Source organism: Lactuca virosa, chromosome 3, assembly GCF_052849685.1.
Source record: "Lactuca virosa cultivar CGN04683 chromosome 3, Lactuca_virosa_CGN04683_v6, whole genome shotgun sequence".
NCBI classification, from domain to species: Eukaryota; Viridiplantae; Streptophyta; class Magnoliopsida; order Asterales; family Asteraceae; genus Lactuca; species Lactuca virosa.
The window spans coordinates 192,009,078-192,081,166 of NC_136428.1; the positions used below are offsets into that span (position 1 = coordinate 192,009,078).

The 72,089-nt window shown below is 35.9% G+C and overlaps 1 protein-coding gene, 2 long non-coding RNA genes and 1 pseudogene across 7 annotated transcripts; 1 reads left to right on the top strand and 3 right to left on the bottom strand.

The window, feature by feature from the left end:
- Window positions 1–8,737: 8,737 nt before the first annotated feature.
- Window positions 8,738–23,760, top strand: LOC145164333 (DNA mismatch repair protein MLH1-like; annotated as a pseudogene).
- A 12,005-nt stretch (window positions 23,761–35,765) lies between these two features.
- Window positions 35,766–36,840, bottom strand: LOC145166880 (uncharacterized). The gene is made up of 2 exons (XR_013740777.1): window positions 36,740–36,840; window positions 35,766–36,165 (listed from the first exon to the last, which is right to left on the bottom strand). It is a non-coding gene; the product is annotated as an uncharacterized LOC145166880 (long non-coding RNA).
- A 22,808-nt stretch (window positions 36,841–59,648) lies between these two features.
- LOC145162787 (uncharacterized) lies at window positions 59,649–61,451 on the bottom strand. Of its 4 annotated transcripts, XR_013739331.1 has the most exons (5): window positions 61,371–61,426; window positions 61,105–61,155; window positions 60,882–61,030; window positions 60,540–60,610; window positions 59,649–59,792 (listed from the first exon to the last, which is right to left on the bottom strand). It is a non-coding gene; the product is annotated as an uncharacterized LOC145162787 (long non-coding RNA). The 4 variants fall into 4 exon arrangements; XR_013739332.1 differs by lacking the exon at window positions 61,105–61,155 and having other exon boundaries at window positions 61,205–61,451; XR_013739333.1 differs by having other exon boundaries at window positions 60,882–61,019; window positions 61,105–61,451.
- Window positions 61,452–61,532: 81 nt separating this feature from the next.
- On the bottom strand, window positions 61,533–63,261 carry LOC145162788 (uncharacterized). Of its 2 annotated transcripts, XR_013739334.1 has the most exons (5): window positions 63,147–63,261; window positions 62,748–63,049; window positions 62,564–62,649; window positions 62,391–62,470; window positions 61,533–62,049 (listed from the first exon to the last, which is right to left on the bottom strand). XR_013739334.1 is itself a non-coding variant. In XM_079081832.1 (4 exons), the coding sequence occupies exons 1-4, from the start codon at window positions 63,045–63,047 to the stop codon at window positions 62,039–62,041; spliced, it is 477 nt and encodes a 158-aa protein (XP_078937958.1). In that variant the 5' UTR covers window positions 63,048–63,261; the 3' UTR covers window positions 61,533–62,038. The 2 variants fall into 2 exon arrangements, 1 of the variants encoding a protein (XP_078937958.1); XM_079081832.1 differs by having other exon boundaries at window positions 62,748–63,261.
- Between the last annotated feature and the right edge of the window lie 8,828 nt (window positions 63,262–72,089).

A 72,089-nucleotide genomic window follows, 5' to 3' on the forward strand; every position in this document is an offset into this window, starting at 1 on the left:
ATAGTTATGAGTCTTGTCTACTTGGAAAGATGACAAAATCGCCCTTCACTGGTACTTGTGCAAGGGGTGAGGGTTTGTTGGACCTTATACATACTGATGTATGTGGACCATTCAAAACCGCCACAAGGGATGCTAATCGCTATTATGTGACTTTTATTGATGATTTTAGTAGATATGGTTATGTCTACTAAATCAAACATAAGTCAGAAACTTTTGAAAGGTTTAAAGAGTTTAAACAGGAAGTAGAAAATCAATTGGGCAGGAACATTAAGATGCTTCGATCCGATCGAGGTGGTGAGTATCTTAGTACTGAGTTCCTCGACTATCTTAAGGAGTGTGGGATTGTCTCACAATTGACACCTCCCAGGACACCACAGCTGAATGGTGTAGCTGAGAGGCGCAATCGAACTTTGTTGGACATGGTTCGCTCTATGATGAGTCGAGCTTCGCTACCAATCTCTTTTTGGGGGTATGCCTTAGAGACTGCCGCCCACATCCTTAATCTAGTCCCTACAAAGAAGGTTGCCAAAACACCTCATGAAATGTGGACTGGGAAAGTTCCCAATTTGGACCACATCAAGATTTGGGGTTGCGAGGCTTTCGTGAGGCGCGAGACTCATGACAAGCTCGAACCTCGAAGTGAAAGGTGTATTTTCATCGGCTACCCACAAAAATCCTTTGGTTACCTCTTCTACAGACCCAGTGAGAATGTGGTCTTTGTGGCTAGGAGAGGGGTCTTTCGAGAGAGAGAATTTATAAGCCAAGGAGACAGTGGGAGGCAAATTGACCTTGAAGAAATTCAAGACTCAATTGGTGAAAGAACCTCAGACACTAGCAATCAACTTGAGGAGGAAATTCCTGTTGATCCAGCTGACGAGTCTATACTTCCGAGGCGTTCCACAAGGGTTAGGAACACACCTGAGTTTTATTATGGATTTCATATTACTACGGAAGGTGATACATTTATCAGTGACAGTACACTGGTAAATCTGGATGAACCTAACAGTGTTAAGGAAGCCATGGCAGGCCCAGAGTCTGCTAAATGGAAGGAGGCTATGGACAGTGAGATACAGTCCATGTATGACAATCAAGTTTGGAACTTGGTTGACAATGTACCAGGCCGTAAGACAGTCGGGTGCAAATGGATCTTCAAGAAGAAGACCGACATGGATGGGAAGGTGCACACTTATAAGGCTCGACTGGTTGCGAAGGGGTTTACTCAGACTCAGGGAATTGATTATGATGAAACCTTTTCACCAGTAGCAAAGATTACGTCTATTAGGGTTATGCTAGCCATTGCTGCATTTCATGATTATGAAATATGGCAAATGGATGACAAAACCGCTTTCCTTAACGGAATGTTGGCTGAGGATGTTTACATGAATCAGCCAGAAGGTTTTGTCAGTGCAGAGTACCCCAATAGAGTGTGCAAGCTTGAGAAATCCATTTATGGATTGAAACAAGCATCTCGAAGTTGGAATCTTTGTTTCGATGAGAAGGTCAAAGAGTTTGGTTTCTCAAGAAGTGAAGATGAGTCCTGCGTGTATGTCAGAGCTAGTGGGAGTATAGTTAGTTTTTTGGTACTGTATGTGGATGACATACTACTCATAGGAAATGACATCCCAACCTTGCAGGAGGTTAAGTCCTGGCTTGGGAAGTGCTTTGCTATGAAGGACCTTGGAGAAGCTACCTATATCCTAGGGATAAGGATATTAAGAGAAAGGAGTAAAAGACTAATTGGACTTAGTCAGAGTATCTACTTGGATAAGGTGTTGAAAAGGTTCAACATGCAGAATTCCAAGAAAGGAGAATTACCGATCCAAAGCAGTGCCAAACTGAGCAAGGCTCAGAGCCCGAGTACAGAAGATGAGATAGCTGAGATGAGTCGATTACCTTATGCTTCCGCTGTTGGTTCGATCATGTATGCTATGACTTGTACCCGTCCTGATGTGGCCTTCGCTTTGAGCATGGTCAGCAGATATCAGGGGAACCCTGGCAAGGCTCATTGGACTGCGGTAAAGAATATTCTCAAGTACCTGCGGAGGACTAAGGATTGGATCCTTACCCTTGGTGGGAGTAATGACTTGAGAGTAGTAGGGTATAGTGATGCTAGCTTTCAGACTGATAGGGATAACTTCCGCTCTCAGTCGGGCTGGGTCTTTACCTTAAATGGAGGGGCAATCACTTGGAAGAGTTACAAACAGGAGACTGTAGCTGATTCGACTTGTGAATCAGAGTACATAGCAGCGAGTGAAGCGGCAAAGGAGGCGATATAGCTGACGAACTTCATCGGAGACTGTGACAACCGTCAAAATTCGAGTTAGTTCTAGATTTGATAAACTTAGTTGCACATATAGGCACAACACATATTAGACTTAGTAATTAGAAGCTAAGTTATAACCTACTAGAAACTTGGAAACAGATAGAAACAATGGATGGTGTACTTAGATTTCACCTTGATATGTGAATTCTACATCTACTAAGCTGTAGTGACTATCCATATTTGGATCACTCTTTGACTCGAACAATATTTCATGAATCATGTACACACATCATGCACTTGACCTAGAAGTAGAAGTTAGTTCAAAGTCTCATAGAAACTTAAGTCAAATTTGAAGACTAGGACTAGTATACTTGATTCCTCAATTTCGCTTGAATCTCGGAATCACTACATAGAATGCCAATAAACCGATAAAAATAAATTACAAACATTATTTATAACTATAAAAGAGTTATAATACCATAAGATAATTTAAAGTCTCAAATATTCTATTTATTTTGATATTCAAAGTTTATTAAACTCCAAAACCCTAAAAGCCCTAAAAACTCATATTTATAAACTTTAACCTTAAAAATCCTATAAAAACAATTATGAACCTTATAATATTATCTTATCATAATAATTATTATGAAATTAAATTCAATGAAAAATAAAGATTTAGTTATTAACATTTACCCTTGATTTATAAGTCAAAAATCAAGAGTTTTATGCATAAAAACTAGGTTAAGGTACACATTTTATAAAAAGTTGGATATTTTTATAAAAGATTTGAATTTTTATAAAAGAAACAAGAGAGAGGGAGCCTCTCCTCCCCTAAAATCGGATCCCTCTCTCCCCATATCCCTCTCTCACACTCTCATTCTCCAACACACACACATCTCTCTTCTTTCTCTCTCTAGAAAACTCTCTCTACCTTCTCTCTACTTTTTCTCTCCAAACACCACTCCATTCTCTCTTCCTCCCTCTAAGAACCAAGAAATATTCCAGAAAACAAACCCAAGAACACTCCTCAAACTCAAAATCTTCATCATCTTGTGGTATTCTTGAAGGTAAAATCGATTTCTACTTCACTTTTCCTTCAAGTTTTGCTCTTTTTCTTACACTTTCTCCTTCTTCATCTTCTTCAAACTTGTTTTCTTTTTGTTAAAATGGTTTTTAGAACATTATGGATGTGTTTTAACACCATGCATGTATGATAAACAAGGTTGCATGTTCATGATCTTAGGGCAAAAATTGATTTTAAGGATTAAAACATCAAACTCAAGTCAAGAGTTTTTGAGAAACAAAATTTTCTTCATAAATGCATGTATACATTTTGATAAGTTTTAATCTTTTGATCTCTGGAAACATGACCAAAATATGAGGTTATCATGATATATTTAAAATACTTCAAAAGATTTACTCAAGGAAATGATGAAAACCCACTTTTCTAACCAATCATCATGCATGCAATCTGCCAGATTGCTTTACCTGACTTTAAACTGTCATATCTCACTCATTTCTTAGCCAAAACTCGTGATTCTTTTTCTGAAATATAATATTTTGAGTTAGCTTTCAAACCCATCTGACCTCACTGAAAAATTCCACAATTTCGATTTTTACCAATTTTTACAAAACTGTTGCTCAAACAGCACTTTCCTTATGAACATTTGTTTTGTGTTGCATGTTCAAAGAACTTATTCATCACTAAAAATCATTCAAAAATTATTTTGAACTCTTAATATCATGTATTAATAGGTACAAAAAGATCTTGATTCAAAAGTCTTTGTAACATGTTGCAAAAATTGTCAAAGTAACATCAATAATCTTTACATAAATCACAAGAACCAAGTTTTCTCTATAATTTATTGAGCCTTTAGGCATGGTGTTCAACATCAAAAATAAGAACACAAATTGTCATTGTTATCAAATTGTATGAAGATGCATTCTGGAAATTTTCAGCTCAATATATATTTTCTTTATGTTTATATGAAAATAATAAGAAAATAAAGTGTTAAATCATATAAAATACTTAAGCTAGTAAATAAATTATGGAAAAATTCTTGGATGATCCTTTAAGTTAATAAGCATCTCCCATTAAGTTTCATCCATTTTTGTTACTGTTTAATATGGTTTTGAATTTTCTTTTTGTTTAGCTCTAATAAATCATAAAACCACATTAGGGAATATAAAAATGGTATCTAATAATTTTCGCAGCTTATACTCTTTGTGGAACACTTAGAAAAATATTTTTCAGAATTTTTCATAATGTATTCCTATTTTTCTCCGATTTTTGTATTTATAATGGACTAAAAACAGGAAAAATAGTTTTACTCATCCAAACATTATGAAAATTTACCAGAACACCTTGTAGTAAATTAGGACGCTACATAAAAATTTTGATGATTTTTCTCTTCTGTATACTATTTTTCTTCTATTTTCCCAAGATTAAATACACTTAAACCCAATTTTTATTAGAATACATACACAAAAATTATAAAATTGAGATAAACAGTTTAGAAATTCATTTTTATATTTTTCCTAGCTTAATAATGACTAATAACAGAGTTACAAAAATTTTGGGCAATTTTGGAAACTATTTTCTATTTATTTAAATTTTTATTAGAATAAATGCTCAAAAATCATAAAATTAGGTTAAATTGTCTGGAAATCTATTTTTATATTTTTCCCAGGTTAAGTACGTGTAATGACATTAGTATAAAAAGTTTGAGGCATTTTCTTAACCGACTTCTATTTTTCATGAATTTTTATATATTTAGAGAATTAAATATATGAAAAATTGTTATGCATATCCATAATCCATGAAAATTTATCTAGAAGTCTTTTAACATATTTAGAACCAAAATCTGAAGTTTGGTAATTTTTATTAATTGTTTAGTATTTTTCATGATTTTATGGTTATTCAAGAAACTAAAATGGTGAAAAATAGTTAGACAAATCAAAAATTCAAGAAAATTTATCTTGAGGTCTTTGACTTCAATTAAAACTGAAATGCAAAGTTTGGGAACTTTTAGAACTAAATTGATTTAGTTTTGAATATTTAATCATTGGAACACCTCTAAAATGTTAAATATAAACATTTCAATAATGGAAATTTTCCACTTAAATTGTTATATAACAATTGATTCATTGAAATTAAATTTTCATAGAAAAATGTTTGTAACTTATATATATTAAATTTTGACACAATATTGGCATAATTCTATTGTAGTAGTATGTATACTAGTGTTAGATTTCGATTAGAGACTCATTAGTGTGTAACATCGTTGTAGGAAAACGATAGTGGTACGAGTGGAGCGTAGTTCAAGGCACCATTTGCATCATCTCAATGCATTGTGAGTATTCACGCACTCCCCTATTTTCAGTTTTTTTTTTATGTTTTGGTGTGGAAAAGCATGTCCCGAAAAACTATTATTTGAATGTTGTATTTAAATTGATTTGTATCAAACATGATTGTTATTTTATTGCTATGTCTCTCTATGTATGTCTATGCAACACGGAACATGAGAACTTATCGTACTAAGGCCCTTCCCTTATCTCTAACCATTAACTCTTTGAGCCAATGGTCATTATGGATAGCGCTATTAGGAATTGACAACTCCTCACTCGCCCTATTGCTGGAGTGCATGATACCATATTCATCTATGGAACGATAAGCATAGATCTTGATAGGGCTTCAGTCATAGGTTTGGTTGAGACTCATTGTTTGCTCATACACATACAAACTCGTTACTTATTATAGCAATAAACTTGTTTATTAATTATAGCAATGAACTTTGTTTCTCATTACAACAACGAACTGTTATTACTGAAAACTTATATACATGTTTTAGCAATGAAATTGTTTGCTCCTTGTAGCAACGAAATTGATTGCTCATTTTAGCAGTGAAACTTGTTTACTCGTTTGAGTAACGAACTTTATCTTCCATGAGAATATGAATGTTGCATCTTATTTGGGCAACATACCTTATCTCTCATGATGACAAAGAACTTTGTTTTTACAAACTTATTTACTCATCTTAACAATATACTTTTATTATTGGAAACTTTTATCAAAACTTTGATTTCAATTCATGGAACCAGTATCATTTTGTTTATCTGTGAGTACTCACCAACTATTTTTATAGTTGACGCTCGTTTTACATGCTTTTTCAGGAATCATCGAGTAAGTGGCACTTAGGGACACTTCACCTTTAGGAGCATTCGCATGTGTTGTATTTCAATTTACATTGTAATTTCTTTTAAAAGTTGTTCAAACCCATTGTGAATTTGTAATGATTTTTAATACTATGGTTGGTGTTGTCTTTTAACTTTTGCGATGAAACCCTTTATACTGCCACGCCCTGTGTTTCCGCTTTGGCGGGGTGTGACAGAGACCTTGGAGTTGTACCAGCTATTAAGGAGCCTATGGAGATTTTCTGTGACAGCAATAGTGCGGTTGCCTTAGCCAAGGAACCAAGAGATCATGGCAGATCCCGACACATTGACAGAAAATATCACTTCATAAGACACAAGATAGAAGAGGGACTCCTCGTGGCAAAGAGGGTATCGTCATGTGAGAACCCTGCGAATCCCCTTACGAAGGGACTGCCGAGGGTGAAGCATTTGCAGCATGCGAGGCGCATCGGGCTGAGGGACGATATTAGTTTTACAGATTAGATAGCCTTTTCTGAAACTTGTAAAATGTAATCGACGTTTGATGATGAATAAAATTTGTGATTTATTTATGAGTAAAGTGTTGCTATCATTGTCAATTATTTACTATTGTTTCAGTTTTGCATGTTTTGACTTCCAGAATAATTAATTTATTCAAACTTCTACAATCAGTCATACGTCGGAAGTAGGTATGAATCAAGATTGTCATGAATTGGGTTTGTAGATGGCTAAAGGTGTTTAGACATAGCAATGGTTGCTACAACGTTCATGAGTGCTCATAAGTTATGAGTATTGGAATAAACCCACGCTCACTTGTATCCCTTCATGGAATTTATCTCGAGTGATCATGAGACGGTAATATCATATAAGTCGTCAAACCTAGAGATATGAGTTGTTACCTATGAGTTGGTTGTGCATTGATTGCACGTAAACGCATCAGTAACTTGATGTTATAAAACGTGCCTTTGTGTGCAATTCAATAAGTAGTAGAACAAGCATATGAGTCGAAGTTTATCTGTTCCTTCTAGAAATAGAAGCGATATCTGGGCCCCTCGATGATTTTGTGTTGACCCATGTACCGGGCCCGGTCAGAACTAAATTGATGTGTTCAGTTAAGTTCTTTGTCAAACAAATCGGAAATCGAGAAACAACTGCTAGACAATAAGTAAGACATTGTTCCATGTATTTGTCCGGCTGATATCATGAGAGCAGAGGATTATATGATCACTTATCTAAAATGGCGCTTCATAGTTCACAAGAGTTTTCGAGAGCTACGATTGCCGGTTGGTTCCTGAAGTAATATAGGCAAATACAGTTATTAGACTTATCCAAGTGGGAGTCTGTTGGATAAGGTGTCTAAGTCCATAACTTATTTGGTATATACTTGACCCGACCCGGCATGGTCCATTTGGGTTGCACTTCACCCGAACTAGTTATGGATAATTTTATGAGAGTTGTATACTTACGATTTATTAATATATTATAAGTTATAATATATTAATATAAAGTCATGTTACTTAATTAGTTTTAATCTTGAATTAATTATGAATTAATTTAGTGATTAAAAGGAAGACTAATTAAATCATGGGCTATTATATTTATATGGTGTGGGCTAACACTCATTTGGAATGGGCTAAGCTTATATGGAAGTCCATGGATGATCCATGGAGCTTTTACCCATGGATCCTTGGAAGAGGAAAAGACATGGGTTATTAGGGTTTCACCCTAACCATGTACACTATATAAACAAGCTTATGTTGCATGAAAAAGACACTAATGTGTGTGTAAGTGTGGTGGCCAAAATCAAGAGTTAGTATACTCTCTCATACATTTTCCAAGTTTGTGGTGATTTGTGATTTCCATTTGAGGCATTCACATTATTGGTGCTTGGCTCTCAAACTCCAAGGAATCAACAATCAACAAAAGGTATGTAATTCATCTAGTTCTTTTATGGTTAAAAGTACCCCATGCCATGCTAGATAGGTTATAAACCTTGGAAAATAATATTTTGCATGTATCTTAGACAAACATAGATCCAAGGTTTAATAGGGTTACATGTACACTTAGGAAGTGTTAGAATGCTCAAAACCCAACAAACATGACATCCCGAGTCTTTTAATGAAATACATTTCTTTGGAAATGCTTTTGATAAATCTTTATCATATTTTGTTTTGGGAAAAATTCCGCAACACTTTTATTTAAAATGTTACTCTGATTTTCAAACAAGCATAAACAAAAATCGGTCTTTTCTGGCCGTGAAAATGGGGATGTCACAAAACGCATGATAATCTCCAAACTACCATGGATAACACCGGTATTCTCTGTGCAGTTATGCTCGATACCAAAGTAAGTCGTCTCTATTCTCTACTAGATCTCCACTAATCGATCGATTGTTTGCAATATGTTTTTTGCATCATCTACACAACAATGTCTAATTCTTCTAAGTGTTTATGCATCTGATATGGATCTAATTTTGACTTCTGTGGTAAAATTGACTACTTCTGATATTGATTCTATCACTAAATGGCGTTCAAAAGTAAAATCTAGTTCCCAATTATGTTGGGAGGTTGACTTTTTCATTATCGTTTGATGTTATGGTTCGTTGATCTCATCTAATTAGAACTATAAGCTCGTCCTTATTGGTCATGGCTACGCCATTTGTTTTCCATTCAGCCATGGCATTGGTTTTTGATATGATAAAAACTAGATTATCTACCAACGATATCTCTCGCTCTCGTGTTCTTCATCGATTATCTCCTCTCTGCTCGCCTCCCTCCGCACATTAACAATCAGAAAACCTAATCGCTAGATTTAAAGGAAGTCGATAATCTGATTTATTGCCCTAAACCTGCAACTGTACGGCCATGGGATACCAGCTTCTCATCTAACCTCATTTATTTCCAGCTCTACCTCAGGTTTTGCCATTACTTATCTAATTTATTTCCATAGAGCACTATAATCTCACCTGTTGTGTACATATTTGTTTCTAGTTTTGGGTTTTATTATAATCTGATTTAATTGACATGCATTAGCCCAAAAATAATGTTCCTGTGTTAATGTACCAAATTTTAACAGGCGGTGGATTGCTCTCCTGTGAGTTTAGTAGCTGCAAACAAAGCTTCTTTTGTAAATACATCAACTTCTGGTATGCAACTACGCAAGTGAAGTGATGCTCTTTCTTTTGCTTTCACTTGAAATATCTCTTCATGTTCTAACTTGTTTTCGTATATTCTCAAGGGTCGCAAAAAATACCTGTAAATAAGATGGTGCAGACAGATTCACAGAATCCTTCTGGGAGGATGCATGCTTATTTGCAAGCTAAGCCTTCTAGACACCATGAAAGCAATTATGGTTTGAATTCTTTGAGGTAGGAATAGGATTTCTCTCTATCTTTCCATATAAACAATCGGTAACACTCCTCATGAAGTTGGACCATAGTATTCATGCCCTACTACTTGTTACAATCAAAGGTGTTGCAATGCAGGTCTTCCATCAGATAGAGAAGGAATCCTAAGGAAACTACTGATCTTACAAATGTTCAGGAACTTATTGATGAATTTGAACGTGGTTGTCACTCTGGTACCCTTCATCACCACATTCATTATGAACAATATATGCATAATCTTCTTGTGTTGTTGATGTCTGATCACTGATGTGGTTCTTTCTGTTAGGTCTTTTGGACACTGTAAGGAACTGCACATATGTTGGTATGGCTGATGATGATTTTGCTCTCCTTCAGCATAATACTCATATATATCTTGCCAATGTTGTAAATTTGAGGTGATATACTACATACTACCTCTCCTTTCTGATCTATTCCAGCTAAGTACTTGATATATATATATATATATATATATATATATATATATATATATATATATATATATATAGTTAGCTTTGCAGAGTTCCTATAGGTTGGGCACTAAATTCCTTTTTTTCTTTTTGTAGCAAAGAGCTCATGTATCAACTGGTTCTGCAAGGATTTGGTTACTTCAATGCAATACGGTTAAGTGAGCCTGCTCCATTGCAAGAACTAATCATGCTAGCACTATCTGAAGAAGATCCAGATTCACAAGGCGTTGAGAATGATGACTTAAAAGGAAAGATTGCTCAAGTAAGTCTTTGTCACACCCCAAAACCGGAACGGCGGAAACGTTCGGGGGTGGAGGACGTCATGTACAGTATCACAACAATGCAAAGTAGTAAACAAGCAACAACATCATCCATTGCATTAATAATATAATTTCATACAAGTGTGTTCTGTCAAGTTTATAGACACCAAAAATATATAAATCAAAATAAAAGATGAGTCTTGAACGAGCTCCATCTTCTCAAAACCTGGCACTGGTACCTGTCTACTGGTGACCTGAGAATACAAGTTATTTAGAAAGAGTTTATCAGCTTTAAAGCTGGTGAGATCATAAGTATATTAGTGTCTGTGTTTGTATGAAAGTGTTTGTAAGTATGTGATGTATAAGTTTGTAAAAGTTTGTAATTGTTTAAACTCCCCTAGAAAACCCTATGTTTTCTACTAAAAGTAGCCTTCTACCAAGGCATCTAGTGTCTGTGTGTGTGTCTCTTGTAAGAGTATGTATTTTCCCAAATCTGACTATCATTAACCAAAAATATAGTTTTTACATTATTGTTTATTGTGTGAATATCACAAAGTGAATGTAATGGGAAAATGAAATAGTACTATAGTGTTGTATAAAGTAACTATTGTTGTACTAACTACCTTAAACCAATTGTTATTTAAAGTACCATGTGATCGGCCTGTACCCTGCTACCGACTATAGAACACAACGATGTAAGACGTCGGAAGAAATGACGTTTGGCGCCCATAGACTAGCAAGTCCCACTGTAGCTAGCAGCAAGGTGTAGGATAGTCAATCCAGTATAGATTTATACACAAACTCAAACGCTCCCCACTTAAGGGGATTCTGGATACAAAACGGTCATGACAGGTGATGTCATGCCCCGTTAAGTGGCTCACATAACTGTGGTAATGTATATGTAATGTATGTGCTAGCTGTATTGTGTGTTCTCTCTCTGTCTAGCCTGTATGTATGTTCTCTCTGTATGGTATTGTTTGTTTCTCATCATAGTATTCTCTCTGTATGTTATTGTTTGTTTCTCATCACTATGTATTATGTTTGTTTCTCATCACTATGTATTATGTTTGTTTCTCATCACTATGTATTATGACTCATGTATGAACTGACTCATTGTATGTTTTATTGTTCTAGTAATAGTATTAGTATCTTCCTAAACTATACCTATTATAGCTTACTAGTAATGTTGTTTGAATGTATGAACATGTTTGTGTACCTTTGCTACCCAAAGGTATTAAACTGAATGAAAGAAGGAACCTTTATATCCATATACATATACATAATACATAACTAGTATTCAAACGACCTTCGGACAAATAACCTGAATACCCTAAGTCCACAACCAAACAAGGAACAGGAAGTAAGGTGAGCTATCAGTCCTAAGTCCTTTCAATCCTACTTATATAACTATATCTATATAGATACACATTTAACAGAATATAAGTTTAAAAGAGTTTAATAAAAGTATTTGACATGTAAAAGAGTTTGTAAAACAGTTTGAATTAGTTATTTGAAAACACAGTTTGAAAAGTAAGAAATCCACTTGTTTGGTAGTTATTAACCACATGTGATTGATATAATAACTATAATAGTTCAACTTGTATCCCCCCCCCCATAAAAGCATTTAAAAACATTTAAAAGGTTAATTAAGGGGTATGAACTCACCTGTAGTGAGTGGTTTGGATGATCGGATGTTATAGGATGCTAAGTGTCAAGTGAAGACTTGAACACACACAAGGATCCTAGTTAACATATAATAACACATATATGTATCCAATTAGTCATTAAACAACTAATTTACCAAGTTAAGACATCCTAGGACATGTAAAACACTTGATTTAAGTGTTATAAGTACTAAGGATTGCATCTAAGGGTTGTAGGACCTTGCATTTGAGTTTAGGGTCCAAGGGTAAACTCTTTTAGAGTTTACGGTTTTGTGACCAACTCACATTGAGTTTATGGTCGTAACCCATGAGTTTACAACCGTAAACTCATGGTACTTCTACCATTTTTGTGTTTTGAAGCTTTTCAAGTCATAATGAGGCATCCTACTTCAAGTATAAGCCTTAGGAAGTGATTAGGGCAACATTTCACCCCTTTACGGAGTTTACGGCCCATGGACCATTTCTCCATGTGTTTACGGCCGTAAACCCATATGGTTCATCGTCTTTTTGATGTTTTAAGTCCTAAGCACATCAAGGACGGGATCTAGACTAGTTTCCAAGGCTTGGTAAGGGACTAGGGCACACAATGGCCCAATCATTAGGGTTTACGGTCCAAGAACATGTTGGACCGTAAACACCTTTGATCTTGTGTTTCTTTATGTTTTCTAGATGATTAAGAAGTGTTACAAGCCTTATAACAAGCCAAGGTAAGAGTACTTACTATGTAGAAGCTTGAAAGGGTGTTAAAAGTCCAAGAACATTAGTGTGTGTTCTTGGTGTTCTTGGTGAAACTAAGAACACTTGAAGATCTACACAAATGGAATGATTTCACGGATGGAATCATGTAAGATCACTAGATTAAGTAAGATATCAACTTATTAGGGTAAGAAACACTTACAAAGTTGAAGATCAAGAAGGAAAATCGGATGATACTTGAGAGGATTTGAGTTATAGTCTTGAAAAGGTGAAAAGTGGTAAAAATGGCTAAGTGCCATATTTATACCCTTGGGGTTTACGGCCGTAAACTCCAAACTCTTGGAGTTTTGGGACATTATTGTTGCACAATAAACCCTAGGGCATCCTCTCTCAAGTTATCTCTTGAAGTACTAACTTTAAAACACTCTAACTGACTCCAAAAAGCTAGAAAGTTAGCAGAAACAATTTTGACTTCTATTGAAGTGAATGGTTGTACAGAATAGAAATTTCGGGTTGTCACATCATCCCCCCGTTAGAAGGAATTTCGTCCCGAAATTAGAGTTTAAGCAAATAAGTAGTTACAAATAACTAAGTAAAAAAGACTAGGATATTTCAGTTTCATCTGATCCTCTCGCTCCCAAGTGAATTCAGGTCCTCGCTTGGCGTTCCAGCGAACCTTCACTATCGGGATACGGCTTTGCTTGGTTTGCTTGACCTCTCGGTCCATGATCTCTACAGGTTCTTCCACGAAGTTGAGGCTCTCGTTGATCTCGATCTCGTCGAGTGGGATTACAAGAGTCTCGTCGGACAGACACTTTTTCAAGTTCGAGACGTGGAATGTAGAATGTATGTTACTGAGTTCGCGCGGTAAGTTAAGTTTGTAAGCTACAGGGCCGATTCTAGCGAGAATCTCAAAAAGCCCTATGTATCTTGGATTCAGCTTTCCACGCTTTCTGAAGCGTATCAAGCCCTTCCAGGGTGAGCCCTTCAATAAAACACGGTCGCCCACCTGGAATTCCAATGGTTTCCTTCGTTTATCTGCGTAGCTTTTCTGTCGGTCTCTAGAGGATTTCAATCGTTCACGAATCTGAACGATCTTCTCTGTCGTTTCCCGTATGATCTCCGGACCGGCGAGAGTGCTGTCAGGAACTCGTCCTTTAGCTAACTGGGTATCCCCCACCTCAGCCCAGCACAGAGGGGATCTGCACTTTCGGCCATAGAGGGTTTCAAATGGAGCAGCCTTTATGCTTGTGTGATAACTATTGTTGTAGGAAAATTCGACAAGGGGTAAATGAGTATCCCATGCCTTCCCAAAGTCAATCACGCAGGCTCGCAACATATCCTCTAAGGTTTGGATAGTCCTCTCACTTTGTCCGTCGGTCTGTGGATGGTAGGTTGTACTCATGTCCAGCCTAGTTCCTAGGGAACTTTGTAGCGACTGCCAGAACCTAGAAGTGAACCTACTATCTATGTCCGAGATAATGGATCTGGGAACACCGTGCAGTCGTATAATCTCCCGTATGTAAGTTCTTGTGAGCTTCTCTATCTTGTATGTTTCTTTGATATGCAGGAAGTGTGCGGACTTGGTCAATCTGTCGACGATGACCCAAATGGTATCAAGTCCACCCGTTGTCTTGGGCAACTTGGTTATGAAGTCCATAGTGATCCGCTCCCACTTCCATTCTGGTATCTCCGGCTGTTGTAATAGACCTGAGGGTTTCTGGTATTCGACCTTGACCTTGGCGCAAGTAAGGCATTTACTTACGAAGGTAGCAATCTCTGCTTTCATGTTAGGCCACCAGTATAGCTTTTTAAAATCCAGATACATCTTATCTGAACCTGGGTGGACGGAATAACGAGAGTTATGAGCCTCGGTCATGACCAAGTCTCTGAAACCACCGTGTTTCGGTGTCCAGATCCGATCCATGAGATATAAAGCTCTGCCACCCTTGACTTCCAAGTTCTTATCCATCCCTCGAAGGGATTCACTTGCCACATTTTCAGGTTTTAAAGCGTCGAGCTGAGCCACCTGGATTTGTGTTGATAAGTGTGAATGGATAGTCATAGTCAAAGATTTGACTCTACGACCAGAATATTCTTTCCGACTCAGGGCGTCAGCTACTACGTTGGCATTGTCGGGATGATAGTGAATTTCACATTCATAATCACTGAGTAGCTCGACCCACCGTCGTTGTCTCATGTTGAGCTCCTTCTGGTCGAATATATGTTCTAGGCTTTTGTGGTCTGTAAAGATAGTGCTTTTTGTACCATACAGGTAGTGTCTCCAGATCTTTAGAGCAAACACAACTGCTCCTAGTTCAAGATCGTGGGTAGTGTAGTTGACCTCGTGTGTCTTCAGCTGTCTCGAGGCATAGGCGATGACCTTACCTCGCTGCATCAGAACACATCCGAGCCCTTGATTTGACGCATCGCAATAGACAACGAAGTCTTCTATCCCTTCGGGGAGGGATAGTATAGGTGCGGTGCACAAGGCTCGCTTGAGCGTTTGGAACGCTCTCTCCTGCTTCTCTTCCCAGTCAAAGGCTACGCCCTTCTAGGTCAGTGTTGTAAGAGGTTTCGCAATTTGGGAGAAGTTCTGAATGAACCTGCGATAGTAGCCAGCGAGGCCTAGAAATTGACGAATTTCTGTAGGCGTCTTCGGTGCTGACCAACTCTCAATGGCTTTGATTTTGGAAGGGTCCACGTGTATTCCCTCCTCGCTAACCACGTGCCCTAAGAATTCGACTCTTCGGATCCAAAATTTGCATTTCGAGAACTTCGCATAGAGCTTCTCCGAACGTAGTGTGTCTAAGACTTGTCGCAGATGTTGACTATGTTCCTCCTTACTACGAGAGTAGATAAGTATTTCATCAATGAAGACGATGACGAACTGATCCAAGTACGGACGACACACCCGATTCATTAAATCCATGAATATTGCGGGCGCGTTTGTTAATCCAAACGGCATCACTACGAATTTGTAGTGTCCATAACGAGTTCGGAAGGCTGTCTTCGGAACATCCTCCCCTAGCACTCGTAGTTGGTGATACCCGGATCTTAAGTCAATTTTTGAAAAGAAGTTCGCCCCTTGAAGTTGATCGAATAAATCGTCAATACGAGGCAAAGGATAACGATTCTTAACGGTCAACTTGTTGAGCTCCCTGTAGTCAATGCACATACGAAACGATCCGTCTTTCTTCTTCACGAACAAGACTGGAGCTCCCTAGGGTGAGAAGCTTGGTCTTATAAAGCCCTTGCTGAGCAGTTCGTTAAGTTGACTGGACAGTTCTTGCATCTCTGTAGGTGCTAGACGATAGGGCGATTTGGCTACTGGGGTAGCCCCTGAAACTAAGTATATTCTGAACTCGACCTGACGTTGCGGAGGTAATCCTGGAAGTTCTTCTGGAAAGATGTCGGGAAAGTCGCGTACTACTGGAATGTTCTGAATGTCTTTCGTTTCTTGGCTCACATCGACCACATGAGCAAGGAATGCGCGACATTCCTTGCGCAAGAATTTCTGGGCTTGAATGCTCGAGATGATACGAAGGTTCGTGCCGGGTTTGTCGCCGTAGATTACTAGAGTTTCGCCAGACAGAAGATTAAGGCGTACAGCCTTTTCATAACACATGATTTCGGCACGATGAAGACTCAACCAATCCATGCCGATAATGACGTCGAAACTTTTAATTAAAACCGGCATGAGGTCGATCGAAAATGAATGGCTATCTAGTGTTAGGGTACACCCTATGAATATACTGCTAGTGCTTTCCGTCTTTCCATTAGCCATTTCTACAGTGAACGGTTCTTTAAGTGCTCGTGATTTTTGCTTAAGTAAATGAGCAAATTTTTGGTTCACGAAACTCCTCTCCGCTCCACTATCAAACAGAATACATGCATAAGAGTTATCGAGGAGAAACGTACCCGTGACCACTGTGGGGTCGGCAACCGCTTTCTTGTGGCCTATAGCCAGAACTCTTCCTACTCCACCGGCATTTCCTGCCTTGGGGCAGTTCCTTTTGTAGTGGCCCACCTCGCCACAATTGTAGCAAGCTTGGCCCACTCCAGCGTCGGGGATTTGGTTGAGTGGCCTTGCCGCAGCCTTGCAGAAACGGGCAGTGTGCCCCTTCCTGTTGCAGTTCGAACACTGCATTTCTCGGCAGGCTCCGACATGGTGGAAGTTGCATTTGTTGCACTTAGGCAAACTTCCTGAGTACTGCTCGACCGGAGCAGCAGCGGCAGGTGCTATCGCAGCATGAACTGCCACGACCTGCTGCTTTTTGGCAGCCTTCTTCTTCTTTTTGTCATCCCAGAATTTCCACTTGGAATCAGCGGTTCTGGCGGGTTCTGAGATGGCCAGGGTTGTTGTTGCGGCCGGGGTAGGGACCCCATGATCAATAAGCCGATGTGCCAACCGCTTGGCACTATCGAATGTGGCAGGGTTTGAGGATAAGACATTCCCCTGAAATGGAGGCACTATCCCCCATATGTATCTCTCTATCTTCTTCCCCTCTGTATGAATCATGTTTGGACAGAGGGCCACCAGTTCGCAGAACCTGGCGGTATAGGTAACAATATCGGAGCCTTTCATGGTTAGGCTCCACAGTTCCTGTTCCAGCTTTTGGATTTCGCCCCTCGGGCAGTACTCCTCAACCATTAGCTCTCGCAGAGCTTCCCAGCCCATAGCATTAGCCACTATAAGAGATAGTGACTTGACATGGCTATTCCACCATGTTAGGGCTTTTGACTCGAAGGTACAAGCAGCAAATTTGACTTTGCTTCCCTCCGAGCATGAGCAGATCTCAAAGACCAACTCTGTCTTTTCGAACCATTGCGAGAGGGCAATGACTCTGCCAGTTCCCTTAAAGGACAATGGCTTGCAGTTTGTGAAGTCCTTGTAGGAGCACTCTCTCGAGCGCACAAGGGTTTCAATGGGAGTAGATTGAACAGGAGTTCCTCCTCCAGTAGAACCGGAAGAATGATATTGATCCATGGCATTTGCCACAGCTGCAGCTACCGCAGCATTGAGAGCTGCTGTATCAAATTGAGGAGGAGTTGGTGTTGTAGTTATAGGAGGATCGTGTCTCGTTCATCGACGTGGAGGCATCTTTTAACTGCAAGTTTACAAAGATGAAGATATTGATAAGAATAAAATAGAGAGAATTTGATGAGAATGACTCATGGACTAAATCTCCATAGCCCAACAGCACAATTGAATGGTATGATTGATTGAAGATGAAAGCATTTGGATAAAATTTCCATGAGATTAGATATCTGTCAATAATACTGGAATTACATATGTAACAAGTCTGGGAAAAATGACCTAGAAGTAGGCCTTACATCAACCAAGATGGGAAAAATTTTGACAGAACTATGACCTAATCAAGACCTAACAGGTCTAATATTTACAAGGATAGGAAATTAGACTAGAGTCTTACATAACTAAGTTATATCCAAAAGAGAAAGTTGAGTAGGCTCTATCTACGACGAGAGCTACTAGAGTGAGTCCTTGATTCAGACATACGGCGCTCCATGTCTCTCATGCGCCTTTCTGTCATTGTTTGCCAAGCTTGAAGTTCCCTAACTTCAGCTCGGGTTTCGGTAAGTTCTCTCTGCAGAGCTGCATTATGGACCTGAGTCCTTTCATGAGCCGACTCTAGCTGACGTATGCGGACTGTGTTAACGCCTGAATTGGCATCAATCTCCACCACTCGGTCGATAGTTGCTCGACCTTGCTCGGTGTTCCGAGAAATCCTACGAACCATGATGGGTAGGACCCTGTCAGCTGAACCTCCCTCGCTAAGATTGTAAAAGCTCCTGTCTCCATTGTAGGGAATGGGTTGACCCTGTTCCTGACTCCATCTGTTCAAGTTCGTGGCCCACAAAGGTGTGAGTCCTTGAAATGCTGGACGAGGGTTAGGATTTGGGCTTTGAGCAGCTGGGGGTAGGTTGTTGACTTCTGGCTCTGAGTCAGAACCATCAGAAAAGCCTTCAGCTTCGTGATCATCCAATGGGATTGGGTGATCATCTTTTGGTTCTTTTCCCAGCCATCCTGCATTGTCGTGGTTGGGATAGTACGGGTCTCCGGGAAGATGGAATCCGGCCATTAAATCTACGCGAGAAAAGGGATAAAGAAATAATTAATAGACGAACTAATTAGATAATTATAAGATGATCTTTATCAGTTACTTCAACACTTGTTTAGTGCATACCAGTTATATGTACTTAAAACAAGATAGACCTTCGAATAAGTGACCCTAACTCTAAGTCCACAACCAAACAAGGAACAGGAAGTAAAGCAAAGATTCACAGATTCTAAGTCTATAACATCCTAGTACATATAACCTTAGTGTATCCACTTAATAACTATTGACATACTAATAAAGAACTTTTTAGTTCTCAGATAAGTAATTATATTAACACAAAATACTCCTATAGTATTTTAAGTTTATGTTCTGTTCTCTTGTTTTCATTGTAGTAGTGTTGGTAAGTTTTTTTGACTTGTTGCAACCCCGCAACCACACTTAGGCACATGCTAGTCACTCCTCGGATAATATAGTTTATCAGGCTATATCTTCCCAGGGTTGACCATATGTCTCTAAGTCTAATTGTGTTGTCCAACAATCGTAATACTTTTGTTCTGTCCTAGTGACACTAATTTTAGTATGAATGCAGGTATGTATACTTGGTTAAATATTTTATTATTTAAAAGTATAAACTCTTGGTCAGAGTATTTTAATCTCGCTGTGTTTATAGTTCGTATATCTTTTATGGGTTGATATACTCGATTCACTATAAACAATACTCTGATACCAATCTGTCACACCCCAAAACCGGAACGGCGGAAACGTTCCGGGGTGGAGGACGTCATGTACAGTATCACAACAATGCAAAGTAGTAAACAAGAAACAACATCATCCATTGCATTAATAATATAATTTCATACAAGTGTGTTTTTTCAAGTTTATAGACACCAAAAATATATAAATCAAAATAAAAGATGAGTCTTGAACGAGCTCCATCTTCTCAAAAACCTGGCACCGGTACCTGTCTACTGGTGACCTGAGAATTCAAGTTATTTTGAAAGAGTTTATCAGCTTTAAAGCTGGTGAGATCATAAGTATATTAGTTTCTGTGTTTGTATGAAAGTGTTTGTAAGTATGTGATGTATAAGTTTGTAAAAGTTTGTAATTGTTTGAACTCCCCTAGAAAACCCTATGTTTTCTACTAAAAGTAGCCTTCTACCAAGGCATCTAGTGTTTGTGTGTGTGTCTCTTGTAAGAGTATGTATTTTCCCAAATCTGACTATCATTAACCAAAAATGGAGTTTTTACATTATTGTTTATTGTGTGAATATCACAAAGTGAATTTAATGGGAAAATGAAATAGTATTGTAGTGTTGTATTAAGTAACTACTACTGTACTAACTACCTTAAACCAATTGTTATTTAAAGTACCATGTGATCGGCCTGTACCCCGCTACCGACTATAGAACACGACGATATAAGACGTCGGAAGAAATGACGTTTCGCACCCGTAGACTTGCAAGTCCCACTGTAGCTAGCAGCAAGGTGTAGGATAGTCAATCCAGTATAGATCTATACACAAACTCAAACGCTCCCCACTTAAGGGGATTCTGGATACAAAACGGTCATGACAGGTGATGCCATGCCCCGTTACGTGGCTCACATAACTGTGGTAATGTATATGTAATGTATGTGCTAGCTGTATTGTGTGTTCTCTCTCTGTCTAGCCTGTATGTATGTTCTCTCTGTATGGTATTGTTTGTTTCTCATCATAGTATTCTCTTTGTATGTTATTGTTTGTTTCTCATCACTATGTATTATGTTTGTTTCTCATCACTATGTATTATGTTTGTTTCTCATCACTATGTATTATGACTCATGTATGAACTGACTCATTGTATGTTTTATTGTTCTAGTAATAGTATTAGTATCTTCCTAAACTATACCTATTATAGCTTACTAGTAATGTTGTTTGAATGTATGAACATGTTTGTGTACCTTTGCTACCCAAAGGTATTGAACTGAATGAAAGAAGGAACCTTTATATCCATATACATATACATAATACATAACTAGTATTCAAACGACCTTCGGACAAATAACCTGAATACCCTAAGTCCACAACCAAACAAGGAACAGGAAGTAAGGTGAGCTATCAGTCCTAAGTCCTTTCAATCCTACTTATATAACTATATCTCTATAGATACACATTTAACAGAATATAAGTTTAAAAGAGTTTAAAAAAAGTATTTGACATGTAAAAGAGTTTGTAAAACAGTTTGAAGTAGTTGTTTGAAAACACAGTTTGAAAAGTAAGAAATCCACTTGTTTGGTAGTTATTAACCACATGTGATTGATATAATAACTATAATAGTTCAACTTGTATCCCCCCCCATAAAAGCATTTAAAAACATTTAAAAGGTTAATTAAGGGGTATGAACTCACCTGTAGTGAGTGGTTTGGATGATCGGATGTTATAGGATGCTAAGTGTCAAGTGAAGACTTGAACACACACAAGGATCCTAGTTAACATATAATAACACATATATGTATCCGATTAGTCATTAAACAACTAATTTACCAAGTTAAGACATCCTAGGACATGTAAAACACTTGATTTAAGTGTTATAAGTACTAAGGATTGCATCTAAGGGTTGTAGGACCTTGCATTTGAGTTTAGGGTCCAAGGGTAAACTCTTTTAGAGTTTACGGTTTTGTGACCAACTCTCATTGAGTTTACGGTCGTAAACCCATGAGTTTACGGCCGTAAACTCATGGTACTTCTACCATTTTTGTGTTTTGAAGCTTTTCAAGTCATAATGAGGCATCCTACTTCAAGTATAAGCCTTAGGAAGTGATTAGGGCAACATTTCACCCCTTTATGGAGTTTACGGCCCATGGACCATTTCTCCATGTGTTTACGGCCGTAAACCCATATGGTTCATCGTCTTTTTGATGTTTTAAGTCCTAAGCACATCAAGGATGGGATCTAGACTAGTTTCCAAGGCTTGGTAAGGGACTAGGGCACACAATGGCCCAATCATTAGGGTTTACGGTCCAAGAACATGTTGGACCGTAAACACCTTTGATCTTGTGTTTCCTTATGTTTTCTAGATGATTAAGAAGTGTAACAAGCCTTATAACAAGCCAAGGTAAGAGTACTTACTATGTAGAAGCTTGAAAGGGTGTTAAATTTCCAAGAACACTAGTGTGTGTTCTTGGTGTTCTTGGTGAAACTAAGAACACTTGAAGATCTACACAAATGGAATGATTTCACGGATGGAATCATGTAAGATCACTAGATTAAGTAAGATATCAACTTATTAGGGTAAGAAACACTTACAAAGTTGAAGATCAAGAAGGAAAACCGGATGATACTTCAGAGGATTTGAGTTCTAGTCTTGAAAAGGTGAAAAGTGGTAAAAATGGCTAAGTGCCATATTTATACCCTTGGGGTTTACGGCCGTAAACTCCTTGTTTAGGCCGTAAACTCCAAACTCTTGGAGTTTTGGGACATTATTGTTGCACAATAAACCCTAGGGCATCCTCTCTCCAGTTATCTCTTGAAGTACTAACTTTAAAAAATTCTAACTGACTCCAAAAAGCTTGAAAGTTAGCAGAAACAATTTTGACTTCTATTGAAGTGAATGGTTGTACAAAATAGAAATTTCGGGTTGTCACAGTCTTTCAGTGGATGATGATTACCTGTATACAGATGAATGCTAAGCTACTAATGTTGAGTCTCTGGTTTTAGCATTACTATCATCATTTAATTACATATGTATACAGATGAATGCTAAGCTACTAAGCGAGAAATCTGAATTGCTGGATGGATATTTTGGCATTCATGTGGATCCACAAGCCAATTTGTCAAGGCTTCCTGTCATACTTGACTAGTACACACCTGACACGGACCGTGCTCCAGAATTTCTTCTTTGTCTGGGAAATGATGTAAGCTACACGCCAAAATGTATACAGTACAATTATGCACAAATATAAATACATAATTATATCTTGTTTAGGTGACATGGAATGATGAGAAAGTTTGCTTTCAAACAATTGTTGCTGCTCTTGGAAACTTCTATGCTATGCATCCACCTCTATTACCAAATCCATCAGGTGAAGGAGTTTCAGATTTTTATAAAAGACAAGGGAAAGGAAATGTTTCAGGAGGTACGTTTTTTTTTTTGCACTCTAAGTTCCTTTAACTTGTTTGATCTGTGTACATTACATCCATTTTTGAGTTAAAAGACCTTAGAAGGGATATTTGAGAAAATGCAACTACAAAACTAAATACCCCTCAACCTTTCCCATTCAAGGTCCATCACCCTCGTTTTAGTGAAAGTAAGGATTTCACAGGGGGATTTTCGGCACAAATGCAAAAGATAGGGATATATTTTAGAGAGGGCCATTTTTTTTCTATTGCTGCGTTGTACTTTCAAAAAAATTCAGTTTGAAAATACCAAAAGTAATCGATATATTTGAAACTTTGTGTAGAACAATATAATGCGATTTCTAAACAAAAATATTAATGCTAGAAAATAATGGTGCTTTATTTTTGAGTTTGAAAAAGAATAGGTTACACTTCAAAGAACTTCTGTTATGAATTTTTCACATGGAAACTCTTATGTATATTAAATCAACTCTACTTTTATGGAACAACAGTTTCAAACCGTCAATTGCTACTCCGTTCTCTGAAAGAAGGCAAGTTTTCAACAAATTCAACATCTGTTATTGGTGCTTTATTTTTGAGTTTGAAAAAGAATAGGTTCTATTTTTCTAAATGGATCTCTATTACTTATGTGTTGGCAGTGATGAATTTAATGTGAATCATAAATATAATAATGCATATTTGATTCATATAAAAGTATAGTGCAGTGGTTAATTTGGTTCTCATAGTGGACAAATATATATTTTTATTGGTATGATCTAGTTAATTAGTTGTTATGATTGGCTAATCTGGTTCTGAATTCTGTGTGATATTGTGAAGAACTTAGATCTTTTAAGTACAAACTCTTGTTAGATAATGTTTTGACCTTTTTCAGGTTGAGTGGTCTGGATGCCATTAGTCTTGGAAATGAAGTAGAACATGAACTTATTGCTACTGATCCTAACCTTTCATCTTTAGTTTTATGTGGTAAAGATTTTTGTGATGCAAATGGTGTGACAACCCGAAATTTCTATCTTGTACAGTCATTCAATTCAATCAAAGTCAGACTCGTTTCTGCTATCTATTAGCATTGTTTAGGGTCTGTTTGAGTGTTCTAAACCTGGTACATTCAAGGTATAGGTTTAGGGATGATTTAACTTAACTTCATCGTGTTGCATTCGAGCCAAAAACTCGATCAAGAGGAGTTTACGGCCGTAAACATGAGTGTACGACCGTAAACTCAAGGTGGCCGTAAACTCATGCCCTTATGTGTGATATTCTTTCACTTTTATTCATTTCTCACACTTCTCACTCAAGAAACATGATTCTCTCTCAACTATCATCAAGGGTTTTCATCTTAGTCTTCAAAGATGTAAGTGTTTCTTCCATTTGTTAGTTGGTACCTTGCTTAATCTAGGAAACCTCTATGATTTCATCCATGAAATTATCTCTTTTGGTTAGATCTTCAAATCTTCAACACTTTCACCAAGAACACACACTTGTTCTTGGGCCGTGAACTCCATAGGAGCCCTCAAAAGTGTGAGTATCCCTTCTATCTACTAGTTAAGCTTGAGAAACACTTGATTCCTAGCCTTGAATCATCATCTAATGCATGAACTCCAAGAGTTTACGGCCATGAGCATCTCCCTTGTCCGTAAACCCTTGTTTGGTGCATGTTTTGGCCTCAAACTCATCTTATGTCCCAACATAGGATCGTGAACACTTAATGGATGCTAGATAGGGCCGTAAAACACCTCTTTTGCATGTTTCTTCCATGAGTGTACGACCGTATACTCGTTGACCGTATACTCATTGACCGTAAACTCCCATGGCCGTAAACCACCATGGCCGTAAACACCAAGGCCGTGAACACACTTGTGTGGCCGTAAACCCCTTATATGTAATCCTTTGTGATTGTAACACTTATATATAAGTGTTTCCTAGTTCCTAAGGTGAATCTCTATCATGATTAGTTGCTTAAACACTAATTATATACATATATGTGTCATTATATGCTTATTAGGATCCGTTGTGCTCAAGGTTTCACTTGACACTTAGCATCCTACAAACTGATCTTACATTCGTATCACTCACTGCAGGTGAGTTCATACCCCTTAACTTACCTTTTAAATGATTTTAATTGCTTTTATGGGGGGAATACAAGTAGAAACATTATAGTTATTATATCAATCACATGTGATTAATAACTATCAAACATATAGATTTCTTATACTTCAAATTGTGTTTTCAAACAAATTGCTCAAATCGTTTTATCAAACTCTTTTATATGCAAAACTCTTTATCAAACTCTTTTAAACTTATATTTTGTCAAAATCATGTCTATATAGATATAGTTATATAAGTAGGATTGAAAGGACTTAGGACTGATAACTCGCCTTATTTCCTGTTCCTTGTTTGGTTGTGGACTTAGGGTAACGGTTGTTTGTCCAAAGGTCGTTTGAATCTTAATTATATATTATGTGTATGTATATAGATATAAAGGTTCTTCATCCAGTTCAAGACCTTTGGGTAGCAAAGGTGTACAAACATGTTCATTCATACAAACAATATTACTAGTAAACTATAATAGGTATAGTTTAGGAACTCACTACTTACTATTACTAGAACAATGAAACATACAAGAGTCAGTTCATACATGAGTCAATTCGAACATACTATAAAGAGAAATAGATAGAACATACTATAACGAGAGGCAATACTCACTATAAAGAGAAACAGATAAAGCATACTATAACGAGAGACAATACTCACTATAAAGAGAAACAGTACATACTATAACGAGAGACAATACTCACTATAAAGAGAAACAGTACATACTATAACGAGAAACTATACATACTACACACCATACACTATAAAACATACTATATACTAGACAGAGAGAACATACTATACAAACACAAGAATACTATAACAATAATGTGAGATACTACTTCATGGCGCAGCAATATACTGTTGTGTCACGTTTTGTACCCAGAGTCTCTAGGAAGGAGAGCGTGAATTTGTGTATAGATCTATACGGTACTGACTATCCTACACTTTGCTGCTAGCTACAGTGGGACCTGCAGGTCTACGGGTGACGAATGTCATATCATTTCGACGTCTCGAACGTCATGTTATACTAGTCAATCAAGTATGGTTACAATCTTATCACATTTTACCTTAATTAAACTGTAACGCCCGTAGATCCGGGCTAGCAAATTTAGAGACAATAGGGGTCGAAAACGACTTTTTGACAAAATATTATTTAGAATAAATAATCTTAACCAAGTTGTAGAATATGGCTCAAGGGTTCCGTACATATAAAGAACGTTGAAATCCGAGTTATAACGAAGAAGTTATGGTCCGTCGAAGTTTTACGGCAAAACCGGCACGACACCGGGAGACGTAAATAGTGAATTTACGATGGATGACTTTTTAGCCTTAGAAATCTAAACAAAATTTGTAGTATACGTTAAACCGAGAACATACAAAAAACGAACGCCCAAATCTTACTTCGTATGAGGAAGTTATTAATTTTCTAAGATTTGGCTTAACAGTGCACAACCCGAAACTCGAATTTTAGATCGAGCGGTTTTTGGCCTACGCGACCTAAATGAGAATTGAAGATCTCATTAATAGGAACTCAAAGGTAAAAAGACAAACGAAAACAGAGTCCGTATGTAGACGTTATGAATTTTACGCGGACATTTAACAGTATAATCTTCTCGTACTGTTAAATTTAAGATCGGTCGAGAATTAGCCGACGGAGTCAAAATGAAAGTTGTAGATCTTATTATTACCTACGCATGGATATAAAGAACGTCGGAAACGAAGGTCGTATGTGAAAGTTACGGATTTTAGAAGTCGGAAGTGTGCTGTGCGAAAATGGGTGATGTGGCACAATCTTGGCCATTGCTTTCTCCCCAAGTCTTGCCACTAGATGGTGACATGTGGCACCAAGTTCAGTCATTTTTCAACCTATAAATAGAACCCCTCCCACCTTCATTTTCTTCACACCTTTCCCATTCTTTCTTCTCTTTACTCTCTCTCTCTCTAGAACCTCTCTCTAGCCCCGAAACCCCCAGAAAAGCCTAGGGAACCTCCCTAGCACGAGGCGGAAGCCCCGGAGTGCTCGACGGCTCCGAGAAGAAGAGCTTTTCGGCTTGGGAACGCTGGTCCAAGCAAAGCCCGGTTTTCTATAAAACCCGCTGTAAGTGAGCTACACCTACGCTATTTTTAATATAGTTTTTATTTAATTATAGTAACGTTATTAGGAACTTATAATAAGTACTTGGGCTATTATTATGGGTTATATAAGTATTTTTTTAACGCTTATATAATAGTAATAATAGCTAGACTATTAATTAGTCTCGGCGAATAATATACTAAACTCTAGTGGTAATAATATTAGGTTTCGTCGAAGGAAATTATTTTTAAGAAGCGAAGCGTTGTCTGAGTTCGGAATGACCACCTTTTCAAGTGAGTGCATGGTCCCTTTCACCTTACACATAGATATGAAGTATTTAATATAAATTACGTGCTATGTGTGCATATTTTCTGAATACTTGTTGTCTATGCTGGGTGAAATATTTTTATACACGTTTTAAATGATTAAAATTGTATATGTATTTTATATCTACAAAATGTGTTGGGTAAAACATGGGTAGATGAATAGTTGTCGTGTGACAAAATAAAATAATGAGAGGCCTCGATATAGATGTTATTGATGATCCAGTCATCTAGCGGAGTATAGATGACGACCACGGACTATTCTAGACATTCCAGTGGAACGCTAGCAGGCTCGCAACCTGTATGTGTTTATTTGAACTGTGTGCTCACTAGCAGTACTCCATCCCCCACATGGTTGCCTTATTTGACATGAATTGCTGAGGAACCCCCGAAGCATGTGTTGTCACCCCGATGAAAGTCCCTTAGACTAGGTCCCTTGTGTTAGATGTTTTAGGGACGTAAAGTGATGATAACGGGAACGGGTAATCGGGTTTGTTTGGTTTGATAAAGTTAATAAACTTATTTATTGTGGGTTGAAAACCCTATGTACTCACCAGGTTTCCCAACCTGACCCACTCGGTTTATTTATATCACAGGTGTTGATATGAAGTCACATTACACTGAGAGATTAGGGAGATATAAATCACTAGTGATAATGAATGTAAGTTCTGTTTATGCTTATGTTCTGTATTGGCGATGACATCCCAAATGTTTTAAAATGAATAAAAATACTTTTCTTCGGAAATGCTTTGATAACGTATTTATCATGTTTTACTGGGAACAAATTCCGCAACATTTTTATTAAAAGAGGTACTCTGATTTTTATAAAGCATAAACAAAATCGGTCTTTTCTGGCGTGAAAATGTGGATGTCACAGTTGGTATCAGAGCATTAGTTTAAGCGAACTAGGAATAAGGATTTATTTCTAGACTTAAACTTAGAATGCTAAGCAATGATGGTGAGGAGTGTGTCTAATATATTTTAGGAAGTACACCTGAATAGACACGGCCCTAACTCATTTAGGGAAGATGTCTAAATTGCTTTTATGTGCTAAATGATTTGTGATGCTTTATGATGCTATTGTTTGATCGGATCTATGGTCTGTTGCCGACCGGATCTGGAAACTTTATGTGTTCAGGTTTCTAAACGTTTAATTACGGTATTAGAACTGACATATAACTTTTCGGAGAAATAGGGAGAATTACACGTCGATCGTAAATAAAATCTTTCCTATCTTAATTCTCGTCATTGCACACTGAACGTCTGATTTGGTATATAGATCGAAATGGCAAGAACCCGTAGTGGAGCCGGGAATGCAAATGGGAACAGGAATCAACCACCAGTGATTGAACAAATACATGTTGTAGCAGATGCTCCTGAGCCAATTACAATGGCCGGAGTACAAGCCATGATACGGGCTATGTTGGCTGAACAACGGGAAGAGATGAGGCAAATGTTGCATGAAAATAGGGACGAACCTACAATGCCAGTTGAACAGCCCGAATTGAACAATGGGCAGTCAGAAGGAGGGAACTACAGTGGGATCGTTGGTCAAGCCAACCCACCAATAGTTCGACAAAACAACCAATATGACGGAGTCGAGAGGAATGGATGCAAGTACAAGGATTTTCTGACTTGCAAGCCATCGACTTTCACTGGAAAGGAAGATCCCATCGGAGTCATGGATTGGATCTCGGAGATGGAGTTAGCTTTCATGACTTGTGGTTGCAGAGGCAATTTACAGACCACCTTTGCAGTATGTCAATTCCGAGGAGGTGTTGTGCGCTGGTGGAATACCCTGGGGAAGACTCTGAGCCCCTGCAACTGACATGGGCAGAGTTTTTGGTGCAGTTCAAGCGCAAGTACTATTCAGCCCAAAACCTGCTCGAGCTAGAGAACCAGTTCCTGACCTTGAAGAAAGGAAGCATGTCAATTGACGAATACACCAACAACTTCACAAAGAAGATGGAGTTCTCCTTGCGTCTTGTTCTGGATGAGCTGACGAAAATCGACAAGTACGCAAAGGGACTTCCATGGGAGTACGCGGTGCCAGTGCATCAGGCACCTACTCTGGAGGCAGCTATCTTGGCTGCCAAGTCTGTGGAGGATATGATTAAGGGAAGAGCTGCCAACAAGATTGAGGTTGGCGAAAAGAGGAAGTTTGAGGGGTCTACGAGGCCCAATAAGAAGATCAAGTCTGGTTCAAAGGAGTTTAGCGGAGGAGGAAACAAAGTGAAATGGTGCGAGAAGTGCAAGAAGAAGCACTTTGAGAAATGTAGCGAGGAAGTGACTTGCTACAAGTGTAGAAAGACCGGACATTACGCCAACGAGTGCACCGCCAGCAAAAGGGTGTGTTATGAATGCCGTGAAGAAAGGCACGTTGCTAAGGATTTCCCGAAGAAGAAAGAGGCGGCAAGACCAAACATTCCACCGAAACCGAAGGCAAGAGCGTTCCATATGATCCTTGACGAAGAAGATGGAAATGAAAGGGATCAGGAATGAGGATCTATGAAGTAGTCATGTAAATAGTACCACGTGGTGTAGCCTATTAGAGGCATAGTATAGGTTGAACTTGAACACCTATGTAATCGTTTCAAGGAATAATATAAAACCTTCGTTTCGTTATCTAATGTGTCAAGTTGTTATGTGATTTTCTTGTATGGTGACTTGGGTGAACTGCAAGACAATACTTGGGACGAGTATGAGTAGGTGTGAAAGGTAGTAGAGGCCTATACTACCGGAAGCACAGGACTCACGCTTGCATCAGGGAAAGTCACAAGGTTACCAAGAAGCTAGTAATTGATACCGTTTTATTCAAATATGTCGTTACCATCGTTTCGGTAATGACTAAGAGGATGATTTTTATTCCGACCCTAGTGGTCATATCGAATTGAGTCCGACTACGATAAGTATGTTACGTGGTTCAGAGAACCAAGTTTGATGTAGCATCTGACTTAAGTCGGAAGATTGAAATAAAAGATAATCAAAGCGATCGGTAGAGGTATCGCGATAGTTGCTTGTAGCTAGAAATGCTACCTTTTAAGATGTGATTAGAACATGTATAGTCTGTTCTGGAAGACTCTAAGAGACCTGAGTCTAAGCATGGGAACATACGATGATAAGTCATTAGAATATGACACATCGGTCTATTTTAGTAATAAAATAACTTATCTTAAGTTTGTTAAGAAGAAGAAGCAGTCTCCAGTAAGGATCGAGATTGTGACTTGAAGGTCATAATTTGGAGTCTAATGTGAGATAGGGAGCAAGTGCAAGATCGAGCACCGCCTGCAATCAGGAAGTCTTAGAGTTAGATATTCGTTCGAAGAAACATCAAAGTTACGGTTATTACTTAGGATGAAGAGATAACGTATGGAGTCATCATGTGAGCCCTGTTTCGTTGATGATTCCGGGACGTAATCATCCTAAGGGGGAGATAATTGTAACGCCCGTAGATCCGGGCTAGTCAATTTAGAGATAATAGGGGTCGAAAATGAATTTTTGACAAAAGATTATTTAGAATAAATAATCTTAACCAAGTTGTAGAATACGTCTCAAGGGTTCCGTACATATAAAGAACGTTGAAATCCGAGTTATAACGAAGAAGTTATGGTCCGTCGAAGTTTTACGGCAAAACCGGCACGACACCGGGAGACGTAAATAGTGAATTTACGATGGATGACTTTTTAGCCTTAGAAATCTAAACAAAAGTTGTAGTATATGTTAAACCGAGAACATACAAAAAACGAACGCCCAAATCTTACTTCGTATGAGGAAGTTATGAATTTTCTAAGATTTGGCTTAACAGTGCACAGCCTGAAACTCGAATTTTAGATCGAGCGGTTTTTGGCCTACGCAACCTAAATGAGAATTGAATATCTCATTAATAGGAACTCAACGGTAAAAAGACAGACGAAAACAGAGTCCGTATGTAGAAGTTATGAATTTTACGCGGACATTTAACAGTATAATCTCCTCGTACTGTTAAATTTAAGATCGGTCGAGAATTAGCCGACGGAGTCAAAATGAAAGTTGTAGATCTTATTTTTACCTATGCGTGGATATAAAGAACGTCAAAAACGGAGATCGTATGTGAAAGTTACGGATTTTAGAAGTCGGAAGTGTGTTGTGCGAAAATGGGTGATGTGGCACAATCTTGGCCATTGCTTTCTCCCCAAGTCTTGCCACTAGATGGTGACATGTGGCACCAAGTTCAGCCATTTTTCACCCTATAAATAGAACCTCTCTCACATTCATTTTCTTCACACCTTTCCCATTCTTTCTTCTCTTTACTCTCTCTCTAGAATCTCTTTCTAGCCCGAAACCCCCCGAAAAGCCTAGGGAACCTCCCTGGCACGAGGCGGAAGCCCCGGAGTGCTCGACGGCTCCGAGAAGAAGAGCTTTTTGGCTCGGGAACGCTGCTCCAAGTAAAGCCCGGTTTTCTATAAAACTCGCTGTAAGTGAGCTACACCTAATCTATTTTTAATATAGCTTTTATTTAATTATAGTAACGTTATTAGGAACTTATAATAAGTACTTGGGCTATTATTATGGGTTATATAAGTATTTTTTTAACGCTTATATAATAGTAATAATAGCTAGACTATTAATTAGTCTCGGTGAATAATATACTAAACTCTAGTGGTAATAATACTAGGTTTCGTCACATTACACTGAGAGATTAGGGAGATATAAATCACTAGTGATAATGAATGTAAGTTATGTTTATGCTTATGTTTCTGTATTGGCGATGACATACAAAATGTTTTAAAATGAATAAAAATACTTTTCTTCGGAAATGCTTTGATAACGTATTTATCATGTTTTACTGGGAACAAATTCCGCAACATTTTTATTAAAAGAGGTACTCTGATTTTTATAAAGCATAAACAAAATCGGTCTTTTCTGGCCGTGAAAATGGGGATGTCACATAAACAAATAGGTTTAAGGTAGTTAGTACATTGGTAGTTACATAGATAAAACTACAGTACATCTTTATTTTCCCATTTCATTCACATTGTGATCTTCTCACATAAACGGTAATGAAAACTATATTTTGGTAATGATAGTCATACTTTGGGAAAACACACACACTTTTACAAAAGAACAAACATAAAGAACAGTTGAGTCTTGGTAGAAGACTACTTTAGTAGAAAATATAGGATTTTCTAGGAAGTTTACAAACATTTACATCAAGCACTTACAAACATTTACATCAAACATTTACAAGCACTTTCTTCAAACTTATACAAACAATGACACTAAAATACTTATGAAGTCACCAGCTTTAATGCTGATCTACGCTTTCAAAATAACTTGTATTCTCAGGTCACCAGTAGACAGGTACCGATGACCAGGTTTTGAGAAGATGGAGCACATTCAAGACTCATCTCTTATTTTGATTCATATTTTTGGTGTCTTATAAACTATACAGAACACACTTGTATTAAAATATACTATTAATGCAATGGATGATGTTGTTGCTTGTTTTACTATTATGCATTGTTGTGATACTGTACATGACGTCCTCCGCCCCGAACGTTTCCGCCGTTCCGGTTTTGGGGTGTGGCAAATGGTATAAAAAAACAATCACAAGTGAATGACATATGAATTACATGTGATTCACATGTAATTCACATGTAAACCACATATGAATTACATGTGATTCACATGTAAATCACATATGACTTACATGTGATTCACATGTAAATAAAAAGTGAATCACATATGAATTACATGTGATTCACATATGAATTACATGTGATTCACATGTAAATCACAAGTGAATCACATATGAATTACAAGTAATTCACATATGATTCACATGTAATTCACATATGATTCACTTGTGATTCACATGTAAATCACAAGTGAATCACTTTTGAATTACATGTGATTCACATGTAAATCACAAGTGAATTACATATGAGTTACATGTGATTCATATGTAATTTATATATTAATCACATTTAATTCACAAGTGATTCACATATAAATTACATGTGATTCACATGTAAATCACATGTAATTCATATGTAAATCACAAGTGAATCACATATGAGTTACATGTGATTCATATGTAATTTACATATGAATCACATGTAATTCACAAGTAAATCACAAGTGATTCACATATGAATTACATGTGATTCACATGTGATTTACATGTGATTTATATATGATGTCATATGTAAATGTGATTCATATGTGAATCACATGTGATTCATATGTTAATCACATGAAAATCACATATGTATTTTTGTGAGTGTTTTTGCATCAATCAATTTTTTTTTAATTTTCTTGTAGATTTGGAAGAAATTTTGGTGAATATTGAAGAAGTGAAAAATGATAAATTGAAGAAAATAAGGAAATATTGACACAAAGACATGAAAACACTTTGAAAAATTGTAGTTTTTTTTTAAAAACAGTTTTTATTTTGAAAAAGATGCAGCTTTCTTTAAAAAACTTGCAGTTTTTTTTTGAAAAAAATTACAATTTTTTTATTTAAAAAAATTGCAGTTTTTTTTTGAAAAAAATGCAGTTTTTTTGAAAAAATTTATAGTTTTTTTGAAAAAATTTATAGTTTTTTTGAAAAAATTACAGTTTTTTTGAAAAAACTATAGTTTTTTTGAAAAAAATTCAGTTTTTTTGAAAAAAAAAATCAGTTTTTTTTTAAAAAAAATACGGTTTTTTGAAAAAAATTGCAGTTTTTTGAAAAAAAATATTTTTTTCAATTTTTTTTCATAAATTCATGTTTTCTATAAAACTTAAAAAATCTGCACTTTTTTTTTTAAAAAATCAAAAAAAATCAATTTTTAAAAAAATCAGAAAATTTTATTTATTATGTAACTTTTTAAACATTTATATTAATATGATCAATAACACAAAAAATTAAACATTAAATGAGATTGGTAAGATGACGATCATGTTCTTAATGAATTAATTTTGATTCAACGCTCCACTTTTAGTTCTCGGGAAACTATGAGTTCTCAACCGATCTCATACCTATATATATATATATATATATATATATATATATATATATATATATATATATATATATATAGGGTACCCGCGCGATGCGGCGGCGCGGATAGTTAATTTCGGCAGATAGTTTCCATGTGACGATTAGTTTAGTTTCATTTTCGTGTCAGATAGTTCATTTCAACCTTCTGGCGGATTATTTGGTATCGGATTGTTCATTTCGGTGATTAGATGTCGAGGGAGATTACTTTCTTTTGGCATACTGTTTCGGTTAAAAATAAAGTATGTTGCTAATTTGCAATGTGTTGGGCGTCGTGCCAAGACGGTGATTTGTTTCTTTTAGGTGAGTAGTTCGGTTTCGACGATTATAGTTTAAGGTTGTAGAGGTAGATTAGTTTTCTTTGAACATAATGTTATGTTTTAAAAATAAATCTATGTTACTAAAATGTTAGTTGTTGTCTATTAGTTTTGGTGTAATCGATTTTTTGATATGAAAATATTAACCGAAACAAACCAAATAATGTTCGATAAAATTCGGTTTTAGTTTAATTATTTTTTTGATTTATTTTAGTTCAACTTGTTTAGTTTGATTTACGGTTAAATTCGAACAACATATGTTAAGTAATTTTGTTTTTTGTTTGTTAAATTACATTCTCTGGAAACCAAATTATTAAATTTTAATTTAAACTGTTAAATAAATATTATAAATAATGTTTTTGGAAAAAATATATATATCCCCAAAAATAATTATATTATAATTTAAAACAATAAAAGTCTTATTAAAAATTAAAAAAGAAATTATGAGTCATAAATTTGTAATAAAATAATAAAGAATACATTATTTTATTATAAGCTAGGTTAGTGGTTGTTATAAATTCTTATTATTGGATATTGTTATTTAATTTTTAATTTTAGGACAATTAATGTTTTTAAGTAATAATATTTGGATATATTCCAAAAATATTTAATATTGACGTAGAATTTACTTTTTAAATATAAAAGAATTTACTTTTTAAAATTGAAAAATAGTGTAATACTAATTCTAATTAAACAATAATTAATAAATTATGAGCCTTATTTTAAAATTATTTACTTATCTCTTTTTTTTAAAGATATTTAGTATTTGCTTTATGATGTATTAATCAATATTCGTTTTTTATAATGTATTTGCTCTAATTAAACTACGGGAGATTAAAATCCAATTTATACATATATTAATCAATATTCGTCTTTTAAACACGGTAACCCTAAACCTAATATCCTTTCACCCACCCTTAAAAGGAGCCGCCTCCATCACCACCGACTCCATTACTGTAATTGCCACCTCATTACCTCAATAACCAACGCCACCAGTCCACCACCTCATCAGCCTCTATATCTGGCTCCATTGCCGACACCATCAACTATACTTTTATCACCGTTGCAACTACCTCCTCCCTCCCTGCAACTTAAACAACCATCTACTCCGTTTTCCTGGACATTCTACCTCCTCCGCCTCTGTATCCATGCTTTCGCCAGGAACCCATCTTGTTCTTCATTCCGACCAGATCTTGCCCATGTGATTTCTCACTGAAACGGATCCGAAAGAAACCTGAAATAACAAATGACGGAGATTATGGTTCGTAGATCAACAACGGCTTGTTCTTTCTTTATTCATAGAGCTCTATTTTATTTTATCTTTTGGTATGTATAGACAATAATTAATTTTATATTTTTCAGAAAAAAACATGTTGCTCATAATTCTTTTTCCAGATTTTCTCATGTTTTCTGTTTTATTTTTTTCTTTAGGAAAAGAAGGTTTCTTATATCTACCTATTTGGTGAAAGAATGATTTGTTTTGTTCTTTTGTTAATTTGCTTTTGTTTTTAGTTAATTCAGAAGTGTTGTTTTTATTTAGATTCTTACATCTCCATAATTTGTAAATATTCTTTAAAGATCAAATAGAGAAACATTACTTTATGCATGTTTTGAACATCCAAAATTTGAAAATCCAAGATTTCAAGAACATTTTTTGTACGTTTCTTTATTTGATCTCTAGATAACATTTTCTTTAAACAAGTTGCTTAAACGAAAATAACATACACGTGACTATAAAAGTAAAAGTTACAAAGTTATAGAAACAATGCAAAAATATAACAAAATATTTCGATAAAGATGATCCAGACGATTTTTGCTTCTATGAATGTTGGCGGCAGATCTTCAACATCTCTCTTAGAAATTGACCAAATTTTATATGTTTAATTTCTGTCTTAGAAAGTACCCATCTTTTTATTTGTGATTGGAATTGCAATTGAGGGTTATTAAATAATAACATAAAATTGTTTTGTGTTTGTTTGAAGTGTGTTTTGTATCCGTTGATTGATTTTATGTTTGTCAAATTGTTTCTTAGCCACTGGATTCAAAAGAGTGATCCGTGTGAAGTAAATAAGTTGGTTTTGATTGGTTGAATCTTTTCCTTTATAAATCAGTAAATGTTTCAACGGTATAGATTGTTTTAAGAAAAAATTCAATGATCAAGATCATACCTCCTTAATTTAAGAAGGAAGTCTTAATTTCTTGTGAGTCCCTAATATATATGTGATGGTAGATTATTAATGCATTGAAGTATTGTATCTCAAGCATAAAAACTTGTCTTTTAAGACATTTTTTTAAGAGATGCTTTATTCTATTGTACATCATGCTACATAAATTGTTTTTAAGACATAAAGATATATGTTTTATAATATATATATATATATACTAGTAGGATAATCGCGCGATGCGGGGCACAGGATAGTTTCTTTCGGCAATTAGTTTTTTCCCGCAGACCGTTTTGGGATAAAATTAAAATTATGGAATAAAAATACCGCATCCGGTGATTAGTTTTTTCCAACATCCGGCGAATAGTTTATTTTTGCGGGCGGAGGATAATTTCTATTCGACGATTAATTTACTTTATAAACATGTAAGTCAGTTAACAAAAATCACTCTGATTGCGGTCATTTTTTTATTAACATGAATTGCTAAATATCAACTCTAATTTTTTTTTTCTGTTGAAGTTTCAATAATTAACATCATATGCATGTGGGGTGTTTTTTGCTTATAATATTTTGGTCATTGTTACATATAAACATGTCATAATCCAAAAAACAAACATATCACACATTGTTCTCATTGCCTTTGTTGGATGCATGTATAGAATGTTGACTTTGTTGGATGTATGTATAGAATCGACGTCGTTTTTTCCTAAATACAAAAAAATCACAATATAATTCATTTATTTATTTATTACAAAATATAGATTATCTTTGTTTTGTCCATTTAGTGTCTAGTTTCCATTTTAGTTTGTTCGATGATCTGGTAATATCAAATAACTAATTATTCATTGAGCCAATTATCAGCCAAAAAAATTGTTGACACATTCGTTTAAATATTATAATCATCAAATAACTAATTATTCATTGAGCAAATTATTAGCCAAAAAAACCGTGTCTCATTCGTTTAAATATTTTAATCCTCGTTAAAATCACCATGTAATCTTTTTGTTTTTCATTTATTTCTTTCTCTGTTGCAATCCAATTGAAACCAATTCTTATACAGAATATTAAATCCCCATAATTTGATTTTGTACTTTAACACGTACAATATTACTTGTAGTTTTATATATTTATTTGTTTTAGAGCCTCACACTTTCTTTATTTCTTTTCTTTCAGTTAAGTTTAAAAAATATAATACAAAATTTGAAGATATCAATAAAATTGTTTTAATAACATAATATTTTTGAAAAACATGTTTACGTTTCTAAGAAGTAACTTAACTTTTTTCTAAATAATATAAACTAAAAGTTTATGAGAAAAATGATGTAAAACAAACACAATTAACATTTTCCAATATGATTATATAGCAACGTTTGCAACAAAATTATTTTTAAAAGAGTTGCGTTTGAAGATTAGCATTCAAATGTGTTAGTAATAATCCAACAAACACATTATTAAAAGAGGGAAATATATGAAAAAAAATAGATTATAATTGTCTAAAAGAGTGAAAATATTTGCTAATCTTTACAAATATATAACGAAACAAACACATACAAATAATAAAATATTAAAAAACACAATCAAATGAAAAGGCTGTGGCTAAGTATCTACAAGCTTGATTTTTAATTCCTTTTTCAATTAGTAGCCCATAACACTGCATTTGAATCCAGCTTAAAGGTACATAAAATTCAAATAAAATTGCAGGTGATAATTATGTACATTTTCCTAGAAACAAATCAGAGCTGTCACATGCAACTTTCTACATCAAATGGATATGACAGAAGAAGGGGTTGATATTTATGTCCAGCTGTAAGTTCAACACTAATGTCCAAAGGATATCTAATATGTAAATTTAATATTATTACCTAAAATATCTCAAAACATTTCATTTGCAAGCAATATTATATTTATCTTTAATACATTTGATGTTAATTTATGAACCATATATCCTTTTTACCTTTCAACTTTTGAATCATACTTGTATGGTTTAAAAAATTGTTTATAATAATATTTATCAATCACAAAGACAAATTAAAAAAAATGTGATAATAAGCATAATCACATATTTGAAACATAAAGCACAAATAAGAGACAATCAATATTTAATCAAACACAAATTAAACCATTAAATTACATAGGAATATGTCAATTATATATGATTAAAACTGATTAAAACACGCTAATAATAACAAAAAGCATCATAATCATAAACATGTTAATAATACCAATCAATAAATATCCCAAAAAACATTAAATTTACAATAAACATTTTTAACGTTTCTTCATTTTTATCAATGCAGAAATATCCATTTAGTAAAGCATCATAAAAACCTAAATTATTTTCTATAACAGTAACTTTTGTAACCCGTTCATGTTCAATTAACTTATACTACAAAACAAAAAAAAACAATAACATTTACAATTTTTTTGAAGATCTATATGAAATCATATATACAGATCCAGATGAAAGAATGAAAGATTACAGTACAATATGCATTCTTTTTTTGATTGAGATCTTGCATCTTCATAGTAAAATTTCCTGTGCAAAAACCAACATACAATGGAAACAAACTCATATAAGTTTCTTCAAGCTTTGTTCAAAAAACTAAGAAATGCAAATCTGAAAGCAAAAAAGCAATCAAGGCAAAGAAATATATGAATATCTATTTCTTTGAGAGCTAGGAGGAAGACAATGTGACGTTATGGCTAGTGGCACTATTATCTTCATGTTTCTGTTTCTATAATTTAACACCTTGAACTAAAAGCATTTAACGACTTGAACTATATATACACAAAAATACATACACATACAAATCAAAACATGTCAATGAACAAAATACTGAGAAATCAAGATTGTTGTCGCTTGACGATCTAGATCCAGAAATCCTTTTGCGTGTCTGAGAGCGAAGGCTAGAAAGAGATGAACAGATGGTGATATCCGGATAAACAGAAGTAATGAGAGATGGCCACTGGTCATGAGGTCAGGTATGGAGGTGGTGGCGGCTGTAAACGATGGCCTCGAAAGTGGTGGTGGTGTCAATGAGACTAACGATGGATAACGGTGGTGACTGCTTGGTTTAGAATTTTTTAAAGAGAGCAAAGGAGTCGTGGAGGAAGTGAGACAAAAATTTAGAGTGGTGGATTTCAATTGTCTTTGGATTTGAATTCTAAACTTGAGATGTGGATAGGGAACATGGCTAGTCTTTTATGTCAATTACATCCGTTGAATTCATTTCATATTTTGAGGGAATATATCATCCGATCGATCAAAGAGAGTGATCCGCGTGATTCAACATGATTGGTGGATGAGTCCGATTTGGCTATCTCACCGGATTTTTATTTGGATGCATTTACGTGTTTTACATTATTCATTGCAATTTGTCTTTAAGACATTCTTTTAAGAGGTGCTTTATTTTATTGTACAAAATGCATTAAAAATTGTATTTAAGACTTTTGATATGTATGCTTTATAATATAGTAAAGATATGTGTGTGTGTGTATATATATATATATATATATATATATATATATATATATATATAGAGAGAGAGAGAGAGAGAGAGAGTTAGGTTCAAATGTTTCTACTATCTATTATGTGCATTTAAGATTGATTCTGAACCAATCATTTTTGTTATTTTAAGAAAGTAATTAATTAATATTAAATGCTGAAGATTTAATTAATACTCATTATATCTTCAACATGTAATATACATTAATTACTTTTTTAAAATAACAAAAATTATTGGTCCAGAATCAATCCAACATGCACACAATAGATAGTTAGAATATAATAACCTAACCCTATATAAATATAAATAAATAAATATATATATATATATATATATATATATATATATATATATATCTTTATACCTTAATAAGCATTTACCTCTAAATGCTGAATTTTAAGAGGTACAAACATTACTGCAATATTTACAAGCAATTTATGCATTAACAAATAATAAATCTTATCTGTAAACAAAACAAACTAAATATTATCTGTTCCCTTGATTTCTTCCTATTGAATCATTCAAAACCAATTGAATTGATCAGTCTTTTCCCTCTATACACGTTATAAGGCATTTCGTTGTATTTATCTCTCACCCTCTATGATCCACCGTCTCCAAGAAACCCTAGAATATGGGGAGCGTATTCTATCAAATGTTGAGCCTCCACTGCCACCGACTCACCGCCACTGTCATAGATTCCTCAACCACTGCCATGATCTACATTACACCAAATCACCACTAAAGCCACATGCTTCCCGTAAAAAGTGCATCTACAACCCTCTATTGGTAGCTTTGTATCTTGATTTATGATCGAATGGAGGTGCAGGTAACAAATCTATCAAATGCTCTATGCCTTTAGTGAAAATCTTAGATTTCATCTTTATTTCATAATTTTTGAGTTTCAGGGTATGTGATTTTGTTATTTTAGTCACAACCCCCAAATTTTGTTGAACTTTTCCATCGTATAGTATCTCTCACACACTCTTTCATCGCCTTCTTGAATCTAAGGAAAACCCTAATTTCCACCTTCAACCACCTACCCCATTAAACGACCTGCTTCACTCTACTCCTTCTCTGTAACCCTAAACCAGAGACTTAAACACCACTCACCACCACCAGTGTCTAACTCAGCCAATACCTTCCTACTGATGTTGTCGTTAACCCAAGCGATGCCTTTACCTAATCCTTCAAGATCCAATGACACAGGTTCTTTAGTTTGATTAAGATTTTTTTCAATTCTTCATACAACCGAAGGTGAAATTCTTGCTTGGAAATATAAAAAACTAATTTTGAACTTTCTTGGCATATTAAATCTTTGATTTCATCGCAATCTTATCATTTTCCACCAGGTTCGATGAAATATATGAACACTCGATGTCTCCTTCTACCTCTTTATCTCTCAATTTAGGGGTTTAATATGGCTTTATTCTCCAAACAGGAGATTCATCATTTTGTACCATTGTTCCAAATGGTCCTGGAGCACAAATGAAGATGATGGACGGTAATATCGTTAATGTTTTTGTGACATATGCTGAAGGACAATGATGACATAACTATTCATCTATGAAGGTACAGATCCATTCAGTTCTATTTTTTGGAAGCTAGGATTTTGGTTTATTTTAATATGTTGCAAAAGCTTTTGTGTTGTGTTCTTTGGTATACCGATCTGTTCACCTTCATTAACTATTATGGTATGTATCTTAACTCGAGTTACCGGACATCTCCACTCATTAACATATCGAAGTTGTTTTATTATTTTAATTAATTGATTAAATTTGTTCATATTTTTTAGCATGCAGTGGTCATCAAGGTGTGATTCTCTACCTTTTGGATAATGAATTCAACGACCGAAAATTAGTTAGTGTTTTTCATTTATTAATTTCAAGTTTATTTTTTTATTTATGGGTTTAAAATAGATGGTGCTTGTCCATATTAATATAACCAGATCATTTTCAATATTTAGTATTTCTTCTTGTTTTTTTGGATTTTCTGAGCTTCAGATTAATATGCTAATGAAAGCATGTGAGGGTGTTTTTTGTGAATCAGATGACTAGAAAGTGGGTTCTGCTCGGGGAAGCAAGCGTTGCACATGTAAGCAAGGACTAGGACCTGGCTATTTTCGCCATTGTATCTGAAGAAGATAGGTTTCACTAAAGCTGGTGATCGAAAAAACAATGCAGGTAATTTTTTAACTAAGAATCCAGTTGGTCAGTTGTTTTTAACTAAAACTAATTTAAAAGACCAAAACAAGATCGAAAACAATCATCAATATAAAAAAATATACTTAAAAGTGTTACAAGGATCATGAACGATTGGCTTTTGGTGTGTCCTTAAAAACTCTTGACAAATTGGTCGTACAACTATCTAAGTTATCATCAAACCTTTCTTCTAAGAGAAAATTGTTGGAAAATTTAGTATAAATATTTATATTTTTACTAACTTTGGACATATATAAATATATACATATGTTGTATATATAACTAACTCTAAGCGGGTTTGTGTTCTCCTCCACGAGGACTTCAAAACGATATATTATATGTCCAAAATAGAGTATATGTGAATGAGATATCGATACTCAAAGATGGGTATTTGAGAATAAATTTAGCAAAAAGAGAGGAATGTGGGAATGATTCCCACATTGATAGAAAGACCAAACCAAATAAGGTTTATAAGCTTGAATGCATGAAAGGCTTACAAGTTTGTGTCTAAGGTTATGCTACAATTCCTACCCGCACGCAGGGGGGGGTGCAAATCTTGGATTCCGTAGACCAAAAACACCGAACTCGTGCATGGGCGCGACCTGCGGACACGAATGCAGCTCTGAAAACTCGAGCGTGCGCTACCCTCGTTTGTTCTAAGAGGAAAACGAAGACATTCTACTAACAGAATCATTCTTTGTTCTAACCATTTCGTTTTTCCTTTTCTTCTATTCTAAATCGATTTTTTATCGGTTTTTTCCTGTAATCTATTTAACTGTGGTTAGATTCTTTCAGAATGTCTGGAACTCCTGCTGCTGGTGCTAACCCTCCTGTGAACACAAATACACCGGTTCCAAACATCATGGCTAATCATGCTGAGAGACCTGAAATTTTTTTTGGTCTGAACTTCAAGAGGTGGCAACAGAAGATGCTGTTCTACTTGAAGCATTCAGAATTTCTGTTCTACTTGCTGAGGGGCAGGCTGATGCTCAATCTGTGAATGCAGTGGATGCATGGAAGCATTCAGAATTTCTGTGCCGCAACTATGTGTTGAATGGGCTGACTGATGCACTTTACAATGTTTATTATAAAGTTGCAACTGCTAAGGAACTATGGGAGTCTTTGGAAAGGAAGTATAAGACAGAAGATGCTGGAACCAAGAAGCATGTTGTTGCTAAGTTCTTGGAATACAAAATGATTGACTCAAAATCTGTTATGAGTCAAGTCCAAGACCTTCAGGTCATCATACATGATAACAATGCAGAAGGAATGGATCTTAATGAATCATTCTAAGTTGCATCAATGGTTGAAAATCTTCCTCCTAGTTGGATAGACTTCAAAAACTACCTTAAGCATAAGCGAAAGGAGATGTCTGTGGAGGAACTGGTGGTGCGTCTTCGCATTGAAGAAGACAATAGAATGGCCTTGAAGAAAGGAAGTGAAGTTGAATCTTCTAAGCTTCATATGGTGGAAGCTGGTCAAACTTCCAAGAGCAAAAGCAAGGGACCTCACAAAGGGAAAGCAAAGGGCAAAAACCTAGGCCCCAAGGCAGGAACTTTCAAGAAAAAGTTCAAGTGCTACAACTGTGGCCAACCGGGTCACAAGGCTTCGGAGTGCCCACAACCTAAGAGGGAAAACCGTCAAGCAAACATGGTGAATGATAACATGGAGTTGGTGGCCATGATTACTGATCTCACGGCTATGGTTTCTGAAGTGAATCTCATGAATACAAATTCAAATGAGTGGTGGATTGACACGGGGGCTACTCGTCATGTGTGTCATGACAATAGTGTTTTCAACACCTACAAAGAAGTTGAAGATGGTGAAAAGCTCTACATGGGAAATGCAGCTACCGCGAATATCAAAGGTGTTGGTGATGTCATTCTAAAAATGACTTCGGGGAAAGAAGTGAAGCTTAGGGATGTTTTGTATGTTCCTGAACTTCGTAAGAATCTAGTGTCGGGTGGTTTGTTGAACCAATTTGGTTTTAAGCTAGTGTTTGAGTCGGACAAGTTTGTTTTGTCCAAAAATGGTATGTTTGTGGGAAAAGGATATGCCTTGAATGACATGTTTAAATTGAATGTAATGGTGACAAACAAAATGAATAATACAAGTTCTAGTTCTGCTTATTTGCTTGAATGTTCAAATGTTTGGCATGGTCGCTTAGGACATGTAAATTACAATTCTATTAAGCGATTAATTAAACTAGAATACATACCAAAACTTAATATTTACTCAAATCACAAATGCCCTACATGTGTTGAAGCCAAACAAACTAGATTATCTTTCCAAACAACCAAAAGAAACATCGAACCTCTTGATTTAATTCACACTGATGCGTGTGATTTAAAGTCAATTCCTACTCAAGGTGGGAACAAATACTTCATTACATTCATCGATGATAGCACGAAATATTGCTACATATATTTACTTAAGAGTAAAGATGAAGCAATAGACAAGTTTGTCTTGTACAAGAATGAAGTTGAGAATCAACTCAACAAGAGAATTAAAGTGGTTAGAAGTGATAGGGGTGGAGAATATGTTTCTCCCTATGCTGAATTTTGTGCGAAAAATGGATTTCGTCATGAATTCACATCACCCTATTCACATCAATCCAATGGAATTGCTGAAAGAAAGAACCGTACCTTGAAAGAAATGGTCAATGCCATGATAATTAGTTCGGGTGTAAACCAGTCAATGTGGGGGGAAGCTATTTTGTCGGCTAACTATCTTCTAAATAAGATACCTCGCAAAGAAAAGAATGAAACACCGTATGAACTTTGGATGGGAAGAAAGCCATCATATAAGTACTTACGAGTGTGGGGGTGCCTAGCTAAAGTTGTAGTACTACCGCCTAAGGTACAAAAGTTAGGCCCTAAAACAGTGGATTGTGTATTCATTGGATATGCACAAAGTAGTAGTGCTTATCGGTTCCTTGTGCATGATTCTAAGAATCCTGAAATACACAAGAATACCATAATGGAATCAAGGAATGCTTCATTCTTTGAAGATGTGTTTCCTTGTTTGAACAAGGAAGTTGAAAGCCCATCTTTACCAAACGACGAAGCTGTTCGAGAGGAAGAACAACCTCAATCCGAGGAAGAAGAGATAGAACTCAGAAGAAGTAAGAGGGCTAGAGTTGAAAAATCATTTGGTGATGATTTTTACACCTATGTGGTGGAAAGCGAACCTAAAACCTACCAAGAGGCGGTTACTTCTTCTGAGGGACCTCAATGGAAAGAAGCCATCAAAAATGAGGTAGAATCTATCTTACAAAATCATACGTGGGAACTAGTGGATCTACCTCCAGGTAGCAAGCCACTAGGTTACCGTTGGATTTTTAAGAGAAAGATGAAACCTGATGGGAGTATTGATAAATACAAGGCAAGACTAGTAATCAAAAGTTATAGACAAAAAGAAGGTCTAGATTACTTTGATACGTATTCGCCGGTAACGCGGATAACATCCATTAGATTAGTTCTTGACATTACAACTATTAGAAACTTGCAAGTTCATCAAATGGATGTGAAAACGACTTTCCTAAATGGGGAGTTGGAAGAAGAAATTTATATGGAGCAACCTGAGGGCTTCATTGCCTCGGGACAAGAGAACAAGGTTTGTAAACTTGTTAAGTCTCTATATGGATTAAAACAAGCTCCTAAACAATGGCATCAAAAGTTTGATCAAGTCATGATGGAAAGTGGCTTTAGAATCAATGAGTGTGATAAGTGTATCTATGTGAAAAACACCACTCATGGTTATGTTATCTTGTGTTTGTATGTTGATGATATGCTTATCATTGGTAGTGATGACAAGATAATAAAATCCACGAAGGATATGTTGAAATCCAGGTTCGACATGAAAGATATGGGTTTAGCGGATGTGATTCTTGGAGTCAAGATCACAAGAACCCAAAGTGGTTTGATTTTAAGTCAAACACACTATGTGGATAAGATTCTTGAAAAATTTGCTAACGGAGACACTAGCATAGCTAGAACTCCAATTGACACTAGTCAACATCTACGTAAAAATAGAGGTGATAGTGTTAATCAAGTGGAATATTCAAGAATTATTGGCAGTCTGATGTATCTAATGAGTTGTACCAGACCTGACTTAGCATATGCTGTGAGCAGACTAAGTAGATACACTAGTAAACCCAGTTCTGAACACTGGAAGAGTATTACTAGGTTGCTAAGGTATGTGAGATACACGCGAGAATATGGACTACATTATGGCAGACATCCAACAGTTATCGAAGGATACACAGATGCAAATTGGATATCTGACATAAAAGATTATAGATCTACAAGTGGATATGTGTTTACACTTGGAGGTGCTGCTGTAGCATGGAAATCATCCAAGAAAACAGTTATATCTAGATCCACGATGGAATCTGAATTTATCGCCTTAGATATTTGTGCTGAAGAGGCGGAGTGGCTACGTCAATTTGTAGAGGACATTCCCGAATGGCCCAAGCCGGTAACGGCCATATGTATACATTGTGATAACCAATCGGCAATTGGTAGAGCTCAAAGTACAATGTATAATGGGAAATCAAGGCACATTAGACGTAGACATAAAACGATCGACAACTAATCTCTACGGGGGTTATCACAGTTGACTAGGTGAAGTCAAAGGATAACATTGCGGATCCGCTTACAAAAGGCTTGAGTAGAGATGTAGTTTATAAGTCGTCAAGAGGAATGGGACTAAAGCCCATGAATGAATAAATTCATACGAAGCAAACCTTACCCAGAAGACTGGAGATCCCAAGATCTGGGTTCAAAAGGATAACCTAACTGTATGATTGAGGCATGTCACTGTGGGGGAGTTAACATTACTTCCTAGTCCATTCCTATATGTAGTGACAAAATAAGGCTAAACATATGGTTTTTAATGATTCTTGGAATCACCTATGTGAGAGAGAAGTGGGTTCGCTTCGAGGGGAATTATTGGGGCACAATTCCTAAAGCTCTTGCAGAACCAGGCTAGTGTTCATGAGCAAAACGAACACGACTATGAGGATATGACCTTGTCAGGGAGAATCATGTGAGATTTACATTGTCGTCTACATAAATGGCGGTTTAGTTCAAAGACATCGAGATCTACTAACTGCTAGGAGATTAAGTGTAACTTCTTAAGGGAGGGTTCAAAGGGTAATACCTACCTATCCTATGCAGGATTCAACTGCTGAAAATTTCGTTTAGAAATTGGATGTGCAGAGATCGATCTCCATTCATGTGGGGGATTGTTGGAAAATTTAGTATAAATATATATATTTTTACTAACTTTGGACATATATAAATATATACATATGTTGTATATATAACTAACTCTAAGCGGGTTTGTGTTCTCCTCCACGAGGACTTCAAAACGATATATTATATGTCCAAAATAGAGTATATGTGAATGAGATATCGATACTCAAAGATGGGTATTTGAGAATAAATTTAGCAAAAAGAGAGGAATGTGGGAATGATTCCCACATTGATAGAAAGACCAAACCAAATAAGGTTTATAAGCTTGAATGCATGAAAGGCTTACAAGCTTGTGTCTAAGGTTATGCTACAATTCCTACCCGCGCGCAGGTGGGGTGCAAATCTTGGATTCCGTAGACCAAAAACACCGAACTCGTGTATGGGCACGAATGCAGCTCCGAAACTCGAGCCTGGGAACAAACGATGAATCTGTTTAAGGAAATCGAGTTCTACTAACTTTCAAAGAGTTAGGATATGTATCTACTTTCACGTTTTACAAACTCAAGTATAATGAATTTCATAGAAATTTTGAAAGCTGGTATAATTTGTTGAACAAAGATCTATATAACTGAATGTGATATTTTTATAAATCGATAAAAAAGGAATATATAGAAATTTTACAAAGCTTGATGTGTAATTAGAGTCCTCTAATACATATTTATATTGAAAAACGGAAGTGATTTTTTTTTCTAATATGGGAGAAGCTTGAAAAACAATATTAGTCATTGTTCCATGCTTACCATCCGGTGCAAAATCAAATTATTTAATTTGATAATTCTATTACTAACCAAGTTTTACTTTTTAATCAGCTGAACCCACATGGAGTTGTATCTAATGGAACATCATATACCTACAAGTAAGTTGTTTTTTGCCTGTGGTTCAAGTTATTTCCATAAAAATGGAAGTTTATTATTTTTATTTGTTTTCCTGACTTTATTACTCTTGCAGTTTAGCATAATGCATCGAGTTATGTGCCTGAAATGCAATTTAGTATGTTGAATATGGTGTCGACTCAAGATTGAACGATGGATTAAAAAATAGACTTAATCAATTTGAAATTTGTCAACCATACTTGTGACAGAGCAATGGCAATGCAGGTATGTATTACCCCCCCCCCCCCCCTATTTAATTTATATCTATGTTACAGTTTCGAGCTCTTATTCTTATGCCATTTCAAGCAATAAATCGGCATGTTGGAAGCAAAACTTTTTTGATGTCATACTTATTGTTGGTTTTTTTTTAATCCCGACTATGCAAATTATCTGTTGATCTTGCCGGGAAAACATGGTGTAAAATTGATTTCTGAAATTATGTGAAAGTAATACTTATCTTGAGCTTGGTACTAAAATAAGTACATTTATTGCAAAGTTTATGCAAGTCGATCTATGAGTGTGTACGATGTCTTTGACACTCAATTGGCAATTGTTTTGTTGAAAGTTTGTTATATGTTTATATGTTAAAGTAGTTACTCAAACTTAGTTAACTAACTCCCCAAAATTTGCGTAAGTTAAAGTACGCTATTGCAAATAAAAATCAACATCTTTTATGTATATGTTCATGTATACATATCCGGAAAACGCCAATCGACGAATAGTGAATGCAAAACGACCAATGCCAATTTGCACTAAACAATAACGTACTAATTGCCGTCCAACCCATTAATAACATGTTTCTTTATAAAATTAGGCATTTTACCCAAAAAACAATGTATATTTATTTTTAACCAAAAGTAACAATACACTTTTATATTTAAGTCAAAACAAATGAACTTTTATATTTAACCCAAAACAACAACTTCGCCGTATTTTTATTCATAACACAAAACGTCTTTTATTTTTTACACCGAATCTATTTTCCAAAACAAAACTAATCTTCGACGAAAGAAACAATTTATCGCACAAAAGTACTAACCGCCTCTAGAAACTAATTTATAAAGAAACTACTCACACCCGTCGCTTGGTGCGGGTAAACTGCTAGTATATATATATATATATATATATATATATATATATATATATATATATATATATATATATATATATATATATATAGAGGTAATTTCAATTGAGAAAATAAAAAAGGTTGAGAATGGGGGAATCATTCTCAGCCACTCATTTATTTTTGACGCAAAAGCCTCCATCGTACCGTCGGAAATGGGAAAGGAATACACATGTGTTTTCCAACAAAACATGTTTCCATAAACATAACCACATACTGGGCCCCCGCCCCTGCATCGGGACTTGCCCGACATCGGACTTTCTCCGGCATCGGGCCAACTTGAAACATCCCAAAAATACAGTCCAAAATTTTCGTTTTTAAATCATTAATAAAACCATAAATATTATCATCATATAAAAATCGTAAGTCAAGTATCTCAAAAATATCATAACAACTGTCAATATATCAAAATCATATATCGAATATCATAATAAAATATCCCAGGCTAGAACTGTGGTGTGTGTCATGCGATCAACCCGAGCCCTTCCCTTTGCTAGCAGAAGTACCCGAAACCAAACTAAAAACTGTAAGCACGAAGCTTAGTGAGTTTCCCCCAAAATACCACATACCATACACATAATATATAACACGTAACATATACTTTGGGACACCGCCCAACTGCATCGAGACGAACTCGACATCAGCTTACCCGACATCAGACTCCTGCCCGACATCGGGCTCACTCCGGCATCAGACCACATCTGGCATCGAGCTTGCCCGGACATCGGGCTTACCCCAGCATACACACAACATATCATATATCATGAACACATAACATAAGCATATAACATACATCGGGCTTACCCCGACATCGGACCGAAGCCCGGAACACATAACACATAACATGCATGAATTACAAAGACATCAAGCATACATAAACACTTCTCGGGACCGCCCTGGCATCGGACCGAAGTCTGGAACACATAATCTACATCGGGCTAACCCCGACATCGGACTGAATTCTGGTATACGCTACATACATAAACGGGCCGGCATTGGTGCCTTCGACCCGTTCCTACTGGAGGAAAAACTCACATCTCAAACTGGATGTTGAACTCGTGCGTGAGGAATCCCTGATGGCTGCTCCCACGACTCCCCGGGTAACTCTATGCAATAACACTTAATCAGAAAACTGAAAATCTGTCTAAGGGTAAAATGGCCATTTTACCCCTGGTCAAAGTCAATGCTCTGGTCAAAGTCATATTCTGAGTTGGCCAACTCGACGAGTCGGGTGGTGTTGTCCCGTTTCAGTTTAAGATAGAACTCGACGAGTCTGTAGAGGGACTCGACGGGTTGATTCGCCAAGTCGCGACTATGAGCAACTCGATAGGACTCGACGAGTCGGAGGAACGACTCGACGAGTTGAGTCGCGATTTCAGGATTTCTGAGTTTAAGAGCTCGACGAGTATGAATGGAAGCAAGCTCGAGACTTTATATGGTTAACTAGGATGTAGGCCCTAGATCTAGGTTTTCATGCTTTGGTTTGGGATGCTAAGGCTTTTTGGACAAGATCTATGTCTTAAAAGAATTAGGGTTTTAGCTAAATCCTTCAAGAAAGGCTATCAACGGGTAAAGTTGGAAACTTTACCCATAGGAAGATCATTTCTAGTAAACAAGTGAAGAATGGACTTTGGATCTAGAGAACATGGGCTTAATCTATTAAGATGGTCAAATAGACAGAGGGACTCGTCGAGTCCATAGGGGAACTCGAAGAGTCGGGTCGTGTTGTCCCATTTCAGTTTAAGATAGAACTCGACGAGTCTGTAGAGGGACTCGACAGGTTGATTCGCCAAGTCGCGACTATAAGCAGCTCGATAGGACTCGAAGAGTCGGAGGAACGACTCGGTGAGTTGAGTCATGATTTCAGGATTTCTGAGTTTAAGCGACGAGTATGAATGGAAGCAAGCTCGAGACTTTACATGGTTAATTAGGATGTAGGCCCTAGATCTAGGTTTTCATGCTTTGGTTTGGGATGCTAAGGCTTTTTGGACAAGATCTATGTCTTAAAAGAATTAGGGTTTTAGCTAAACCCTTCAAGAAAGGCTATCAACGGGTAAAGTTGGAAACTTTACCCTTAGGAAGATCATTTCCAGTGAACAAGTGAAGAATGGACTTTGGATCTAGAGAACATGGGCTTAATCTGTTAAGATGGCCAAATAGACAGAGGGACTCGTCGAGTCCATAGGGGAACTCGACGATTCGGGTCGTGTTGTCCCATTTCAGTTTAAGATAGAACTCGACGAGTCTGTAGAGGGACTCGACGGGTTGATTCGTCAAGTCGTGACTATGAGCAGCTCGATAGGACTCGACGAGTCAGAGGAACGACTCGACGAGTTGAGTCGCGATTTCAGGATTTCTGAGTTTAAGAGCTCGACGAGTTGAAAGGTTGACTCGACGAGTTGGTCAACTCAGAATGTTGACTTTGACCAGGGGTAAAATGGTCATTTTACCCTTAGACAGATTTTCAGTTTTCTGATTAAGTGTTATTGCATAGAGTTAGCCGGGGAGTCGTGGGAGCACCCAGCAGGGATTCCTCACGCACGAATTCAGCATCCAGTTTGAGAGATAAGTTTTCCCTGTAGTAGGAACGGGTCGAAGGCACCAATTTCGGCCCGTTTATGCATGTAGCGTATACCAGGATTCAGTCCGATGCCAGGGTTAGCCCGATGTAGATTATGTGTTCCGGACTTTGGTCCGATGTCGGCGCGGTCCCGAGAAGTGTTTATGTATGCTTGATGTCTTTGTGATTCATGCATGTTATGTGTTATGTGTTCCGGGCTTCGGTCTGATGCCGGGGTAAGCCCGATGTATGTTATAAGGTGGGTTGTACCCGATCCCACATCAGCTTGGAAGGAGAACGAAACATTTCCTTAAAAGGGGTATGGATACCTTCTTTGTCACAACGCGTTTTAAAGCCGTGAGGGCAGCAGATCCCATAAGAACTCTGCAGTTACGGGTGCTCGAGCGAGAGCAATCCAGGGATGGGTGACCCACTGGGAAGTTTTCGCGCCGGGAGCCCAAAGCGGACAATATTGTGATACATGCGAGGCAATGTTACAAATGGTATCAGAGCCAGGGAACGGGTCGACGTGCACGGGTCGACGTTTTCGGCGGGGACGTCGAACCCTATAATAGGGGGTGAAGGTGGGTTGTACCCGATACCACATCGGCTTGGAAGGAGAACGAAACATTTCCTTAAAATGGGTGTGGATACCTTCCCTGTCACAACGTGTTTTAAAGTCGTGAGGGCAGCAGATCCCATAATAACTCTGCAGTTAAGTGTGCTCGGGCGAGAGCAATCTAGGGATGGGTGACGCCTGGGAGTTTTCGCGCCGGGAGCCCAAAGCGGACAATATTGTGATACGTGCCAGAGGGGAATGCTACAAGGAACTCACTGAAAATCACAAATTAGAATGCTATTTTAAGAAAGGTGCAAAAATGTCGATCTTTGAAAATAGTGCATTATTAATTTCGTGATTCTACCAAAAACAATCATTTGAAGGATAGATAATCGTAATATTTAAAACTTTTTATGTTTTTAGAAAGAAGAAACATAAGAAACTATATCATTCACATATACTTCCCGGTCTTAGAAAAATGATAAGAACAAGGATATTCATCTTGTTTATTAATTGTAAGGAAAATACAATGAAAATTACATTTTAAATCAAGTTTCCGAATTTAGAACGAAAGAGAAAATGTAAATAAGGATCACTTGTTTACAATAGATTTCAAAATAAAAAGAAAATGTATATGATAAAAGACGTAATTGAATATATCAAAGTTGACCAAGTTAAAATTATGCCTCATGACTATACATGTATTAACCGCTTAGGTTGATAAGGGTAGACTTCTAGTCTGTTTGTGTACGAACATGGTACCAAGAGAAGCAAAATAGACAAAAACAAATTTAGACCATGCATTGTGGTATTATCATGAGTTTGCGATATCTCAAATCAGAAGGAGAGCAAGAAATCAAGTTCGGGGGAAAGAAAAGGAAGGTAGCAGCAATGATTTCTATTGATAAAATTTTAAGAGCAATACATATAGGTGGATTTAAAACCAGGTCGAGATATATTTCAAACTTCACTCTTTGATGTATGTTGATGGTTACATAGACATGAAGAAGTTTTAAAGTGTTTGCTAAGGTTTGCTAAAAATTCATGAGTTATCTATTAAGTTAAACTCCATTTGTGAAAAAGAAGAAGCACTACAACTGGTAATTGAAAATATGACAGTTTTGACCTTTTAGACTAAAGTCCAACAATGGTTAAAACGGATAAAGTAAAACTCAATATATTTAAAAGAATAATTACATTTTGTTAAAAGTGCATCACTGGAAATTTAAAAGTGAACACTAAGTTTTTAAATGCTGTAAATTTTAGAAACTTTATAGATTGTAAAACTAATTTGAAATAAAATAAACAAATAAGGGATGTTTTGAAATGTAGGTATAGGTGATGTCTTGTAAACACGTTTGGAGTAGAAAGTTGTAAAAATATCATGTTGGGTTTCATGAAAACACATTTAAGTAAAGTATAATTCCTAAATGAGAAAGTGGTCAAAAGAGTCAAAACAAAAGTGTTTTGAAGATTCGATGAAGCTTTTACACATAATATGAACTTCAATTTCATATGTTTTATTTTTATATCATAGAGTTTAAACACTTTTATAAAATAAAATGTTTCTAAGTTTTTCGAAAACATGTCAAATAGGTAAGCAAGGTTTAAAATGGTTTATATGCCTATAAAAAGCACATATATCCATTGAAATGGATTTGAAATGAAATTGGAATAGCAAGGTTAAAACCAACATTGGTTAAATTGAGTTTTGGAGAAAAGTGTTAAGTTAAAGCAAGTTGTCATAAGTAAATCTGGTTGTTTTTAATGAGAAATATAACTTACCTTATTGGGAAAGGTCTAGTAAGTTATATGAAGTAGTTACAAATTATTGTACTGATGCTAAATAAAACTGGTGAAGTGAAATAGGTTTGGTAAAAACTTAAGAAGCAAGGACTAAGTGGGTTAGTGTAACTAGTCGTACCTAATACTAATGCGAGTATAAGGCGAGTACCGGTGCCTTTTTCCCCAAAATAAAGGACAAGAAAAATTGTTTGTAAAACATTTTATGGTGTCAATGCAGTTTCGTAGCCTTTTATATGGGTCAAAGGTTAAGTTATAGGTTTGGCGGCTGGCTCATGGCATAAGAAGATGTAATCCTTTATAATGATAGGAATGTCAGTAATGTCGATAAGGCTTAAATGAATGTATGAAAATAATAAGGTCCGAAGGAGGATTCGAAATTTGTTGGAAGGATTCGTAGAATGAAGTAGTGCGATGTTTGATCGAGCATAAAAATTTTAAGGCTGGTGTTGGATGTGAAACATGTTAGTAATTTTGAAAGTGTAAGATGATGGTATACTTGTGATAATCACCAGTGCATCTGGGAGTCTCGAACTAAGACTTGTAAGTTTTGCCAGAAGGGGATGGTTTGTGCTTTAATACAAGGTAAAGATGGTGGGGTAAGAATCACCAAAGATAAGGTTTTAGGTCAAAGAGATATCCTATGTTAAGTTTTAAGCTCAGTGGAATCAACCTAGAGCTGAATCGTGGCGTATTAAGAATATATTTTATATTGTTAACAATGGGTTGAGCTTTCTTGCCTCCTCAAGAGTCATATTAGGGATTCTCGTCAATGGTATCAAGGTGATTACATGTGGCGACTCATCTACTTTCTAACGCGATACTCCACATCTCATCAGTGTCGGTATTGGAACGCTTTTCCTATTTGTAACTCTAGTACAAAGACGATGAAGATGTATTGAGGTATATTTGGTATTGGTTTCGACATAAGATTATTACCAGTGTCTTTCTAGCTACTAACCTTATGTTTAAAGTCAATAGCTACCGAGGAATACTCATTCTCAATGCTAAGTGGATTGCTTCTAGAGTGACTAGTGATATAACCTAACTAGTTAGCCTAGTACTTGATAAGGGATAAGAATATTTCTAAATAATGCATTGTGATAAAAGTGAACTTAGTTTCTAAGTGTACCTAGATGAATGCATATAATATGTAATGCCCATACGTACACCGAAAAATTTTGTTTTTCAAAAGTTTAAGTTGAAAATCGTTCTGAACATATTTCTACTATAACCATTTCCAGCCTCGCATTAATTTTCCTTAATTAAGCATAGTTGGCCAGACTATGCTTAATTAAAGTCCAATAATGCATACTCGAATTAGTTATACCAGTAGAATGTTTAGTATTTTAAAAACATTTTGAAAATTTTTGGCTATAGTTGTGGTTCTCCAAAAGAAAATCGGTATTCTCTATAACCTTCGACTTTGATACCATTTCTGCCACACCCCGCTAAAGCGGAAATACGGGGCATGGCAGTACAAAGGGTTTCATAGCAAAAGATAAAGACAACACCAACCATAGTATCAAAATCATTATAATTTAGAATGGGTTTGAACAGCTTTTAAAAGAAATTACAATGTAATTGAAAAACAACACATGCGAATGCTCCTACAAGTGATGTGTCCCTAAGTGCCATCTTATAGACGAGTTCCTGAAAAAGCATGTAAAATGAGCGGTCAACTATAGGGATGGAAATTTCACCCGACCCAGTGGGGAACCCGGTTGACCCGCCCCAATCGGGGACGAGTATTCCCCTCCAAAACAGATACCAGGTACAAGGACGGGGATCCCCATTATGCTAAAACAGGAGTTGCGGTCAGGGTCGGGTATAACAATCCCCAACCCGCCCCGCTCCTGCTTTGATGACTATATATATATATATATATATATATATATATATATATAATATTAGTATAACGATCATTTATTGAATTTAAATTAAGTCCACTAATATGAATTGATCTATATTAGACCATCAGAGATAGAGTCCATATACCAAATTATGTTCCTAAGTCCAAGAGTTCATCAATCATCACTTTGTTCGACGATCTGTATACCAAATCGTCACTTTTTCGTTTTGATGTTTGTTAAACTTTATTATTGATGTAAATAGAATCTGATTATGGCATATGGTTTTGATCACTTATTAAAGTTAGTTTTTTTTTATGTAAGTTAAGTTTATTATGTTGATAGATTGGGTATAGGTTAGGGATGGGTCGGGGATGGGCTGGGGAAAACCCCAAAATACAAATGGGAGGGGTTTTGATTCCCCGCATCCGTCAGGGATGGGGATGGGGATGGGGATGAGGTTAGACACTCAGGGATGGGGACAAGGATGGTCAACCCCGCCCCAAACCCGCCCCATTTCCATCCATAGTTAAATACCGAAATAGTTGGTGAGTACTCACAGGTTTATAACATAATATAGTTTGAAGTCATGCAAATCAGAATATTAATAACAGTTTCCATAAACAAATGCTCATCGCTAAAATAAGTAAAAAAGTTTTCATGAATAGAAGTTCGTTGCTAAAACGAGTAATAAAGTTTCCATAAATAGAAGTTTGTTGCTAATATGAGAAACAAAGTTTGTTGCTCAAATGAGTAAATAGGTTCACTGCTACAAAGAGCAAACAAGTTCGTTGCTACAAATAGCAAACAAGTTCATTGCTAAGACAAGTAAATAAGTTTCTAGTAATAAAAGTTTGCTGCTATAATGAGAAATAAGGTTTGTATGTGTGTAGTGATCAAATAATGAGTTGAAAACCCAAGCATAATACCGAATGCCCTCTTGAATGCTATGTCTATCGCTAACATAGGGAGGAATATGGTAAAATGTACTCAAGCGAATCGTGCGAGTGAGGAGTTGTCTACCTCCTAATAGCGTTATCCATAATGACCATGGGCTCAGATGAGTTAATGAGTTCTGTGAACTGCTTCCAGGGACTTAAACACGATAACGCCTCATGAATTAACAATAGCATACACATACACAACAAAATATAGCAACCAAGTTTGATATAAGTCAAATTAAATACAAAGAACATTAAATAGTTTTTGGACATGCTTTTCCACCCCAAAACGTAAAAACTGAAAATAGGGGAAAGTGTAAATACTCACAATGATATGTGAAGGTATTTGTGATGCCTTGAGCTAAAATCCCTCACGTCCTACTATCGATTCCATACGATAAGGTTATACACTAGTAAGTCTATAGTCGAAAATCTAACACTAGTATACTTAATTTCTACAATAGAATTATGCAAATATTGTGTCAAAATTAGGTTTTGTATAAGTTACAAACATGTCACACCCCCAAACCGGAACGGCGGAAACGTTCGGGGGCGGAGGACGTCATGTATAGTATCACAAGACATGTATCATAGTAATCAAAGTAACAAACAACCATTTCATTAGAAAGAAAGTGTTTACAAAGTATGTGGTTCACATAAGATAGACTACAAAGTAAATAACATAATAAAACATGAAGCTATACTGCTCCATCTTCAGAATCCCAACACGCGTACCTGTCTACTAGTTTCCTGAGAATACAAGTTATTTTGAAAGAGTATATCAACATTTAAGCTGGTGAGTTCATAAGTGTTTAAGTGATGTATTAGTAACTTGAAAGCTCTTTTAGAAAAGTTCGCTTGTTCCTCAGAAGATCCTATACCTTCTGATATGATGAAAGATAAGTATAAATGACTCTACAATCCTTTCCATGAGTACTAAATGAATATAAGTTATATAAAATATAGATCAAACAAACAATCGATTGTGTGAATCTGCCCTAAGCCCACAACCAAACAAGGAACATGAAGTAAGGCGGAAATCACACATCTCATTGTTTGTTAGATCTTCATTGCATATAACTATGGTGCATTCCTTTGGTACTCACGGAGTTAACTGTAATAGTTCCTTTAGTAAAAATAGTATCCACAATAGTTCCTTCTATAATCACTTAGTTTACACTAGTTATATATGATCTAATATCGAACAGATAGTTAACTGTGTGAATCTGCCCTAAGCCCACAACCAAACAAGGAACAGGAAGTAAGGCGGAAAGCACACATCTAACTATTTGTTGGATATTACACATATATAACCCTGATGTATAAACTAAGGTATTATAGAATTAACCACTTAAGATTCTTCACTACTAGAAAACAGTCTTTTACGACGCGCAATGCGTGTTGTAAAACGCTCAGACGACGCGCAAATGCGTGTCAAGGAAGGCCCTGTCATAACGAGAGACGACACGCTTTTGCGCGTCGTCTATTTACGACGCGCATTTATGACACGCATTTACGACGCACAGTTATGACACACAATGCGTATCAAGGAAGGCCCTGTCATAAAGGAAGACGACACACATTTGCGTGTCGTAACCTTACGACGCGCGTGTTTATGACACACAATGCGTATCAAGGAAGCCCCTGTCATAAAGGAAGACGACACACATTGTTGTGTGTCATAATTTTAAATGTTTTTAAAATTATATATTTTTTGATAGATTTACTAATTTTGAAATTAAATAACACATTAAAAGTCTCATAATACAAAATAAAATACCATAAACAATAAAGATAATTCATTGCACTAATATGTCAAATACAAATAATCATTCCAATAGTAAGTAAATGTAACACATTGCTAATATTGCATAATATTTATTATAAAAAACAAAACATGTACAACATTAAAAGAAACCCATGACTAAATTCTCCTTTGACAATTTCCTTTCTAAGAGAATAACCTGAATGCAGGAATTTTGAGAGGCTGCAGGGCATGGAAGGAGGTTGCTAGAGCTATCAGAACCTGCACATGGCAAATCGGTACAAATAAGAAGCTTGAAGTTGAAGGACCTGTAGTCGATTTGAAAAACATCCTAGATGAAATTTGTTTAGTGCTGTCCACCATTGTTACCATAAACATGAGAAAAATTACTACAAATTTCAGAGTTTGCAGACAAGTTGCTGAATTGACATACAAAAGGCACCAATAATAAAATAACTTGACTCATATGTTGTGAAGTATATGCAACAGGACCTCCACCATAAATTAATATTTCAGATCGTTTAACCTAAAACCATAAAATTGTGATGATTGATGATAATTAAAGAGTCAGATGCTAAAAGTGTTCAAATTTGAGATGTGATAAGATTTACCCTAAACTCTCTACAAACGATACATACATCATATATTCTTAACAAAAAGATAAGACCTTGTTATAAAAACTCTCAATCAATTGACATTGTGTTTTGATAAAAAGATTATGACCCTCCGCTTACGCAACAAATCAAACACTTCAGAGTCTAAAGACAGAACCTAAGAAAAAAAAGTCATGGAGCTTTCACTTTCTTAATAATTTTGAGTCCGGTATATGAATGATGAAATCCCTATTTCGTATCAATAATAAACTTCAGATTCAAACAGAACAACTCACTTGTTATATATAATGACAATCAAACTATATCAAACACAAACAAATTAACGACTGCACATGTTAAATGAAAAAAGTAAAGCATATGACACTAAGCAATTAAAAAAAATAGAAAAACCTACCCGAGATTGAGAAAGAAAGGTGGGATTCAGACTCGTTGCAGGAAAAACCTCTCCAACGGCTTCAATTTCTCCTGCAGTGTTTCCATTTTACAATGTTATTATGTTACAATGTTATAAGATCCCTCCCTATGTAATGAATAAACAAATATATTGCTCTTTCTTGCATTTAGCCCTTATTTTATTGTTAATGAAAAAAGAAAAAAAAAGAACTTTGAGGGTAAAACAACCAAGAGTACCACTACAGATAAAGTAATAAAAAATGGTTTTAGGGTTCATATTCTGACAATGAGAAAGATATAAAATTCTAGAATAAGTAAGTTTCTAAATTCATGAAAAAAAGACCTGTTGTCTTTTTGCAAGCTGCCATCTTACAACACGGTGGATAATATCCTTCCGAATGGGAAGATCAAAAACATCACCTACCAACACCATCAGTCCTTTGTCTTCATTCTGAAAGTTTGTAACTGGGATCACCAGGTCCTGTAGTTGACCTGTGTCAAAGTCTTCATTCAGAAGTTAACCAAAATTGAAAAATATTATAAATGGTGTAATTGTGTAAACTTACCAACAACTACTTTTGTCAAACCAAGAAGATCAATGAGGGTCAAGTTCACAACTATAAATGATCAGAAATTCAGACATAATAGATTGATTAGTAAACTTACAACTATAAATGGTGTAATTGCCCCTCTACATTCTTGAATATTCAAGGGGTAAATCAATAAATATATAACTGACTTTTGGAATATAATAATGAGAGAAAACAGAATTTGGCAACTTCCTTGGATCTCGATCATTCTGGTAATATTAGGGAAAGTTCTACAAACTTACTTCTTCTAAAACAATAGCAGACATCAAAGCAATCAGACGATTCCGGTTAAACTCGCGACCAGTGGAATCCACAGCCGGAGATCTGATTCACACACACCATAATATATAAAATCCTCTGATTGCTTTCATCAATTTGATGAAAAAAAAACAGCCTTATACCAATCTATCACCAAGGCTAAATAAGTAAATATACAACCTCCTCCCTAAACCCAAAGCCTGAGCATGCTTTCTCTCAAACAAGACATCAGAGGATAAAGGCTATATAACACTTTTTAGATCTTGCGAAAGCCTGCATTGAAATGATGAACATCACAAGTTGGCAGATAAGTTGAGTTGAGCAGCAGAGCTCCTGCTCCTCACATGGGTGACTGATTCTGGCATACAGAATGCATTTCAAGGCTTCCTAAAACTGTTATGGAATTAAGAAAGTGAAAGGAAGATGATACTGATTTCTACAGACATGCATCACCCACTGCTCTTCTTCAACAGCTGCAGATGAAGGAGGATTTGTCTTCTCTGATTGGGTCTCCGGAAATCTAAAAGAAGATTCCTTTTGCAAGCATTGAAGGCTTCTAATATGTGTTTCTTATTAACCAAAGCTAAAGGAATTGTTGCCCTTCCAAAGACCTCAGCTCTCCTTGCATCTAGTTCTGCCATCTGTCCAACCCTCAATAAAAAACTGGTCAAAGACAACAAGATTGTTAATTTTATGTCAGTCAATTGATTACCTTATCGATTTGGAAAGGGCAAGATGGCATTTACTATGTTTCTTGCTTATAAATAAAATATTTTTTTATTGATCATTGCTATAAATATCCAATATCCAGTATTTAATAAGAATAAATAATTTATAATAATATCAAACCAAAAAGTATTAACTTCACAAACGATATCAGAATGGATAACGAAACTAGTTATAAATAAATTTCTTGTTATTTCACGATCTATATTCAGCAAATGATTATCTAAAATGGATTTTGTAGATTTAGAATTTATTTATTAAAATGAAAATATAGTTACTTGGTAGGTTCACGGCCCACAGCTTCACATAGCTCATACAGCTGATTAGCAACCATGTATCGAACACGCCATGACTTGTCCTAAATCCAACAAGACTTATGAGAAGAATAAATAAATTTTGAAATTAGTATATAAATCATTTCTAAAAACAAAAAACAGATAAAAAGTTAAACCTGAGAAAAATTGGCAATGACAGGAAGGATATGTGCAACACAATCTTGAGGTTCCAACAGCTTCCCAAGAGCAGCACAACCCTCCACTGTGACATTTTGGTGAATTTGTGAGGGATTACTTTAGCAAGAATTTGTAAAATTCTATCATGAATTGAGATATGAAAGAGAACATTAAACAACAAACCATCATGTGTAAGATCTTAAACACTTGCATGACATCAGTCTTGGGATGAGAAGGTTCCACAGTAGCAGCAAATTTCCCCAAGGTTGTAGAGGCAGATCTCCCAACCATAGGCATGTCATGTTGACATAACTGACTATAAATTGACCTCAATTCTGCCTTCAACATCTCTGAGGCACTAGGATAAGCAGGAAGAAGATCTGTAACAACATCCATGAGCATTTCACTGTGTCTGTCATCATTGCCAGATTTTACTGAGTTTTGCCACAACAATTCCAGAGTTGACTCCACAAGCTTATGCATGTCTGAGTTTTAAAATTTAAAACAAATGAGAATGAGGACATTTGAGAAGTTAGTAAATCTAAAAGCAATTAAATAATAAAACTTCTTAAGAGATTCAACTGCAACATATCCAAAATCCTTGGTGATCTGTGCTACAATCATGCAAGCTTGAGCAACCACATCCTTGTCATCATCTTCATTCATTGTCTTGATGTAATTTTCATCACAGAATCTGGAAATTTCATACATTTTTACTAAGAATCTGTTTTGTCTTTAAAAAAAAAATTCATCACATAAACATCCCATAATGATTGATGAATAGTGAAATATTAAAGGGCTGTTTTCTAGTAGTGCTTTAATTTGTACTGGTTTAATAAAATGGATTAAACCTTTCACTGTTAAGTTTCTAGTTTAGTTTACTCAATGTTCTATCTGAAAGTATGTTTTTGTACTAGAAAACAATGTATTGAATTTGTATACTATGATCTGACCTATACTTGGTACTCCTTATGATTACTTGGTGTATACGAAATATATATTTAGTCAAGATCGAATAGCTAGTAGACTGGATGCATCTGCTCTAAACCCACAACCAAACAAGGAACAAGGAATGAAGCGGAAAGCACACATTCTACTATCTGTTGGACTCAATTAATATATATTCTTGATGTATTTACCGAGAAATCATAAAGTTAGCATTATAAGTCACCTTCTAACTGAATGTTTATGTTTCACATTTTACTTATGTTTAATGATTTTCATGTATCATACATCGTGTTTTCTAACCTTGGTACGTGGTATTCGTACCTTTGTTATTGAAACACGGTATGATGTAAGTGTCATTCTTCAAGTTTGCTAACCCTGGTACATTGTATTTGTATCGTTGTTATTGAAACCCGGTATGACGGTGTACCTCGTGTTTGCTAACCCTGGTACGTTGTATTTGTACCTTTGTTTGTGCAAACCCGGAATAATATGTTATTACTTTATGTTTGTTAACTTGAATTTTACATATGTTTATGTCTTTCTTGTATCATACTTCGTGTTTGCTAACCTTGGTACGTGGTATTCGTACCTTTGTTATTGAAACTCGGTATGATGTAAGTGTCATTCTTCAAGTTTGCTAACCCTGGTACGTTGTATTTGTACCGTTGTTATTGAAACCCGGTATGACGTTGTACCTCGTGTTTGCTAACCCATGTACGTGGTATTCGTACTTTGGTTTATGCAAATACGGTATTCCTGAGTAATTTCATGATTTGTTCTTCTGTTATAGTTATAGTATGTTCCTTCTGTTGTAGTTATAGTATGTTCCTTCTTCCTTCCTGAGTATGTTCTCTATGTTATCATGTATTGTATCTAGTATGTTCTCTATGTTATCATGTATTGTATCTTCCTTCCTGAGTATGTTCTCTATGTTATAGTTATAGTATGTTCCTTCTGTTAGAGTTATAGTATGTGCATTCTTCCTTCCTGAGTATGTTCTCTATGTTATCATGTATTATATCTAGTATGTTCTCTATGTTATCGTGTATTGTATCTTCCTTCCTGAGTATGTTCTCTATGTTATAGTTATAGTATGTTCCTTCTGTTATAGTTATATTATAGTTATAGTATGTTCCTTCTGTTATAGTTATAGTATGAACTGAATCCCTAAACTATACCTATTATAGTTTACTAGTATGTTTGTTTGAATTGTTACAACCTTGAAATAAAGACTCATTTATCTACTAAGTTATGATTTCACTTTAAAAACGGAGTTTTATAAAACATAAAGTAGCATAACTTTTAAAAGAGTTTTTGCAATGAATTGATCACTTAATAACACATAAGTAATCTTAAAATGATGTTTATCACAAAACATTTACACAATTGTATTCTACTTGTATTCCACCCCCCCTAAAAGCATTTAAAACATTTAAAAGATTGATTATAGATGTATGCACTCACCTTATGTGGGTGATTCTATTGCAGCTTCGCGTAAGGATGAGAAGTTTCACGAATGAAGTCCCGAGACACAAACAAATCCTAAACGACATATAATGGCATATATTGGTATGAATATAGGGTTTAGAAGCAACTACACGCAAGGAGACACCTTTAAGGACTAAGAAACACTTAGACCAAGTGTTAGAATCACATGTGATTCATCTAAGGGGAGTGTACAGCCACAAAGAGGAGTTTACTGCCCAAGTGGTATGTCTCATGGAGTTTACGGCCATAGGGTTTACGGCCCTATGAGTTTAAGACCGTAAACTCAAGGCATCTTGTACCCAAGTGTGTGATAAGGTCCTATTTGCATCAAGGAAGTGTTCTAGGTCACAAGCTTAGGTTCTAGAAGAGTTTAGGGCCAAAATGGCACCTTTATAAGGGTTTACGGCCAAGGGAGATGCTCTTGGCCGTAAACTCCTATTGTTCTTGAGAAATGGATGATTTCAAAGTGTAAATCAAGTGCTTCTAGCATACAAAAAGTTAAGGAAGTAGTACTCACGATATTGAAGCTTGAAAGGGTTGATTTTGGTCCAAAAACACTAGTGTGTTCTTGGTGAAAGTTTAAGGTTATGAAGATCTAGACAAAAGGGATGTTTTCATGGATGAATCATGAGGATGATACATGATTAAGAAGGATAACAACAACTAGAGGGAAGAACACTTACGTTTTTGGAGGATTTGGATGAAGAACTTGATGATACTTGAGAGAGTTTGAAGAGATTTCGGCCAAGGAAGGAAAAGAATGAGGAAAATGAAGTGCTCTCATATATATATTGTTGAAAATTATTTTTGTATGTGACCATCACTGAAATAATACGAACTGTTTTTATATTATCTAACAAATATTATCAGTTATTTCAGGTTGTATGGATTCGTGCTTAATTATGAAATACAAAAATACGCAAAGACGGAAAAATAGCCGCATATTTGATCGTTTGAAGACAAAACAAATCAAGAGATAAAAATGTCAAGACTTCAAAAACTCAAGGGTCAAATATGAAAATTCAATTCATTAATTGAATTTAAAACTCATATCTCTCGGTGGAGAATTAAAAATGAAAAAGCAAAACCCACTCCCACGTTCTTACCTCCTACCCTACTACAACTTGCAGCCACTACTTTCAACAAACACTCAAGTGAAGAAGATTCTTGTTCTCTCATATATGTATACATGTGTATGTATAGAGAATAAGTGAGCTATAGTTCGTGTGTGTTCTTTTTCTTTGTAATACCTCCAGCTACATCTCCATACACAAAAAAAAACTCTCCCAACCAAGAACATCAAGATCAACAACAACCAAAAATGAAGAACATCAACCATCTTCATCTTCTTCATTCAAACTCAAGGTGTTCATCTTCAACCCATCAAACATCATCATCTTCATAAACTTTCACCACCATCACCACCTTATATCAACCTCCAAACAACCTCAAAATACTCTCCAAACACCCTCCAAATACCCTCCTTAAACCTCCTCCAAAAAACCCTTTCAAATCACCACAACCATCATCACCTTGCTGATTTTCGACTTCAGAATTTGCAAGTTAAGAAAAAATTCACCGAGCACAACTCAACAAGATAATACAGGAGAGATTTGCACCGCAAATTATTCAGGACCTTACCTACATCCAGGAATTTTCCTCGATTTTTTTGACCACTGCAAACCCCAGAGAGACGCGAGAGAGAATTGGCTATCCAGAGAGATTTACTACGAAAATCTATATTCGTAACCACCCAAAGCTCTTTCAACATCACCCTCTTTGTTACCTTATACCACCAAAACTACAACCTTATTCCACCTTCTACCACCCTCCAAATACCCACTTCAACCTCATCAAATCACCTTAAAAAACCTCATACCCACATACAAAAAACATTACCCGTGTATTTTGTATCGTTTTGTAAACAATTCATTGTTACATAAAAAGAACTTATTGTTACTTACCGGATTGAACTTTGAACAAATAGAGACACAGTCTATTAAGATCCAGTCCAATTCTAAACCAGTTCAGTCAATTTATTGACGAACCGACTTTATATATATTTATATATTTATATATTTTATTACAGCTTTACGTTATTTAAATACTGTCATTTATTTCATTTATAGCTTTCAGTCATTTATAGCTTTCCAGTTTATATTTATTCCGCACTTCTTATTTTTTTTTCCACATCTTATCTCCTTAAATATATATATCTGTCACCCAGTAACTGGTATCCGAGCCTTTATTCGTGGTAATCAGATCGTATATTTTCAACAATTGGTATCAGAGCTTGTGTGATTTACTTTGAAATTTTTGTCGAAAACTTTTGGTTAGCGTTTATAAACCTTCCATAAGCTTTTCTTTAAAAATTTCATTTTAATATCACTTGTTCAAAATCCTTAAAAAAAATTAAAAAATTAAAAAAAAAAAAATCTTAAACAAAAAAAATTCAGAGCTTGTGTGATTTTACTTTGAAATTTTTGTCGAAAACTTTTGGTTAGCGTTTATAAACCTTCCATAAGTTTTTCTTTAAAAATTTCATTTTAATATCACTTGTTCAAATTCCTTTCAAAACAAAAAAATGTCTTCTGCTAATTACTCCAACATGAACTCTGTTTCTATTGCTAACAGCTTGGGATCTGGTTCACGGGCACCCATACTTATTCCTGAAGAGTATAATTCGTGGGTTGGCCGTATGAATCTTCATCTTAACACCATAAGTGAAGATGTCTGGAATTGTGTAGAAGGAACATATGTTACTCCAGAAAATATGGCTACTCTTGCTACAAATCAAGCCACTCTTGCTGAAACCGAAAAAAGGCTGCAACTCCAAGCCAAAAAGGAACTTGTGTCTGGAATTCCCCACAGTATTCTAAGTCAAATGGATGACATAATACTGTTGACTGCAAATCAAATCTGGGAAAATTTAAAAAATCGTTTTTGTGGAAATCAAAGAATTATTGGAAACAAAAGAACATCTGTTTTAAATGAATTCGATAAATTCAAGATGCTTTCATCAGAAACCATCCATGATGCTCATGATAGGTTCAATTTTATCATGGTAAAAATGAACAATTTGGGCATCAAAAAGACACAACACGAGCTAAATCTTAAGTTTCTAAACAATCTTTACGAAAGCTGGAAGATGGTTAAACTCATCATTCAGGGAAATCCAGCCATTCATACTGAAACTTTATACAATTTGTATGGAGAACTTCAATCGTATGAATCCTCGATTGACCCACCAACCACTACAGCTTTTGGAGGACCACTTGCTCTCGTTTCCACATCTTCTCAAAACCAAACACCTTTTAATGAACAAAACTTCAATCATTTTAATCAGACATCTTTTCAAAACCAACCCTTTTTGAACAATTCTTTTGATCAATCTGATTTAAATGATGAAGCATACTACCAACAACTGTGTGCTTTGGTAGCAAACACAAACCTCCAGAGATTTATTCCAAATCACGGTCAATCGAATTTTAAACCAAATTTTCAAAACCGACCATCATTTGGACAAAATAATTCTGGATTTCAACCAAAACCTCAACCTGTTCAAAACAACTCAGGTTTTCAACCAAGACCTTATTTTGGACAAAATTTTCAAAGACCTCCCTTCCAAAACAATTCAAACCAAGGTTTTCAAAACCAGGGATTTCAAAACAATCCCAACTCAAGTCATCATAACAATAACCAAAACAACAGTTTTCAAAACCAAAACAGAGGATTCCAAAATCAAGGTTACACTAATCAAAACAATGGCTTTCAAAACAACCAAAATTTTGGATTCCAACAGAACCCTTCCCAATCTTCCCAACAAATCCAAACTCAAGCTCCTGAAAGACTTCCGATTAAAAGTCAAAAGGATGACAGTGATGAAGAAGTGATCATTTGTCACAACTGCAAAGGAACTAATCACTATGCCAGAGAATGCCGAGCCAAAAACAAAACCAAAGTCAAAGACTCAGCATACTACGCTCAAAAAGCCGATGAATTAAAGAAACATGAAAATCAAGATAAGCAAAGAGCATTGATGGCAATCCATGAACCAAACGTGGAATACTGGCCAACTTCTGAAGACGAAGCTGACAATGAACCAACACAATCAAACTTCTGTTTCGTAGTTGGTGTTGATAGACCTTCAAGAGCTCCAAACGTCATAGAACAGGTATGGTCTATGATCTCTGAACTTGGTCTTTCGAAATCAATTTTTGAGTCCCATATAACCAAGATTGAGAAAAGTCTAGAAGCTGATCTCAAAAAATATCATGACACAATGATCAATTCCGATATCTGCAAATCTGAGTTACAAACCTTGCAACTCAAATTTGGAGAATCAACAAGGATAAAGAACAAATTGGAAAGAGACGTTGAAAGAAAATCAGAAGATTATAATCACGTCTTGGAACAATTAAATCAAACCCTAATTCAGAAAAAGGATTTGGAACAAAAAAATCAGTCAGTCATTTCCTCTGAAACAAAAGATGTTTTAGAAAAGGAAATCCTTCAGTTGAAACAAAACTTTCAAGAATCAACTGAAAAATACAAAACTTTAAATGAAAAACTGACTGATTCTTTAAACCAAACCAATTTTCTTGAATCTGAAAACAAAAGATTGATATGGAATATGAATTCTATCAAAATTGCTAGAAAACTAAGTGATGATGTTTTCACCAAAGCAAACACCTTAGGAACTGGCAAAATTGATACGAATTACAGACCAGGAATTGGAAGAGAATCCTTTGAAAATGAACTAGCTAAACAAGAAAACATGACAATTTGTGAAAACTCTCCACTCTTCCAGATCTTTTCACATCTGCTAATGAGGAAGATTCAGATGACGAAACAGTTATCAACTGTAGCCCAGATGACACTGCTTTCACTGTTTCCAAAAAGTCTATCAAAAGAGTTGTAAAATCTGAAACAAAATCTGCTAGTTCTTCAACAAACCAAATCAAACATACCAATGAAGCAACCATAACCCCACTTAACAAACCAAAGGCTTTTGAAAACAAACCAAAGAAACCTGTTAAACCATACGTCATACCTCAAAAACAGGTTTCCAAACAAAAACCAAAACCATTTCAAAAACCTTTTGAAAACCGCTTTCAAGAGATCACCTTTAAAAATTCAAGGAACTTTCAAAAACGACCAAATCAGAAAGTTTCAAAACATCATCTTCAAAAAGCCTTTCATAACCGCCAATCACATCCCATATATGAAGAGAACTTTTCAAAAAAAAATTCACATCTAGGATATCATTCACCAAATCACAGATTTTATCAACCAACGAATTTTCAGAAACAAATCACTTTTTGGGAAAATTTGATAAATAAAATCAAACCTCAACCATTCCATCCTTATAAACCAAAATCTTATAGCAATATGAAGTCAAATGCTACAAGAAGTTCAGTAAACAAAAAACCCAAAATAAAAACAACTAACAAACCAGGACCCATTCAGATTTGGGTACCTAAATCTTCTGTCTAAATTGCAGGTATCTAATGCTGGAGAACCCAAGGATGATACATGGTATATTGATAGTGGCTGCTCCAAGCATATGACAGGAAACCGAAACTACCTTCGTGACTTCAAACCCACCCAAACCAATCAAGACGTTACCTTCGGCAACAACATGACGGCAAAAATCAAGGGTTATGGAAACATAACAAATGGTAACTTCACCATAAAGAAAGTTGCCTATGTCGATGACCTGAAACACAACCTCATCAGTGTTTCTCAACTGTGTGATAACAATCTTGAAGTCCTATTCACCAAACAAAGAAGCTTGATCATGGATGCCAAAACCAAAGAAATCATTGTTGATTCTTACCGTGCCGGAAATATGTATCCACTTGACATGGATCTTATCTATGGTAAACCCGATATATGTCTGCTATCAAAAGCCCCAGCAGATATTAGTTGGTTATGGCACCGCCGCCTTTCCCATCTAAACTTTGGGTACATCAACAAACTGATCGGCGATGATCTTGTTAGAGGACTGCCACTTCTGAAGCTTGATAATGAAACTATGTGTGCTGCATGTGAAAAGGGAAAACTTTCCAAATCCACTCACAAAAGCATCTCAGAATCTAGTGTATCCGAACCACTAGAATTGCTGCACATAGACCTTTGTGGCCCTGCCAAAACCCAAACCATACAAGGGAAGAAGTACATTCTTGTTGTCGTTGATGGCTTCTCGCGCTTTACTTGGGTCTTCTTCTTAAGACTAAAATCAGAAGCACCTGAAGAGATGATCAACTTCATAAAACAAATCGAACTGAAGCTCAAACGACCTGTTCGAAGAATCCGAAGTGATAATGGTTTAGAGTTCAAAAACAAGACTCTAGATTCATTTCTCAAAGACAAATGAATTGAACATAACTTCTCAGCCCCATACACTCCACAACAGAACGGAGTTGTCGAAAGAAGGAACAAAACTCTATGTGAAGCTGCAAGATCAATTCTTATCTTCGCTGATCTGCCACAATACTTCTGGGCAGAAGCTATAGCCACAACTTGCTACACTCAAAATCGTTCCTTAATCCATAAACATCTTCATAAAACACCATATGAAGTCATTAACAACCGAAAACCAAACATCAAATTTTTCCATATTTTTGGTTGTCGATGCTTCATAAAGAACAATAAAGACCACCTCTCAAAATTTGAATCAAGGTCGGACGAAGGAATTTTCCTTGGTTACTCATTTTCTTCAGCTGCTTATCGAGTACTAAACAAACGTACCAGAGTAATTGAAGAAAGTACCGATGTTCATTCCGATGAATTTTATGTCAGGAAATTGGATTGTGAACATTTTGGTTCAAAAATGATCGATAATATTTTTCAAAATCCAATTCAACAAACACCTTCTTCTGACAAAGATATTGAAATCGATCTTGATTTACTTTTTGAACAACCCAAAACCGCTTACAATTCTGAACTTATAACTACTTCTATTGATTCTACAGGAACAACCACTGAAGGAACTCCACAAACAAACCGAAATGATGCAGATCAATTCGAGGGGGAACCACCTACACATACTTCTTCATTGGAACAAACACCAAATCCTCCTTTAAA

Bases quoted from the DNA above. Each gene is read 5' to 3' on its own strand.
- LOC145162788 (XM_079081832.1), bottom strand. From the start codon at position 63,047: ATGCATAAGCTTGTGGAGTCAACTCTGGAATTGTTGTGGCAAAACTCA. The intron at 62,650-62,747 runs GTTTGTTGTTTA...AAAATGTCACAG, and splicing joins TTAAGATCTTACACATGATG to TGGAGGGTTGTGCTGCTCTT. The intron at 62,471-62,563 runs GTTTAACTTTTT...TGTTGGATTTAG, and splicing joins TCATTGCCAATTTTTCTCAG to GACAAGTCATGGCGTGTTCG.